The sequence below is a fragment of the Sphaerodactylus townsendi genome, linkage group LG05 (assembly GCF_021028975.2).
Source record: "Sphaerodactylus townsendi isolate TG3544 linkage group LG05, MPM_Stown_v2.3, whole genome shotgun sequence".
Lineage (NCBI taxonomy): Eukaryota > Metazoa > Chordata > Lepidosauria > Squamata > Sphaerodactylidae > Sphaerodactylus > Sphaerodactylus townsendi.
The window spans coordinates 126,478,623-126,550,711 of NC_059429.1; the positions used below are offsets into that span (position 1 = coordinate 126,478,623).

At 45.0% G+C, this 72,089-nt stretch overlaps 1 protein-coding gene across 1 annotated transcript; it reads right to left on the minus strand.

Annotated features, from left to right (window-relative positions):
• Positions 1–4,200: 4,200 nt before the first annotated feature.
• On the minus strand, positions 4,201–37,334 carry HRH3 (histamine receptor H3). The gene is made up of 6 exons (XM_048497912.1): positions 37,182–37,334; positions 36,763–36,952; positions 25,204–25,234; positions 25,005–25,009; positions 19,335–19,501; positions 4,201–5,088 (listed from the first exon to the last, which is right to left on the minus strand). The coding sequence occupies exons 1-6, from the start codon at positions 37,332–37,334 to the stop codon at positions 4,201–4,203; spliced, it is 1,434 nt and encodes a 477-aa protein (XP_048353869.1).
• Positions 37,335–72,089: the final 34,755 nt, after the last annotated feature.

Consider the following 72,089-nt stretch of genomic DNA (forward strand, 5'->3'; position numbering starts at 1 on the left):
AGGAGGTGAAAGCAATGGCCTTCTGCTGTTGCTGCTGCTCCCGAGCACCTGGTCTGCTAAGGCATTTGCAATCTGAGATCAAGGAGGATCAAGATTGGTAGCCAGAGATCGACTTCTCCTCCATAAATCTGTCCAAGCCCTTAATTGTTAATTGTGCCCAGTGAAGTAGATGGGTTAAATGGGTCATGGAGACTGAAGACTGGTCTTGTCATGATAGAGATTGCCTTGGCTGAGATGTCACACAGAACCCTGTGGTTATTCTGATGGTCTGAACAAGGGCCATTCTACGAATTCTGGTTCATCGGAGTCATTCAAACCAACCTCAGAGTGAGAGATCTGAAAATTACAATGGATCTTAAGAAAACAAAGACGTTCCCCTGGGGAAATGGCTGCTTTGGAGGGAGGACTCGGTGGCATTTTACCCGCCTGAGGTCCTTCCTTCTTCTTTCCAATCCCTGCCTTCCCTTGGCTCCGCCTCCAGAAATTTTCCAGCTTAGAATGGAAAACCTTAGTTACAGTGGTGGGATCCAAAAATTTTAGTAACAGGTTCCCATGGTGGTGGGATTGAAACAGTGGCATAAGAACATAAGAACATAAGAACATAAGAACAAGCCAGCTGGATCAGACCAAAGTCCATCTAGTCCAGCTCTCTGCTACTCGCAGTGGCCCACCAGGTGCCTTTGGGAGCTCACATGTAGGATGTGAACGCAATGGCCTTCTGCGGCTGTTGCTCCCAATCACCTGGTCTGTTAAGGCATTTGCAATCTCAGATCAAAGAGGATCAAGATTGGTAGCCATAAATCAACTTCGCCTCCATAAATCTGTCCAAGCCCCTTTTAAAGCTATCCAGGTTAGTGGGCATCACCACCTCCAGTGGCGTAGCGCCAATGGGGCTGGGCGGGGCACGACGGGGGTGTGGCCGGGCATTCCGGGGGCGGGGCATTAATAATTTCTCTGCTGCTGTAAAAAACTCTTACTGTAAAAAAAAAGTTCCTAATTTCCAGCTGGTATCTTTCTGTCCATAATTTAAACTCATTATAGCAAGTCCTATCGTCTACTGCCAACAGAAACAACGACTTCTCCTCTAATTGACTGCCTGTCAAATACTTCATACTTTCAAATACTTAATTTTGTTTCTAGAAATCAAAAGAAGGAGACTTTCCTTAAACAAGGAACTTTACCATCTTTCTAAAACATGTTTTTAAAACAGCCCAACAGGGAGAATTATCCCGTCTTCTACCTTCGCTAACCAGCCACATAGGAAACAACAGGGCTTTATGATTTTTGGACCTAATGGAATTACTAACGGAAAAGCAGACCCATTTAGTAACCCCCCTCTCGGCACACACAAATAATTAGTAACCCACTCTCTGGAACTGGTGAGAACCTGCTGGATCCCACCTCTGCTTAGTTAGCTGTGTCCACTTATCTGCTTGTCAAGTCTCGATTGTGCTGAACAACTCAAATGCGACAATTCCTATTCCTGAATCACCCCTAATTCATATCCCTCCATCACCTTCCTTGTTTGAAATTTGCTTCTTTTTGCACATCAATAATAAGTTTTGACATAAGAAATGCATTTTTATATATATATATTTTCAAAAAACACATTATTAAAAGTGCTTTTCTGTTAAAGTGCCTTTCCATTTTTTAAAGCTCTCTGTAATCGAAACCAAAGCCCTGCATCTGTGGCTGAGCAAAGCTGAGAGGGGGCCAAAATTGGAGGCTGAAGAAACGTTTATGAATATTGACAAACGAGAAGTGTTTTGGTGCGTCCTTTCTCCGAGGCAGGTAAGATGACGAGTCTGAAATTCCTGTTCCTTTTCCATAAATATATAATAAGCCAGCTGTGCAATAGGAATTGTAGACTCGCATCAAAAAGTAATAACTCTCCTGGCTCGTCTTATCGCAATGTGCTTTACCAAGAAAATTGCTTTCCACGCCTGTTCTTCAAATGAGCATCTTAACAACTCCGGTCCCTGGTTCAAATCCTGCCTCTGCCATGAAGTAGGGTTGTGAACCAGGTGGTCCACTATAACAACAACAGCAAAATGGGTAGGTGCCCAAATGGCAAAGCAACCCCACTCTGCATCAAATTGCTTTTAGGTTCACAAGAACCAGATCAGTTTAAAGAATTTCTCCAGCCTAATATTGTTGGTTTCTCTTTTTCCCCAATAGGTTACTGAAGTCAACACTGCAATAAAGAAGACTGTAATGATGTTCAAATAAATATTCTATTTGGACCGTTTGGGGGTGGGGGTGGGAAACAATGAGATCAGGAGTGCATAAAATCTAGAAAGTACAAACTGAAATAGAAGAGCAAGATTTAGAACCAGCAAAGAGCAACAAGGTTTCCAGGGTATATACTTTCCAGACTCAACGTTCCCTTCACTGGATAGAAGTAGGAACAAAGATCCCTGAGTCCTTACATCCCAGGGCTATTCTACATTCTCATTTTCCTCACTTATAAGTGTCTGTTTCTTCTCACACACACACACACACACACACACACACACACACACACACACACACACACACACACCCCGCCCAGTTCTGTGCTTGTTTTGCTACCTTTTGTGGTCGATTCAGTCTCATACAGGTTTATGTCCCACATATCTCCCTGCATATTTCAGCAGCATGTTTTTATATCAGACATAAATCTGTGTCAGATGGAATCAACCACTAGAGGGAGCAAAACACACACGGAACAGGAAGCACATGTATCTGAGGAAACAGGAACTTGTGTGTGAGTGTTGAGCGCCATCAAGTCTCCACTGACTCATGGCAAGGAATGCGAGAAGGCAGAAAAGGCCCCAGTCAGAAGGGGGGAAGGAAGTTGCAAAGAAGGGAGGCAGGATGAAAACTCTTGAAAGCTAACATCTTGGAAACCTTGTCGGACTTCACTGGATTCAACCTTGCCGTCATATTTCAGTCTTTACTTCCTACATTACGTCCACCCAATCTCCCCTCCCTCCAGTTCTCCTCCTAGCAATGGGATGAGATGGGGAGGATTTACCCTAAGCCAGTGATGGCGAACCTAAGGCACGGGTGCCAGAGGTGGCACTCAGAGCCCTCTCTGTGGGCACGCACAGAGTCAGCCCCCCCCCCCCCACACACACATCTAGGCTGGCCTGGGCTGTTGGGCTCGATTATTAGCATTAAACCTAAGACCTAGTTTTGGGGAAGCAGTATAGGTAACCCTGTTAAGCACTGTTAAACCTCACTGATTTTCATGCACAGAACTAAAGCGCAATCCTTTACCTGGGAGTAAGCTTGGTTGCTGGCAATGGGGCTTGCTTCTGAGTAAACCCTCCTAGGGTCGTGATTCACCCGTTGGAAGAGTTGCACGGTTGCTTCAAAGCAAAGCCACTGACTGCCACCAAGCTTACGCCTCTGAGCCAACCGTTTTTTCTAAACTAAAACCTCAGTATTCAGGTTGAATTGCCGGGTTGGCACTTTGAGATAAATAAGTGGGTTTTGGGTTGCAGTTTGGGCACTCAGTCTCAAAAAGGTTCGCCATCACTGCCCTAAGCAGTGGGAGATCGAGGCCAACAGTGCATCAACCATCACCGGTGATACAGCAACGTCAGTTCTGGCATGCACAGGAAGTGACAACAATCCGTTGCCAGAAACGCCAGGCACTCCGGTTTCTAGGCAAAAATTCATAGTGTGTCAGCAGCCTTAGGCCTTCCCCTACCAGCAGCAAGTGACCTCTCCGACCAGCTGATTGGCAATGGGAACCACTGGTCACGGGTGGGAAAATCCCTACCCCTGGTGGGCATCGTGGAAGGTTTTAAAGAGGCATGTCTCACTGCTGGATCACATACGCAGCATCTAGAACGTTGCTGGTTCTATCTCTAGCTAACGAATCTCAAGCGTCAGGGCTACAAATGACCTCCCAGCAACATTTGGGCGAGTTATTTCATCAATCAGAGATTCTCTTCCTTCCGTTCCCATCTCCCCGCCCGTGCTAAGCGTCAATATCCATTCCGTTGCCATAGCAGGACATTCTTTATGTGTACAAATGTGGAGATCACAGCTTGAAAACAGCATGCCTGCCTGGCACCCTTTGATCCGTGCAGCTACGTCTCTCACCAGCATCCCTCTATAAACACCTGGGCCTCTTGAACAATCTCCAACGCTCTATTTCAAACCCCCCAGGAGCTGTCCTTTCTGGCCAACAACCTGGATCGTTTCAAGTTATTTCCAGCATTTTTGGAAAGAACTGTGGGGCTGTTTCTTAGGGCACAGGAGTTTCACGAAAGCTCTCCTGAAGCTATGGTGACACAGGGGATACAGGATCGGGTTGATGGCAGAGTTGATCCACAAGAGCCAGAAGGAAGTCTCGTACCAGAATTCGGGGATGCAGTGGCCGTGGCAGGCCGCCCGGATGATCATAAGCAGCGTGTACGGTGCCCAGCAGAGGCCAAAAATGCCCACAATAACCGCAAGCGATTTGGCTACTTTCTTGTCCCGGGTCAGCCTGAAACGTTGCGTCATGTTCTGGGAGACCACCTTCATCCGTTTCTCCAAGGAGAGAGTGGAGGCGGAATGCTTATAGCTCCTTTTGGAAGAGGGTTTAAGTTTGTTGCCGTGTTGCCCAGAACTCTCGGTGCTAGACGTCCGGGAGTGTTTCTCTTGCGGGTCCTCATGGCCGTTCTCCTTTTGTAGGTCCAATTTCGGCACGTCCAAAGTTTGTGCCGGGTTTCTCGGTTCCCATTTACAGCATTTCAGGGACAGCTTTGCTTCCGGGCTCATTTCCATCTCCTCCATGAAGTTCTGGCTCTGGTTTTCGTGGAGCACCTCCAGGCGGATTTTGGTGCGTTTGTGGATGTTCAGGTAGATGCTCAGGTTGAAAAACATCACGCTGAGGAAAGGGGTGAAGAACTCAATGGTGGAGGCCGTCATGAGGAAATACCAGTTGTAGAAAAACTCCGCATAGCATTCCCCATCGGGGATGATGCTTCCACCAGATACGTATTCCCAGCTGATAATGGCGGGTCCGTAGAGTAGGAAGGCCAAAAACCACACCATCGCCATCTTGAACATGGCTTGCTTGGTGTCCCCCTGTTGAGCTCTGTAGGAGACCTGCAACGGAAGGGGAAAGAAATACTTAAAGAAATACTTCAATCAGTGATGGGCTAGAACTGCCAACTCTGGTTTGGGAAATTCCAGAAGAAGAAGAAGAAGAAGAAGAAGAAGAAGAAGAAGAAGAAGAAGAAGAAGAAGAAGAAGAAGAAGAAGAAGAAGAAGAAGAAGAAGAAGAAGGAGGAGGAGGAGGAGGAGGAGGAGGAGGAGGAGGAGGAGGAGGAGGAGGAGGAGGAGGGGGGGGGGGGAGGAGGAGGAGGAGGGGGAGGAGTAGTTTGGATTTATATCCCACCTTCCTCTCCTGTAAGAAGACACAAGCTGGCTTACAAGCAGAAGCGGAGTGCTCATGGGGACATGTGGGGTCGCATGTCCCCAGACACATGCCAGCTGATCACGTGGAGGTGGAAAATCACCCCCCACCCCACCCCTCGGCCCAACCCGGCCAGGCCCCACTAGGCTGATTCTTCAGCCGGCAGAGCAGGTTTTTCCCCGGGTGCCATTTCTCCCCCCTACACCTCTGCTTACAAGCTCCTTTCCCTTCCTTTTCCTGCAACAGACACCTTGTGAGATAGGTGGGGCTGAGGGAGTTCCAAAGAACTGTGACTGGTCCAAGGTCACCCAGCAGGAATGTAGGAGTGTGGAAACACATCTGGTTCACCAGATAAGTCTCTGTCACTCAGGTGGAGTGGGGAATCAAACTTGGTTCTCCGGATTAGGGAGGGGAGATGGGAGGGGTATAATGCCAAGTCCTTTCTTGAGCCTTTTCTCCAGGAGAACTGATTTTTGTAGTATGGAGATCAGTTGGAATTCTGGGAGATCTCCAGGCCTCGCCTGGAAGCTGGCAACCCTAGCTATGGTCACTATGTATTAAAATGTTTACATCTTGGCTTTCCTTGTGGTTCAAAGTGGCTTGCAATAATAATTAAAAATATTTCCAGTTCAAACCAGGAAAAAAACCAGGAAACCTCAAATCTCTTTCTACCTCCTCTGAAGAGATGCCTGCCATTCAAACACATTAAAAAGCCCTGGTAGACAAACAGGCATTGTGGCACCTCCTCAAGAACTCGGAGGGGGGGTCTGCCCTCACCTCTTCAGGAGCCTGTTCCAAAGATCAGAAGCCACAAAGGAAAAGACCTGGGCTCGGGTTGATGCCAGTTGGGCCACCATGGATGGCCTGATAGCCAACAAAAATATGAAGATATAAAAACTCTGAAAGGAAACTGAGATTTTTAAGCCAAGTATCCTATCTATCTATCTATCTATCTATCTATCTATCTATCTATCTATCTATCTATCTATCTATCTATCTATCTGTCTGTCTGTCTGTCTGTCTGTCTGTCTGTCTGTCTGTCTGTCTGTCTGTCTGTCTGTCTGTCTGTCTGTCTGTCTGTCTGTCTGTCTGTCTGTCTGTCTGTCTGTCTGTCTATTTATTTGTTTATTTATGGGATTTTTATACCGCCCAACCCCCGGAGAGCTCTGGGCGGTGCACAACACAAATTCTACATACAATATAGACAAACAAAAACCCCATTAGATTTAAATGTAAGAATTTAAAACACAGCGGTAAATTCAGTAAAAATAGCATCAGCAATAACCCCGATTAAACCCTCCCAAGGAGGGGGAAGCAGAACAAAAAGTGGGTCCCCTAGATGACAGGGGGACTCCGAAATCGGAGAAATAGAATAGAATTACTGGAGCCCTCCTGTGTTAGATGTTCTCTTGCCACACAAATTTCATTGGTCCCTCACCAGTGGCATAGCGCCAAGGTTACAAGGGGGGGGACAACACACCAGGCATGCGCAGGGGGCATGGCAGGGGCGTTCTGGGGCAGGGTGGGGTGTGGCAGGGGCGCAGGGCGCATGCGTGCCCCGGGCACAGTTCCCCCTTGCTCCGGCCCTGCCCCTCACTAGTTATCCCACACTCTGACCTGGATGGCCCAGGCTAGCTTGATCTCGTCAGACCTCAGAAGCTAAGCAGGGTCAGCTCTGGCTGGGACTTGGATGGGAGACCTCCAAGGAGGGCCGGTCATGATGAAGAGGCAGGCAATGGCAAACCACCTCTGTGGGGATTCGAACCTGGGACTTCCTGATCCTAGTAAGACATTCAAACCACTACACCACCCTGGCTCTCATATGCCCAATTGTAGCACCTGTTGGAATCTTGAACAACAAATGAGTCTAGCCCAGTGGTGGCGAACCTTTGGCACTCCAGATGTTATGGACTACAATTCCCATCAGCCCCTGCCAGCATGGCCAATTGGGTATGCTGGCAGGGGCTGATGGGAATTGTATTCCATAACATCTGGAGTGCCAAAGGTTCGCCACCACGGGTCTAGCCTATAGGGGTAGCGAAGCAAGAGGCTTATCAGCAGAGACATTTGTTTGGGTGCTGTGTGGTTTCCAGGCTGTATGGCTGTGTTCTAGCAGCATTCTCTCCTGACGTTTCGCCTGCATCTCTGGCTGGCATCTTGAGAGGATCTGATGGTAGGAACGGAAAGCAAGTGGAGTATATATACTGTGAGGCCGAAAGGTGAGGCCATCTGAATAGAGTAGCCTGGCATGTGAGTCACAGAGAAGTCTGTAGCATGGGAGTAATAATGAAGATAGCAAGGTCAATAGGTGAATGGATCTGAATAGCAATCAACGGGAACAAAGACCAGGATACTTCTATTCAGATCCATTCACCTGTTGACCTTGCTATCTTCATTGTTACTCCCATGCTACAGACTTCTCTGTGACTCACATGCCAGGCTACTCTAGTCAGATGGCCTCACCTTTTGGCCTCACAAAATATATATACTCCACTTGCTTTCCGTTCCTACCATCAGATCCTCTCAAGATGCCAGCCACAGATGCAGGCGAAACGTCAGGAGAGAATGCTGCTAGAACACGGCCATACAGCCCAGAAACCACACAGCACCCAAGTGATTCCGGCCGTGAAAGCCTTTGAAAATACATAGAGACATTTGTATTTTGCATTGCAGAAAAGCTAAACATTCAGAAGCGTGGAATCTCCTCCAAGGACACCTGCGCTTTGTACTCAGATTATCCCCATGATGCATTTGCATAAAAGCAATATTAATTATATCATCAACGCAAAAAAAAAAAAAGGCTTTTAGCCTCCTCTGCATCTACAGCACACCATTTTTGGCTGCTCTCTCGATTAGCTCATTCGTTCCTATACTGAAATGTACAGGGATAAATACGGAATATTAAAGGAGCTCTAGAGAGCCTGCCTTGGTCCTTGAAGCATCATTTTGGAAGGGGCAGTTTCTAGGGCTGCCAACTGGCCCGCAAGAAAATGTTTTATTCAATGTATTGTCGAAGGCTTTCATGGCCGGAATCACTTGGGTGCTGTGTGGTTTCCGGGCTGTATGGCCGTGTTCTAGCAGGATTCTCTCCTGACGTTTCGCCTGCATCTGTGGCTGGCATCTTCAGAGGATCTGATGTTGGGAAAGCAAGTGGAGAATATATACCTGTTGGAGTGTCCAGGGTGGGTGAAGAAACATTGTCTGTGAGTAACAAAGAAGACAACCAGGTCAATAGGTGAGGGCATCTGAATAGAAGTATGAGTAACAATGAAGTCTATAGCATGGGAGTAACAATGATGTCATTGTTACTCATACTTCTATTCAGATGCCCTCACCTATTGACCTGGTTGTCTTCTTTGTTACTCACAGACTATGTTTCTCCACCCACCCTGGACACTCCAACAGGTATATATACTCCACTTGCTTTTCTTTCCTATTATCCAGCCACAGATGCAGGCGAAACAGATGCAGGCGAAACATCAGGAGAGAATGCTGCTAGAACATGGCCATACAGCCCGGAAACCACACAGCACCCAAATGTTTTATTCCTTCGACAGGGTTTGATAGGATGTTATTTTCCTCCACGCCGTGGAAAGTTTCAACTGCTCATTCCCACATATTAAACCTCTGTTAAAGAAACAGACTTCATAGAGGCATTTAGAGTTTCCAGGAGGACCTTTGGCACTTCCAGGATAAAGAGTGGACTATTACTTCCCATCAGCCCCTTCTAGCATGGCCAATTGGCCACGCTGGAAGGGGCTGATGGGAATTGTGGTCCATAACATCTGGAGTGCCAAAGGTTCGCCACCACTGGCATAGGCCCTCTGGGAATTTCTTGCCTTGAAAACCCTGCAGAGGTACACTCTAATCTGGAGAACTGGGTTTGATTCCCTACTCCTCCACCTGAGTGGCAGAGACTCGTCTGGTGAACCAAATTAGCTTGTGCAACACATGCCAGCTGGGTGACCTTGCACTAGTCACAGATTTTCAGGACTCTCTCAGCGCCACCCACCTCACAGGGAAAGGAGATTGTAAAGCCCCTTTGAGTCTCCTCACAGGAGAGAAAGGGGAAATATAAATCCAAACTCTTCTTCTAAGGTCCCTTCCACACATGCAGAATAATGCACTTTCAATCCACTTTCAGTGCACTTAGCAGCTGTATTTCACTGTGCGGAATAGCAAAATCCACTTGCAAACAATTGTGAAAGTGGATTGAAAGTGCATTATTCTGCATGTGCGGAAGGGGCCTAAGTCAGCTGTGACTTGATGGCATTTTCTACCTCCAACAAAGGAACAGGATTTTTTTTCTCCAGGCCAATTGGCAACTGGAGCAACCACTCTGCTTTCCCCCTTTATTGGTGCCTTCGTTGGATCTATTTACATTCAGCAAATCCATGTGGCATAGTGTTTTGTGGGCTGCAGGTGAGTAGGGCACGTTTAAATATTCCCCCAACAAAAATTGAAAATCTCTGCATTTGGAAAGCTACCCTGTCAGGAAGGAGGGTTCAGCTTATGTATTTTCCTGGCCTGCTATTTCTCTCCATGCAAGGAGGCATGTATCCTGCCACTTTAGTTCCCATAAGTCTCCTTAGGGGGGAGAAACTGCTGGCAGGATACATGCCACAGTTTTTATTTTCATGGGGAAGCATTCCAAGAGGACGACGCTCACCTGGATCTCTTAGTGATGCTGCCCAGGGAAAGCATTGGCCACAGCTGTCTCTTGCATGTATAAAATGTAAAAAGCTGACAGTCTTGATCCTCTTTGATCTGAGATTGCAAATGCCTTAGCAGACCAGGTCCTCGGCAGCAGCAGCAGCAGCAGCAGCAGGCCATTGCTTTCACATCCTGCATGTGAGCTCCCAAAGGCACCTGGTGGGCCACTGCGAGTAGCAGAGAGCTGGACTAGATGGACTCTGGTCTGATCCAGCTGGCTTGTTCTTATGTTCTTATGACAATAGATCGTTTCAGAGGACGGTCTGCAGTAAAACAATTAGATTGAAGTCCAGTACCACTTTAGAGAAAAACAAGATTTTGGGGCTGTCAGTCAAAACTCCCTTTGTCAGATATGGTACGTGACAAGGGGAGTTTTGACTCCTAAAAACTCATTCCCCCAAAACCTTGTTGGTGTCTCTAAGCGCGAGAGGGGAGGAGTAGTATAAAAATTTAATAAAATGGAAAAATAGAAAATAGGTGCTACTGGACTTGAATCTAGCTGACAATAGTGGACTTACTATGGTAGAATTTTGTTTAATCACAGGGCATCAAACAGTGCAATTTTATACCTGATCCTTCTGCAATTATTGCATGTAGCAAATTCACCATGAAGTAATTTCATTGTTTGACTTTTGCGGTGCAATTATTTCACCTGAATGAATGCGTGCTGGGCCAGTAGAATCCTTTGTTTACTGCACCTGGGAAGTTCCCAGGATTCACTGGTAAGCGATGCGCATGCAGAGTAAACCCCAGAATATGCTAATTCAGAATTCAGACCTAATAATGTTCAGACATAATAATATCCATCATCTCAAACGTGAGTGTAAAAACTACTTTCTAATGTTGAACATTTCTAAGCTCTCTCTGGGCACTGCATCCCCGAGGGCAGTAAGAAAAAGAAAAGTCCAAGAACTGGGAGGGTTAATCCAAGATAATAAAGGTTTCAGGATGTGGTGTTTTTTTTTTATCAAGGGTGGAAGCTGTACATCAGTGCATTCAGGGGATTAAAACAAGAGCTCGATCCAAATGGGCCAAGGCCCGTTTGGGGAACTGAGGCCCTTTTCGCACGGGTCAAGACACACGGGTGCAAACTGGGATACATAATCTGGAACCAACGTGGCTGGCCGACGTGCCTTTGCACAGAGGTGCGTCGACTGTTACTGTACCTGACTCTCCCGGCTGTGTAGCAATGCAGCCAGCCACGGACAACCCCCAGAGTTACACAGAGGTCTCTGGACGTCCGTGGCCACGCAGGAGAGATGCAGGGAAAGCAAAACAAATTAGGCGCGACCGAGTAACGCCCACGGGGGGCCGTTCACTCAATGACAGCTCCCACCTGGCTTTTTAAAAAAGAATCACTGATAATGCAATTGTTGTTAACCCTGGGTTGGGGCAGAAAAACCGGGGCGGACCTGATACGGGGGCAGGAACCATGCAAAGTTCCCGCCCGCAACAGGTTATATCTTGTTATCTTTTTTTTATTATTAAAACAATAAAACTTGACAACATGCACATTTGTCAGCCATCAAAACATTAATCATTTTTTGGCTTTGGCTAACCAAACTCTGGTAGGTTTGGTCTCGGAAATCCTTCAGTAGGCCCAATACTTGTAGCTCAGTTACAATGCTCTCAAAGACATTTGAACTAACAGTTCTGATTTTTACTCTCCCAACTAATGTTTTGATGACTGACAAATGTGCATGTTGTCAAGTTTTATTGTTTTAATAATTAAAAAAAAGATTGCCCAAGCCAGAATATGGTTGATGTTGACGAGGAAGTTGTATTGATTTCTTGTTTAAACAACTTAAAAAGTTGTCTCTGCATTGCAAACATTGTAGTCAATTGTAGGTTTGAATTATTTCTTTTGGTGAACGATTAGAGAAGCATTTTTTGTATGTACATTATATTATAAAGATTTTTAAAATAATCATTGTCTTCTTGGGACAAGTGAATTAGCCTGTTTGGGTGTAAAAGTGTATTGACTGTACTTATATAGTGTACCCATCCCATAATATTTTGAATATCTGCATGTCATGGCAGCCGTCTGTTAGAGTATCCCCTCTAATGGCGGCTGCCTGTGGAATCCACCATAATGGTGGAGGCAAGGGGGGCAGGCAGTGAACGCTTCCTGCTTGCTGTAGTTTGCACAGGCAAGCAGGAAGCGACTGAAACCCGGGTTTAAGGGAAAACGTTGCAAAATTAGCAATTTTAATTAAACTCGGGTTCTGGCCACTAAAATGGGCTAGCAGCATTTTGTGCTAACTCCTCCCAAACACTTTTTAAAAGTGGAATGGGCTTCAGCTTAATGGTCACTAACTGCTTGGGAGAGAGATCTTTTTCAAACTTCAAAAAAATGTAAGAATAAATTAAGGGCCACAATGTCTCAAGAGAGGTTGTCCGCACTGAGCCTTCTGTGTATTGAAAGTGACAAACTTAGACAAGCAAATTTTGATGAACTTTTGGCTGATTTTGCTTTGAGGAAGGCTAGAAAAATACTTTTTAGTCTTAAGAGTATTGGATGATTGTAGTTTCTTTATTTTTTAATATTTATTTTAAAACCAATTGTTTAATTGTTTAATTACTACATAAAGTTGAATCTAAACGTGTCACACTATCATTGTCAGGTAATCGTGATCACCTTATTAACACTTCCCAAGCAATGAAATTTGTAAACTCAAGGTTTTTTTAAAAAAGGATATAACAGTAAACTTACAATTTAATTTTCCTTAAAAATCCTGCTTATTCCACAGATGCTTACAAAGTTCAGTTATGGCTAAAATTTTGCAAAGTGTAAATTTGAATATTTATGCATTTTTTTCAATCACCACAATATTTAACAATATCATCTTATGCCCATCCTTTAGAGCAGGAATCGTGAATTGTGGGATTTTAAACACCCATAATCATCCTCGGTTTTACTCAGCTTTAAAACACTCTTCCGTCTTCCTCTAGTCATGAGGGTGGGGGATTTCCAAGGGGAGGGGCTCACAAGTGGAGTAGCCTAGGGCCTCTCTTCATCTAAATCCAACTATATGCAGACACACTTCCTTTAGAAAAGGAATATGGTGCTTACTCTATGGCAGGGGTAGGGAACCTGCGGCTCTCCAGATGTTCAGGAACTACAATTCCCATCAGCCCCTACCAGCATGGCCAATTGGCCATGCTGGTAGGGGCTGATGGGAATTGTAGTTCCTGAACATCTGGAGAGCCGCAGGTTCCCTACCCCTGCTCTATGGCAAGGTAAAGAAGAAGAAGAAGAAGAAGAAGAAGAAGAAGAAGAAGAAGAAGAAGAAGAAGAAGAAGAAGAAGAAGAAGAAGAAGAAGAAGAAGAAGAAGAAGAAGAAGAAGAAGAAGAAGAAGAAGAAGAAGAAGAAGAATTTGGATTTATGCCCCACCTTTCTCTTCTATAAGGAGACTCAAGGAGTCTTACAAGCTCCTTTCCCTTCCTCTCCTCACAGACACCTTGTGAAATAGGTGGGGCTGAGAGAGTTCCGAAGAACTGTAATTAGCCCAAGGTCTCCCAGCAGGAATGCAGGAGTGCGGAAACACACCTGGTTCACCAGATCAGCCTCTGCCTCTCAGGTGGAGGAGTGGGGAATCAAACCCATGTCTCCAGGTTAGAACCCACCAGCTCTTAACCACTACACCATGCTGGGTCCTATAGATGATCCTGTTAGCAAATGGCATGTTGGTATAATTGTATGGGGGTGTTTAAACTCATGGTTAAAGAACATTGGCTGGCTGATAAGGAGAGAAACTCAGCACAGTCAGAGGTCTTTTAACACATGAACACATGGGAAGATTCCCTTTGCTGAATCAGACCCTTAAAGTCTGATTTGAGAGGAAAGTCTATGTTTTCTCAGCAGCATTCATGAAGTGACTCTTGTCTGAGCAGGAGACAAGTGATTTCTGTCAGGCTTAAATGCAGGAAATCCAGACTTGAAGCCTCACTGTGTAGAATGCTCTTTGGTAGGTCAATATTCTCACCCTGCCTGGTCTCACAAAGTTCTAATAAAACTCAGTAGGTGTTCTTCGGAGGCTTTTAAAAAAAACAAAGTCCTTGGGGGAAAGAGTAGGGTACAGATGCAATATAAATGAATAAAACCTAGTGCAAGCCACATATCTGATTAGATAATAGATCTTTCCCTGGTAAATTGCTCCCATTTCTGTGTGGCTTTAAATATCTCTGTATATCTCCTGGGGAGATAATTGCATTTTTAACATGTGCACAATAATCCATTAAAACATCATATTTGCTATTTCAAACCTTTGCTTATCTTTCTTTGTGCCATGACTTTGAACTGCTGTTAAAAGTTTCATGCAAGCTTTTCTCTCATTCTCCTTCCTTTTGGGAGGTGGTGTGACAGACAGATGAATACTGACGAGTTGTCCCTGTCATGGAACCTTGGCTGATAGGAGGTTTGAAAAGAAAAGGAAAACAGAGAAATCTGTGGTAGGGAATTGAGAGTTGGTAGCTGAGAAATGACAGTTGGATAAACGGAGTTAGAAGCTGAGAATTAGAGGCTAGCAGGAACACAAGTGTGGACAATCAAGAAAGATCCTGTGTGAGGGAAATGCATTGAGTGTCCTTTCCTTAGTAGCTCCAAAGAAAGGAGAGTGATCCCTATGCAGTTTTAAGGAAGAAAACTGGCAAACTATGTGGTTTGTTCCTGATTCCACTAACTTTAGAAATATTGTTTCAAGAAGCTTATGACTGTTCAACTAAGTAGTGATTGCCAAGGGCCATTTATGGACATGTGGTCTCCTTAGTTCTGTCCTAAAGAAAAGACCTGCTGCCCTGAGCCCAGGCATGACCCCAAGCCAGGCAGAGCAAGGCAATCCAGAGATGACCAAAATCCAGAAACTTCAGCATCTCATTTTCCTCCTTTGGTTGGGCTCCAATCCTTTCAAGTGGGGGGAAATGGGATTGGGCAGGCAAGAAACAACAAGTGTTTGTGGAACTTAACTGCTTCCCAAACTGCCTGCCAACTTGAGAGTGGGGAAGAACAAGACAGTGCCCCCGCCCCATAAATCTTAAATGGTCTAGTAAATTAATGGTAGAACACAGGTGCTGCCAAAAAAAGTTGGCAAGCAACCCCTCCCCACCCCCCAGGTTGCAAGGAGGGAATGAGGAAGCAGGAGATGGACGAAATGGCAGATTGGCTCACCTAAGGACACTTCATAGCAGAAAAATCCCAGGTGTAAACAAAAATGCTCAGGAAAACCCCACTGGAAAGCAAGCAGGGCCTGGGTAAGTAGTGCACCCACAAAGGGCCTGTCTCGTTCAAACTCAGACGTATCAACACCTGTTTGTGAAATATATCACTTACATACTGAGTACAAAATACCTCCCTCCCTCCCTCCCTCCCTCCCTCTCTCTCTCTCTCTCTCTCTCTCTCTCTCTATCTATCTATCTATCTATCTATCTATCTATATGTTATATATCTATCTATCTGTGGCCTGAGGGCTTGGGATGCCCTTACAATGTTCGCTCGGATGGCCAGAGATGAGCAGTGAAAACAGTAAATAGGTAATAATGTTAGGTAATACGAGTGGCAGTGAAACACATGCACACTTTGCCGTGTGAGATGTCAGGTGGGGTCCCCCCCCCTTCATATGCAGGTAACTTTCACTCTCTGTGGCTCACCCACTGCTACCACACAATACACATCCAGCTCATTTTCACACACCTCACTCTGCCCTCCCTCACATCCAACCACCACTTACCCACTTCCTCACCTATATTCACCACAGCTCTCTTTTACTAAAAGCAAGCTGGAGTTTGCCTTTTTCTTCTAAGAAAATCCGGCGGGTGGGGGCAAACCAACACTACCGGCTCCGCTTCTTTTGCACATGGCCCTTTAAGAACCCAGGGAGCTGGCCTCGATCTGAGTGCGTCACCACCCTGCCTCTGCTGCCTGACTGGGATAGCCTCCTTGCCCCAGTTCTGCCTTACCCAAGCCAGGACTGTGTGTGTCAACCACCCTCATGGACAGCGGGATTCGCACTCTGGACAGTTCCGTTGTGGAATGGGAAGGGTTACCTTATACTAAAAAAAAGACAGCACCATATAACAATGTGCATTGAAAAGGGAAAGAGGGATTCCATTTGACCACCCCAAAAGGCTATGCTGGGAATCATTGGACCTGCATGGACATCTGTGTGGGTTGCAGACTGTGATGAGAAGGACAATTGCCACAGCAACGCGTGGCTGGGCCCGCTAGTAGTTTATAAATATCCTACGTTTCCTCCTTCCTGTTGTTTAACCTGCAAGGTTTATTTCCTAAAACTTCCCTGACAACCTGACTTTACCATTTTCCCCAAAGAGAAAAATAAAACAGTTTTGATTTTCATTTCACCAAGGCTCTCTAGTGCTATATTCTTACTTCTATTAAGAATTTTTGAAGGATTCCTCACCATCTCAAGTGTGGGACAGGAAAATAACAAGATACAATTCACAAGTCTTTGGAGTGATAATGGTGGTTGGTGAGGAAAAATAAATAAGATCTATCAAAAGGCGGTGGTTTTAATTTTCACAGGTATCAATGATATATTCTCAACAAGGGTTTGTTTATTTTTTTTTGCTGTAGAAAAAAAGAATAAAAACTGGTTTCTTGAACAAAACCCAGGATTTCCTGTTTCATAATAATGCCAGCCTTCATGCGTTTTAGGCTTACTTTCTTGTCATATTGTAGAGAAAAGTTTGAAATCAAGCGGCCGGTTTGCAAAGGTTCCCCGATTGAAGTCAGCCTTGGGGAGGGGAAGTAATTCTCTCTCAGAGATTCTCCACAGGGCCTCAATCTTCCTCCCTTTTCCACAATAACTTTGTTTCCATCCTAACCTATCAATCAATACTATATGGGGGGGGAAAGTCTGAAGAGACCAAATTTTACAACCAAGTAAAATAAAACACGCAGTCGTGATCACCTGGACTCAAACTGAACACCCTGATTTCCAGTCCACATTTCCAGGTCCTTTAACAGAGTATCCGGCTCCTGACCTGGGCCCCTTCCGCACACGCAAAATGATGCGTTTTCAAACCACTTTCAAAACTCATTGCAAGTGGATTTTGCTATTCCGCACAGCTTCAAAGAGCACTGAAAGCAGTTTGAAAGTGCATTATTCTGCATGTGCGGAATGAGCCCTGGCCTCCCCTTGACTCTACCATTGGACTGTCTACTTGCCAGCAGCCTTAGCTACTCCTGACTTCACTTCCTGTTCTTTCTGATTATTCTCAACCCACTTGCTCTGCTCACGCCGTCTTGGGAATGATTTGCAAACACCTCTGCCTTATTTGCTTCTCAGGTGCCCCATCACTGATCCTTCACCGACAGGGATGTGAGCTAACTTTCCAGAATACTTGGCTTCTTTAGGCACCGGTGGTTACAGCATGGTATGTGTGTACATATGTGCTGTCAACTTGCAACAGACATAATTTCCACCAGACGTTCTTTAGGTTGCCCTTTGGGATACAATCTACAAGTTTGGAGTGACTTATGCATTGCTGCAGGAGCTGCATGGCGTAGTGGTTAAGTGCTTGCGCTGCCATTTGCACGGTCAGGAGTTCGAGCCCCCAGTGGGTCAGATATCCTGGCAGCTGGCTCATGGTCAACTCAGCCATCCTTCCATTTCTTGGTCAGTAAATGAGTACCTAGCTCAAAGCTAGGGGGTAAAGAATAGGTGGGGAAAGCAATGGCAAACTACCCCACAAAGAGGGGTACCTTGCAGTGGTACCCCAGGGTCGAACACGGCTGAAGGGGAAACTTTACCTTTTTTATGTATTGCTGAAGGCTTTCACAACCAAAATCAACTGGCTGTTGTGGGTTTTCTGGACCTTGTGACTTTGACATGTGCCACCGAGAGAAGCACATCTTACCTTGGCGTGCCTCTGAAGATGCCAACCATAGATGTGGGTGAAACATTAGGAGCAAAACTCCCGGACCACAGCAACACGGCGCGGAAAACCCGCAACCACCATTTGAGGTGTTTATTTAGTGGGATGGTACAACCTATGTATTTTAATAGTGGAATATTTTACTGCTAAGCCTTCATATTTGTTAGCTGTTTTTATGGTTGTTTACACTATCGTAATGTTGTAAGCAGAGGTGGGATCCAGCAGGTTCTCACAGGTTCCCGAGAGTAGGTTACTAATTATTTGTGTGTGGCGAGAGGGGGTTACTGATTGGTGGTTTTGCCACGTGATTTTTGACTTAGTTACGCCCCTCCTCTCAGCAGCAGCGCGCAGAACTTGAATCAGTCTAGCAGGAAGTGCACCAGTGTGCGTGGCAGCCTGCGCCTGCGTGCATTCGTTTCCCGCCCAAGGACCGACGCAGAGGCTGTGTCCTTGCAGGCAGGCAGGCAGGCAGGCAGGTTGTTACCATGAATGCCCCGCCCCTGGAATGCCCGGCCACGCCCCGGTCATGCCCCGCCCAGCCCCATTGGCGCTACACCACAGTTTGAATCCCACCACCATGGGAACCTGTTACTAAAATTTTTGGATCCCACCACTGGTTGTAAGTCACCAAGAGGCCCTTTGTGTGAGTGGTGACTATGATAAATCAAATAAATAAAAGGATGACTCCAGCAAAAGGCTTGCAAGGCAAGTGAGAAGCAGAGGTGGTTTGCTATTGCCTTCCTCTGTTCTTGTTCTGAGCTCCCTGATCCAAGATCCAATCTTGTTTAGCTGCCAAGGGCCCCTCCCACACATGCAGTATAATGCACTTTCAATCCACTTTCGATCCACTTTGCAGCTGGATTTTACTGTGCATAATAGCAAAATCCACATGCCAATAATTGTGAAAGTCAGTGGTGGGATCCAAACATTTTCATAACAGGTTCCGATGGTGGTGGGATTCAAACAGTGGCGCCGCCGCACACACGCGCCTCCAGTCCCTATTGGGCAGGGAGGTTGCTTTAGTAACCTCTTCTCGGCACTCAGAAAAAATTAGTAACCACTTCTTCAGAAGTGGTGAGAAGTGGTTGGATCCCACCTCTGGTGAAAGTGCATTATTCTGCATGTGCGGAAGGGGCCAAGGTCCGACAAAAGTGGGCTATACGATGCTTCCTTCCCTCCCTACAGCATGGTAGGACACATAACTTTTCTAACAAGATTTGGAGAACAGCATGAAGAAAGGGTCCTTCTAGTTAGACGTGGTATTGCCATTAGGCAAATTCCATCAGACCATCGGATTAGTCTGTTGGCTCTTAGCAACTCAAGACTCACCGCTCTTGTCACGGAGAGGAATCGGTCGTAGCTGATCAGTACGATGTTGAAGACAGAAGTGGTGCACAGCAGGTAATCCATCACCAGCCAGAGTTTGCAAAAGCTTCGCCCAAAGGTCCATTTCCCGGTTAAGACGTAGGGGACATACAATGGAATGCAAAAGGCACCTGAAATCAGAGAAGTTGATTGGGGTTTTCAAACATTTATCTGCTGTATTCAGCATAAACAGGACAGGAAGGAAGGAAGGAAGGAAGGAAGGAAGGAAGGAAGGAAGGAAGGAAAATACAATGGAATGCAAAAGGCACCTGAAATCAGAGAAGTTGACTGGGGTTTTCAAGCATTTCTCTTCTCTATTCAGCATAGATGGGACAGGAAGGAGGGAAGGAAGGAAGGAAGGAAGGAAGGAAGGAAGGAAGGAAGGAAGGAAGGAAGGAAGGAAGGAAGGAAGGAAGGAAGGAAGGAAGGCAGGCAGGCAGGCAGGCAGGCAGGCAGGCAGGCAGGCAGGCAGGCAGGAAGGAAGGAAGGAAGGAAGGAAGGAAGGAAGGAAGGAAGGAAGGAAGGAAGGAAGGAAGGAAGGAAGGAAGGAAGGAAGGAACCCCTTCAGGCCTCCTATTCTACCTGGAATGGGAGGAATTTATCCAGCTGACCCAGGTCCCAAATTGTTTGTGTAAAGCGCTGTCAAGTCACAGCAGACTTAGACCAACTCCATTGGTTTTTCAAGGCAAGAGGTATTCAGAAGTGGTTTGCCACTGTGTTGTTACCATGAACTTATTTGGTGGTCTCTCATCCCAACACTAACTAGAGCTGACCCTGAGCTTCCAAGATCCGATGAGATTGGGCCAGTTTGGCCATCCAGGTTAAGGTACAGGTGAATTGCCATTGCCTGCCTCTATGTAGCCACCCTGGACATCCTTGGTGGTTTCTGAGATCTGACAAGGTCAAACTAGCCGGGGCCAGCCATGATAGGGCCCAAGTTGCTACACCTTAATGAGGAGTTCACATGTCTAACCTTATTTTCACACCGCCCCTCTCAGAAGACCCTGTCATAGCTTCCCATAGCCCAAAGCTTGGCCGATACCATACTGACTTCCCTTTGCTCAACATGGTAGGAAACAACATTTTCCCCCAACATTTCATACAAGATTCAGAGTCCAGCAGGAAGAGAAAGTTGTCCGGTTAGATCTGGGACTGCCAGTAGAACATAAGAACATAAGAACATAAGAACAAGCCAGCTGGATCAGACCAAAGTCCATCTAGTCCAGCTCTCTGCTACTCGCAGTGGCCCACCAGGTGCCTTTGGGAGCTCACATGTAGGATGTGAACGCAGTGGCCTTCTGCGGCTGTTGCTCCCTATCACCTGGTCTGTTAGGCGAATACCAACAGTAGGCGAATACCAACAAAGAATGCAAACCTATGCATATTTAAGCATCACTGGAGATATTGAGACTTTCTTCTAAGTAAACTTCCCTTGAATTTTACTGCATATGGCCTCCCTTTGAGTCCTTAAAAGCTCTACTTCAAACAATGAACCACAAACCTTTCCTGGCCTCCTGCATCAATCTATTATTCATTTATTTATTATATTATGTTCTGCTCTGACCGCAGGGGCACATTTTAGGAACCTAACATCATTCATATTCAGGTAGGTGTTTCCTCGCTTTCTCTTTGTACTCTGCAAAGCGTTGGGCAGAAGTCTAGGCTTTTATGTGTTGTTAAGAGTGACATATCAATTCTGGAAAAGAACAAAGGACATATCACTTATACGCAAAACCACTGATTAGGAAGAGGAAACATTGCGTCAAGCAAAAAATGTCTGAGTAAATTATAATATTTTTTTTAAAAAAACCCTTTTCCTAGGTCTGAACTTGGATGCTGCATTAAGAGTAAGGCGAAATAATAATCTCTTAGGTCAGGTCCTATCTAGGGCATCTCCTCTCGTGAAAAAAAGACCATGCCTTCCACCCCAAGTTTCAGGCATTGCTCTTCGGAATTCTGGTTTCCTGTTTCCATATCCCACAGCAGCTCATAGATTACGCAGTGGCGTAGGAGGTTAAGAGCTCGTGTATCTAATCTGGAGGAACCGGGCTTGATTCCCAGCTCTGCCGCCTGAGCTGTGGAGGCTTATCTGGGGAATTCAGATTAGCCTGTGCACTCCCACACACGCCAGCTGGGTGACCCTCTGGGCCTAGGTCAAGCAGCTTGGAGCTCTCTCAGCCCCACCTACCTCACAGGGTGTTTGTTGTGAGGGGGGAAGGGCAAGGAGATTGTAAGCCCCTTTGAGTCTCCTACAGGAGAGAAAGGGGGGATATAAATCCAAACTCTTCTAAATGAGTACAAGTTCAGAGGCCCGATAATGAAGAAATCATTACGGATCAATTAATTTAATAATTGATCAGCCCATTCTGGGGTGACCCTAATGTCACATCAAGAGTGAAACCCGGTTTCTGGAAAACGATACCACTTCTTTGGTTCTGTGGAGTCAAACAGGGCTGTGCTGGGATCCCTTGTTTTAAATTGCACTTGAATTATCTGGGTGATAATTTTGTGCCTAATAGTTTCCATCTCCATGAGATAATCGACTGTACTCTTTCATTATTGCTTAATGCAGTTAGCATGCTATTTGCTTCCTGGATTCCAGCAAGCATTCAACTGTTATTAGCTAGCATTAGCAAATACAGTAACCTCACATATCCCAGTACTGTTATACTAGCCTGAGGGTTTATTTTGCTTGCCCTGGGACCTAGCCATGACTGAGTTTTGCTGAATGGAGAACACAACACTGAGCAAATCAATAATAGATCTGAATAGAGCCCTTTGGGGGTTGGGCGGTATATAAGTTTGAAAAATAAATAAATAAATAAAAGCCAGAGGGAAATGTAATCACAGAACAGTTAAGTTCGAGTCCAGTAGCACCTTAGAAACTTACAAGATTCTTCGGGTATAAGCTTTCAAAAGTATAAGCTCCCTTTGAGTCTCAAAGTGTGGTGTATTGGTTAAGAGTGGCAGAGTGGAGAACCAGGTTTGATTCCCTGCTCCTACACATGGAGCCTGCTGGAGGACCTCGGGCTGGTCACAGTTCTCTCAGAACTCTCTCAGCTCCACCTACCTCACAAGGTGTCTGTTGTGGGGAGAGGAAGGGAAGGTGAATGGAAGTCACTTCGAGACTCCTCATGGTTGAGAGTAACTGAGTTTAATTCCAAACTCTTCTTCAAAATATTGTCGAAGGCTTTCTCGGCCGGAATCACTGGAGTGCTGTGTGGTTTCTGGGCTGTATGGCCGTGTTCTAGCAGCATTCTCTCCTGACATTTCGCCTGCATCTGTGGCTGGCATCTTCAGAGGATCTTCTTCAAAAGCTTATACTCTAAAAATCTTATTGGTCTCTACAGTGTCACTGGACTCCAATCTTGCAGAACACCACAGCTGCCCTCTGAAACTATGACCATAGAAGTTTCTAGCTTTTCTTTGTAGGCATCTTTCCTTTCCCACCCGAAGTCTAGGAGGTGGTATGCATACATCGAAGAGATAGAAAAAGCGCAGAGAAGGGCAACAAGGATGATTGAGGGACTGGAGCACCTTCCCTATGAGGAGAGGCTGCAGCGTTTGGGACTCTTAAGTTTGGAGAGGAGACGGCTGAGGGGGGATATGATTGAAGTCTATGAAATTATGCATGGGGTAGAAAATGTTGACAGAGAGACATTTTTCTCTCTTTCTCACAATACTAGAACCAGGGGGCATCCATTGAAAATGCTGGGGGGAAGAATTTGGACAAATAAAAGGAAACATTTCTTCACCAACGCATGATTGGTGTTTGGAATATGCTGCCACAGGAGGTGGTGATGGCCACTAACCTGGATAGCTTTAAAAGGGGCTTGGACAGATTTGTGGAGGAGAAGTCGATTTATGGCTACCAATCTTGATCCTCCTTGATCTGAGATTGCAAATGCCTCAACAGACCAGGTGATCGGGAGCAGCAGGAACAGAAGGCCATTGCTTTCACATCCTGCATGTGAGCTCCCCAAGGCAGTGGTGGGCCACTGCGAGTAGCAGAGAGCTGGACTAGATGGACTCTGGTCTGATCCAGCAGGCTTGTTCTTATGTTCTTATGTTCTTTGGTAAATTAAACCAGCCACTGTAAAAATTAATACTTTCACCAATCAATATGATGTCAAGTTTGTGTCTTCAACCATTAGAGTCTTTATAAGGTGAAGTAAGAGGAGGAGTGAGGAGGAGTTTGAATTTATATCCCCCACTTTCTCTCCTGTAGGAGACTCAAAGGGGCTTACAATCTCCTTTCCCTTCCCTCCCCCCCCACAACAAACACCTTGTGAGTTGGGTGGATCTGAGAGAGCTCCGAAGAACTGTGACCAGCCCAAGGTCACCCAGCTGGCATGTGTTGGAGTGCACAAGCTAATCTAGTTCATCAGATAAGCCTCCACAGCTCAAGTGGCAGAGTGGGGAATCAAACCCAGTTCTCCAGGTTAGAGTGCACCCGCTGGCAGACAGTTGTGTTGTGGAGCTGTAGTTGAGAGGAAAGAATGGTTCAGAATGGCCCTAATTTCTTTTTAAATAAATTGTCGGCTCTTCCAAATGGGATCGTCCTTGAGTTTTAACGTTTATGTTTTTGTTTGAAAAGATTTGCTTCCCACATTAGGACCTACCCGGAAGAGCATAAATTAGAAACATGGTAACAGTCAACAGTGGCTAAATGGCATCTTATCAGCAAAGATAAAATATCCTATACTTAACAAAAGCCAACAAGTAAGTAGAGATAGCATGGCCCTAATCAGAGGAGAGCAATTAATTTCTGCACACATGACTCAATCCCTGCTTCCATCCACATGCACCGATCAACAAAAACATCAGGAGTTAATGAAAAGCCCAGACGAACAGAAGAGTTTTCGCCCGAGGCCTCCGACTCGATAGGCCAGGTGCCAAGTGAACAGCTGCAGAGTTCCAAAGTCAACACACGGTGGCCAAAAAGCCCGTTCTCTGGCGACTTCCCACCTCAGCTCTGAAGCTGCACACAGGGTCTCTGCGGAAGCGCTTGGCTGACGGGCAGATTCTCTAATGAGAACAAATCCTGGCTTGTTTCCATAGGCAGAGAACAATGAAATATCGGTGAACGGCTGAGGACAGCAATTTTATTCAAGAGATGTGGCAGAAAGGGAGTTGTGGGCTGGGATAACGGAATTCCGTAGGACACTCTCTGTAAAAGTAACGGTGAGATTTTAATTTGCCTGTGAAAGTGTTAGGCAGTTTTCTTTCTCCCTCCATCTTTATTGGATATGTTATACTGTTTGTTGTGGGCTTTCCAGCAGTAGTGGGATCCAAAAATTTTAGTAACAGGTTCCCATGGTGGTGGGATTCAAACTGTGGCGTAGCGCCAATGGGGCTGAACGGGGCATGACGGGGGTGTGGCCGGGCATTCCGGGGGCGGGGCATTCCTGGGCGGGGCTGTGGCAAGGACGCAGCTACTGCGCCGGTCCTTGGGCGGGAAACGGATGCACGCAGGCGCAGGCTGCCATGCACACCGGTGCACCTCCTGCTAGACTGCTTCAAGTTCTGCGCGCTACTGCTGAGGAGCGGAGGAGGGGCGTAACTAAGGCAAAAATCACTTGGCAAAATCACCAATTAGTAACCACCTCTCGGCATGCACAAATAATTAGTAACCTACTCTCAGGAACCTGTGAGAACCTGCTGAATCCCACCTCTGCTTTCCGGGCTGTGTGGCCGTGGTCTGGTAGATCTTGTTCCCAACATTTCGCCTGCATCTGTGGCTGGCATCTTCAGAGGTATATCACAGAGAAAAGTGTGTTATACACTGTGTCCAAAGGCTATTGAACTCCACAAACACCACGACAACTTCAACAAGAAGGAAGAGACTCTGAGAATTAACAAAACTTGGCTACCAGTACTTAAAAACACCAGAATCAAAGGCCAAGGGCATGCTGGGTACATGGACAATGGATTCTACCCAGACACAGGATCTGCATTCACTCATACTGTTGCTACTGCAGGGAATGCAAATGTGAACACGAATGTAAATGGACTGAAAACCCCACCCTCAATACAGTGCAGTCAACCCCACCTTTGCATAGCAAGTTCCACCCAAACACTTACTGATTGGTTTCCCCACCCTGGGACATAGACAACATATACCCCACTAAACATTCCCTTCGCGCTGGACACAGTGTGTAACACACTTCTTTCTGTGATACACCTCTGAAGATGTCAGCCACAGATGCAGGTGAAACGTTAGGAATAAGATCGATCATCTGGGGAACCAGATTAGCTTGTGGACTCCAACACATCTGGGGAACCAGATTGGCTTGTGCACTCCAACACATCTGGGGAACCAGATTAGCTTGTGCACTCCAACACATCTGGGGAACCAGATTAGCTTGTGGACTCCAACACTTGCCAGCTGGGTGACTTTGGGCTAGTCACAGTTCTTTGGAGCTCTCTCAGCCCCACCCGCCTCACAGGATGCTTTTTGTGGGCGGGGGGAAGGGCAAGGAGATTGTAAGCCACTTTGAGCCTCCTTCCAGGAGAGAAAGGGGGGATATAAATCCAAACTCCTCCTTTTTTTCCTTCTAGTGTGGTCCAATGAGTTTCCTCTCTGGTGCTGGTGATGAAGGAGGGGGGCATGTGGAGGTAGCAGTTTCCTTCTTGAGACTGCATCCTTGGGTGCTTATCCTTGCTCAGGGATAAAGTCTTGAAAGCCTTGAGAGTCTTGAGAGACCTTCTTGAGATTTCTGTTTTTGCACAGTTGATCATGTGGATTACAACATACTGCTGTGAATCAATGTATGCTGTAATGACCTTTGGGAAGTCAACGTTGAAGCACCGTGCAATCCTTACCGATCAACATCTGACATAGCAAATTCGTAAAACTGTGAGAACATATCAGCTGGATTTTAGCTGATTAGCAAAAATGTAGCTGATATGGCAAAAATATATTCAAAAAAATGGATATAGCAAAAATGGGGCTATTAGCGGAAATAGCCCACAACAATATCTCTCTCATTCATTCATTCATTCATTCATTCATTCATTCATTCATTCATTCACTCACTCATTCATTCATTCATTCATTAATGCATCCATTCATTCATTCCCTCCGCAATCATTCATCTGTCTGTCTGGTTCATTCATCTCATTAATGCATCCATCCCGTCCGGTCCGTCCCGTCTGGTCCGTCGCCTCATTCGTCATTCGTTCCGTCCGTCCGTCCGTCCGGTTCACAACTGTCCGTCAACTGCTCGCTCGCTCCGTTTCGCTCGTCCGTTAGATTCGCTAAGATTACGCTAAGTTACGGTTCATTCATTCATTCATTAGATTTGTTAGTCACTCCTCCCATATTTGGCTCGGGGCGATGTAATACATAAAAGCTGTTTCGACTAGAACCCATGGTTTCAAAGCAAAACAGTACCCAAATAATACGTTTAAATAACCTATACAGTCCATAAAATCAGAAGCTAGTAAACCGGACTACACTAAAAGCTGTAAAAACCAAGCAGTGATGAAAACCTACCTATGGGCCAAGGAGACCTATGGGCCTGGGGAGACTGGTAGTCAGAGATTGGCTGCAACGAAATGGCTGGCAAAACAGTTCCATTTTTCAGGAGCTGCAGAACTCTGTGAAATCCCGCAGGGCTCTGATCTCCTCTGGGAGACTATTCCACCAAGAAGGAGCCAAGGCCAAAAAGGCCCTGGCCCAGTGGTGGGATTCAGCAGGTTTGCACCACTTCGGCAGAACCGGTTGTTAATATGGTGCTTGTAAACAATCAGTTGTTAAATTATTTGAATTCCCACCACCGGAACCTGTTGTAAAATTATTTGAATCCCATCACTGCCCTGGCCCATGTTGAGGTCAAACGGACGTCCCATGAGCCAGGGGTAATAAGGAGTCCCTTGCCTCCAGATCTTCATGTCCTCTGGGGGTTATAATGGAAGAGGCGGTCAAGCAAATATCCTGTGCCCAGACCATAAAGGGCTTTAAGCATCACCATTAAAACTTTGAACCTGATCCGGCTCTCAACTGGCAACCACTGCAGCTCATGCAATACCGGTGATATATGTGCGTGCCACAATGATCCCAAAATAATTTACATATTCTTCTTCATGTTTTGACCAGATATTTAGGGTCTTAGACAAATATATATCATTAGCAATGATATATATCATTAGCAATGATTTTTACCCCTTTTGTTTTCAACCTTGGTGTTTTCATTTAATGTAAATAAAATGAAAAATTATTATGTGTATTTATTAATACTTATATAAAGGCCTTTAATAAAATGTGCCTATAACATGTGTGTATTTGTTCATGTCTTGTGGCATTCAAATATCTGAAATATATTCTATATGGCTCTTATGATAAGCAAGTTTGGCCACACCTGGTCTAACATATGAACATAAACTAAGTTATTTCTGGCTTCATAGATAACAAGTACCGTGATGAACTGCACAAAGAAATATAGGTTTAAAGTGCAAGTCAGTCAGAGGAACAAGGTGCTATCACAGCAGAGTGTGGAGGAAACTTCCTAGGAACCGGAAAGCACCCTGATTGGGTAAGCTGACCCACACTCTGATTGGTGGAGCAACCAGCTGACTCAGAGAGGCAGGAGGTATCTCTCTGAGAGGAAAAGCTTTGTGAGCTTTTGGATTTGGATTCCTGCAAGTTAACACCACTTCCAACATCTGACTTGAAATGTATTGAGCTCAGTGTGTACTGAAAGCAGAAAATAGATAAGAAAACTGAGAGTTTTATTTAGTGGTCAAAGCTGAAGGTAGTGTAGCAGTGAGACTTTTCACAGGTTACCACAAATAAAAGGGAAGAGAATATATCTTTGGAATAAAGAATAATTCCTAAACCTATTAGTACAGGAGTTATACACACAGGTGGATTCCCAGTCTGGTCTATTAATGTTCTGCTAAAGTTACCTCAGGAGGGAGATTTATGTGAAGTACATAGCTACCAATGTGTACTATGTTAAAGGGTACTGTTAGGACCCAAAGTAATTGTGAATCCATTAGCCAGTGACATCTAACTGTACTATCTTAAAGTAAAGAACCTCTCACAGCATCTAAGGAACTGTGAAACCTATAAAACTTAAAGAACCTCATAACATCTAAGCAACTGAAGAAACTTATAAAGCTGAATTAAGAATTGTGCCTGTGCCAAAACTGATATTTGTATATACCGGTAGTTATCTCTTGCTTGATTCCCATCCATTTGAAATATGTCCTGATCCCATCTAGTTTGTTTAATAAATTCTAGTTCTGTTTGATGAATTAGCCTCAGTTCTCCGGTGCCTTGATGAAAAGGGGGATTTCCCACAATGGAAAAACAGGCTTCCTTCACCTTTCTGCAGATCTTAAGACTGAACACTTCATACGCAACCATCAAAACAGCTCAGTCATCAGAGATGATGGGAAAAATCTGCCCAGTAGGGGCGTACTACCCAGGGGGACATATGGGGTCAAATGTCCCTGGGCTGCAGCCATTTAGTCAAGTGGTGGTACCCCTCCCCTCCCGGTCCCTATACTGACTTCAAGACCTGGTGCAAAAAATGTTGTTTCGTCATGGTGCGGGAGGGCACCACTGATCTGTGGTGATCCCAGCAAAGATCTTTGAAGTCAAGTGAGAACCAGAGATGATTCCGATTTGTCATTGCTTTCCTCCGCAGAGCCTTCTTTGGTGGCCCCTCATCCAAGTACTGACCATTCCTAGCTTCTGAGATCTGATGAGATCAGACTACGCCATGCCATCTTCCTTCCCAGTACATTGTAGGACTGAAATATGAGTAGGATTGACAGACATATTGAAGTTACATAGACATGGCTAAGTTTTGTTATATTCCTTCCTCTGCAAAAAGTAATTGATCCAAGACATGCACACTGCAGTCCTAAGCAAATGTATACCCTTCTAAGCCAATTGACTTCAGAGAGTTAGCTCTGCTCTGGATTTTTTTTGCTCACCACAGTGACTGGCTAAGTTCAAAGAAGAAGAAGAAGGAGGAGGAGGAGGAGTTTGAATTTATATCCCTCCTTTCTCTCTTATAAGGGGACTCAAGGTGGCTCACAAGCTCCTTTCCCTTCCTCTCCCCACTGTGATTAGCCCAACTGTGACAAGCCCAAGGTCACCCAGAAGGAATGTAGGAGTGCGGAAACACATCTGGTTCACCAGATAAGCCTCAGTCACTCAGGTTGAGGAATGGGGAATCAAACCCAGTTCTCCAGATTAGAATCCACCTGCTCTTAATCACTACACCACACTGCTCTTAACCACTACACCACTTTCAGGTTGAGGGCAGGTGACTGTAGTCAGGAAAAAGCAAAACAGGGAAGAGGGGAAAGAGTTGGCCTTCAACTGAGTAGGTGGAATTAGAACAGGCTCTCCAGACTTCCAACTCTGATCCCTCCAATAAAAAGAGTGCAGGTTTGATATTTTCACTAGGAAGGAAAGGTACACATAAGGTGTTTTTTTTTCAAAAAGCCCGGAGTTCAACTCTATATAAGAGAAACAAGCACAAGAAAGGCCCACAATCTCCACATAATGATGTTCCTTAAATCCCATCAGGATTAGGGAGGGGGGTGCATGTCTTTTCCGCTCCCCCTTCCAATATTTCAGAGACCATTGATGACTCAGAGCATCTTTCCAGATCATTAGTTCAGATTCAGATTCAGAGACCTTTATTAGGCATATACAACATAGGGACAAAGAATAGGAATAAATCCAGTAAAGAACAGTGTAAGTAACGTGAACAGAAGCCAAGGGAACCTAATCCAAAACGCGCTGCAGAAATTTGGCTACAATTTCAGTTATTTCAGCCTCAAAATTGTTGAGTCAAAAAAGTCATTTTTTGCATTGGTAGGAAGGTCCAAGAACCCAATCGAGGTTAAGGCAGAGAAGCTGGGCCTACAACTGTTGTACTTAGGACAGAAGAGCGAGATGTGTCAGCAAGGACGCAGGTAAGGGGGATTTCTCGGGTCCAACCCCCCCATTCATGTCCGAAGGTCCACCCACCTGTTTGTGGGTTTTAAAAACATTTTTAGTGTTTTTGGTTTTTGGCCTGCAGGGGGTGCATTGTTTAGGCTAGCAGCACCAAACTTATAGGGATTGTTTGGGAAACTCTCTTACTGATACCACCCAGGTTTTGTGAAGTTTGGTCCAGGGGGTCCAAAGCTATGGGCTCCCAAAGGGGGTGCCCCATCCTCCATTGTTTCCAATGGGAGGTAATAGGAGATGGGGCTACACCTTTGAGAATCCATAACTTTGGACCCCCTGAACCAAACTTCACCAAACTTGGGTGGTATCATTAGGAGAGTCTCCTAAAGATACCCTAAAAATTTGGTGCTGCTAGCTTAACAATTGCATTCCTGACAGCAGGCACCCCCCAAATTTCCCCAGATTCTCCTTTTAAACCCACCCCCTTCAGCATGGATTTAAAGGGAGAATCTGAGGTCCTCAGTTTAGAAGAAGAAGACTTTGGATTTATATCCCCCCTTTCTCTCCTGTTGGAGACTCAAAGGAGCTTAAAATCTCTTTGACCTTCCCCCCTCACAACAAACACCCTGTGAGGTGGGTGGGGCTGAGAGAGCTCCGAAAAGCTGTGACTAGCCCAAAGTGACCCAGCTGGTGTGTGGGGGGGTGCACAGGCTAAATCTTTGAATTCTCTAGATAAGTTTCCACAGTTAAAGCCATTAGAATTATGTTTGAGTTCAGGAACCATAATCTTATCGAAGTTTCTTGCCGCTCAGCATGGCCACCGGCCATGCCTGGTAGGGGCTGATGGGAATTGCAGTTCCGAACATCTGGAGAGCCGAGAGGTTCCTACCCCTGGCTCAAGCGGGCAGAGCAGGGTGAATCAAACCCTGGTTCCTCCCAGATTAGGGATGCACACCTGCTCTGTGCAACCACTCACGCCATTACTGAAAGTGATGTTGTTTCATCGGAGAATTCACCTTCGGTGCATCAGCATCACTCTCTAACAGCATATTTTTGCCAGTAACCCCAGTGATTCTCCCTAAGGTGCGGATTTAAAATGAGAACTTGGGCTCTCTAGTTTAAACTACTGAAATTGTTGATGTTTCAGGGGGTGGATTCCAGCATCACACGCTGCTGCACAATAAGGCGGGGCCAGATTTTGCACCGGGGCTCCATTTTTCCTCTATGCCTCTGCCTATCCAGAGGGTAGTGGCAGAAGGAACTGCCACTGCCGGCTGGGAGCCCAGCTGGTGGGGGGCAGGGCAGGAAGTCTGCTGTCCTCTCACTTGGAGAGCTGCTTTATAAGCAGAAGGTTGAGTGGGCAGGGCTCAGGAGCAGTGGCCATGCCCTAGGTGGGTGGGGGGTGTGGGCCCCTGACCCCCCCCCCCCCCCTGCACCCCAACTGGCCCCTGTGTACAGTATAAGAAGTGCAGAAAAGTTAACAGCAAGTTGGATCATGTAGGGGATGCCAGAGTTTATATTGGGAGTTAGGGTCTGCAGATCCTAGTTCCTCATGTTCTCATCATGATCTGGGCTGCATCTGCCGCCAGCCAATTTCAGATGCAGGTGGAACTAGAGGAACAAGATCTACCACAGATACCATGGCAGCATGTCTGAAAACCCCACAAATAAATCCAGTTGAATCCGCCATGAAAGCCCTCTCTGGCCAATGCCGGAGGATGCCAGAACCATGGCCTCAAGTAGCGTGACTTATGGAAAAGAATTCGCATCTTTGCTCTTGGAAAGCACCCAATCTGAGTTTGTGGATGCCAACCCCAGATAATGGAAGCAAGCCTGGAGCCTCCGGGAGATCATTAGCTCTACTCAGCAACTGAGAAGTTACATTCAGCCAGGCAAGTCATGTAGATCTAGCCAGAAGGCAGTGAACTGGGCTTTGGGGTGCTGAAAGGAAGAAGCGTGCCTGTTGCTATAGTTATTATGAAATTGTCGGGTTTTTTAAAAAAATTGCGAGAAATGTTCTTAAAATGTAATGCCCTTTTGTATTGAAGGGAAGAGCTCTGCATCCTGCAGAAAGTCTTACAAGGTGATCCTGGGCAGAATTACTCTGGTTGAAACCCCATGAGAATGAAATGGGATCTGAGTGGGAATAACTTCATGCAGGGGATTGCAATGGCTAAAAGGCAACGAATCTAGAAGAAGATAAAAGCTTGGCTGGCAGAACAACTGAGCAACCAAAACTTTTCTTTCATTTAAACAAAGCTAACTGAATGCACTAACATGCTCATAGCTACCCGGCCCCGCATAACTGGAATCTGAGAGAGTTCCTGGAATCTTGTTCACTTCCATTATTGATTAATCTACTTCATTTATACCCTGTATTTCTATCCAATGGGGACCTGGAGCGACTTAGATCATTCTCCTTTCCTCCATTTTATCCTCACAACAACCCTGTGGAGTAGCTTTGTCTTAGAGTGGGTGACAGGCCCAAGATCTCCGCAAAAGTGTATATACCTTAAAGAACCACGCTTATTCATATAAACCTGGCCCCTTTACTACTACAATCATTCAGTGGAAGGGCTCTCTACATCCCATCTGTGCATATCTGGCATGTGGACCTGGGACTGAGCTCTTCTTGAAGGGTGGTAGGTAAATTCCAGACTTTGGAATGCTTTTCTTGCAGAAGCCTAGTGTGCACCTTCCTTGCTTTCCTTCTGCTGTTAGGTAAAGATGTTTTGATTTCGACCAGCTTTTAACATCTAGATAGTGGATAGTAGCAAACCGCATTTTGGATTTTATAGATGCATTTTACATTTGCTTAGGTTGCACAGGTCTCAGTTTTATTATAGTATTATTGCATTTTTATTTAATTTTTGTCGCTCTGAATATGGCTAAGAAGGAAAGAAGGAAGGAAGGAAGGAAGGTTGGAAGGAAGGAAGGAAGGAAGGAAGGAAGGAAGGAAGGAAGTAAGGGAGGAAGGAAGGAAGGAAGGAAGGAAGGAAGGAAGGAAGGAAGGAAGGAAGGAAGGAAGGGAGGGAGGGAAGGAAGGGAGGAGGGAGGGGAGGAGGAGGAGGAAGAGGATGACAGATGGACGACCAGAGGACGACAAGGAAGACAGACAGACACAGACAGAAGGACCGGACCACACACACAGACGGACGAAGGACCACACAGGGAGGAAGGAATGAGACAGGAAGGAAGGAAAAGGACCGGACCGACACACAGGAATGGAGGAACAGTGGACACGGAAGGACCGACACAGGAAGGAAGGAAGAAGGAAGGAAGGAAGGAAGGAAGGAAGGAAGGAAGGAACTTCAGATGGCCACAGTGGCACACAGCAAAGGACCTAGGGACCGAAATGGAAGGAACACCAAAATGGATAATGGAGGATCCGAACAGCCCTGGAATGGACCAGCCCCAGGAAGGATGGAAATGGATGGATCCAGGCCAGGACCACAGCCGAACGAAGGAAGGACAATATAACACAATGGAATGGAGTGGACGGCCTTGGGAGGTGGCACAGAAGGACCGGCATGACCAAGGCCGGAAAGAAAGGACCCAGCCCAGGAAATAACGGATAGCCACATGGAGACGACCAGGCCAGGAGGCATGGATCCCCAACCCAGCACACGGAGGATGACACCGGACAAGACCAGCAGTGGAGGAAGAGTGGCAGAGGAAAATGGACGGAGGAAGCCGGAGGAGGAACGGAACACACAGACTTTACACACAGCCGACCACGGAAAGGAAGGGTGGTGAGACAGGCAGGAATCATCCTCCCATGGAACCAAAGAGTGGAGAATGACCCACCCAGACACACATGGAGGAAAGAGCCACAGTCTCTAGAATGGAAGGAGGAGGAGGAGGAGGAGGAGGAGGAAATGGACGAGGACCCTGTAAGGAGGAGACCAACACCCTGTGTGGACTGAAATGGCCAACGAAGGTATGGAGTGCATGGACCCGAACAGACAGCCCCATGAAGGAGCTGGGAATCAATGGATAGAGGAACATAGTGGAGGCATTGAAAAGGAGTGGAATAAATGCACGACACAGGAGTTATGGGAAATAGCCCACAGAATGGAGCAAGAATGAGCGGTGGATGGAATGAAAGTGGAATGCCCAACACTTAGAAAAGCCACATGGACACAAAGGTGGATGTGGATGGAACAGTGGAATGAGCATGGAAGGAATGGAGTTTTAGGTAATGGAATCAACAAATTTAGTAGTGGAATAGGGATAAACAGGAGCCTGACAGCAGTGAAGGGAAATGGAAATGGAGGGAGGGAAGGAAAGAATGGTGGAAGAAGAACTGAGTTAGAGGACAACTGGGTTGGAGACTCTCAGCTATATTTCTTCACGTGCACTCATGTTCCAAGTGGGAGCAAGGCACCATAGTGGCAATCTTGGGGCCTGTGAAAGAAGAAGAAAGTTTCAGATTTATATCCTCCTTTTCTCTTTCCCCTCTTTGTATGAGACTCCCAAAGGGCTTACACCTCTCCTTCCTCTCACAACAAACAACCCAGAGGTAGGTGGACAAGAGAGTCAAAGAAACTGTGATCAGCCCAAGGACACCCAGCTGGGTAATGCACAAGCATTGTTAGTTTACCCAGCATAAGCCTCACAGCCTAAGTGGTAGAGCGGGAACCAAACCCAGTTCCTCCAGATTACCCTATTTCACCACCACGCCATGGGTTTCAGGAAGAAGCAGACAGAAGCTATTACAGGAGCTTTAACTGTTGCCTGGAGTTCACTGGGTTTTGCTGAGAACGCTTGCCCAAAGCAAGCAAAGAGCCCAGGTCTCTAAGATGCATGCCTTTGGTAGTCATCGGCCAGCCTAGTTTTTGCCCTTCCCCCATCCCTTCTGGCGTGGGGACCATCTTCCTATAGATTCTGCATGGGAGGGGGACTTCCCCAGTCTACATTCTCATTTCTCTGAAAATGCGCCAACACCATCACCAGGCGGCATGACACAGCCCAGACTGGGAGCACTGTCTCTATAGTCCTACAGCAGTTCTTGCAAAGGAGGAAACTATAAATGTCACTGAACACAAGCCTCTATTGGCACATAGAATCATAAATGGAGGGTGCACATCAACTAAAAGAGTGACACTGATCTGTATCTATGGATTAGATATTTTTATACTTTTACTCTGTACACAAAGTAGCATATAAACACATTCCTGCAGGGAAATAGTATCTGGCCTTGGTAATAGTTCATTCAAACTTCCCCACTTGAATGATGAAATGCTATCCAAGACCCTTTGATGAATGGAGCCTTTTTTCAGCACCAATAGGGTCATGGTGGCAAACTGGCCATGCTGGCACATGAATTGTTGTCCGAATGACTGGGTTTTAAGGTTCACACCACCGCAATAGTGCTTGGCCCATGTCGAACAATGTTCCAGCTTCTGGTTCTAAAATCACTGTTTGCTTAAACGGAGCAGGATGCTTGAAACCAGCCGGGGAAGTAGACGGAAGTGGGTCCACCTCAATATCATGGTTACAGGATAGGAAGGAAATGCCCAGCTATGCAAACCAAATCTGATATCCGGGGCAGATATAAACCCCGGCCAGCCCTCATTCTGGCAATAACCTTCCCCCTTTCTTTGCTCAAAGGCCAAATTTGATTTTTCTTTCTGTCTCCAAAAGTCATGAGCAGAAAAGCCAGCTTTCCCAAATGCATCAGGAAAAAACCATTTCATGTATATCCGGGTGTATGGAAGGTTAGAGAGACTGGGACAACCTGGTCTTCATTTACCTCTCGTTCCTTTAGTTAAGATTCAGAAACTGAATTGCCTTCACCAAGATGTCCCGGCTGAACTTGCCTCCCTCCTCTTCTCTCTTTTTCTGCTTTAGGCCAAATCATAGGATCCAGCAGTCGGAAGGGCCTCCACTGGCCACCTAGCCCAGCCCACAGCTCCATGCAGGATCAGCCTAAAGCATCCCTGGCAAGTGTTGGTCCAGCTGCGGCTTGAAGACTGCCAGAGAGCGGGTATTCACCCTAGCAGCCAATTCCACTGCTGGACCACTCTTACTGTTAAAAATGCCCCCTTATATCCAGCCAGTACCTTTCCAGCCCATAATTTAAACCCATTATTGCAAGTCCTATCCTCTGCTGCCAACGGGAACAACAACCCCCATGTGCCAGCGCCTTCCTTCCAACACTATAGTAAAGTAACCTGTCCCCTCAACCTTTCTTTTCTTTCTCTCCAGCCTGAACCTTCCCAAGGCCCCCTTGAAGCGACAGCCTTCCAAATACTCCAAGGGAGCAAATACTCTAAGGGATCACTAGATACTCCAAGAGAGCAATCATGTTCCTTCCAGACCTCCTGTTCTCCAGGCTGAACCTTCCCAAGTCTATGAGCACACCACCACCACCACAACCTCCACCACCCTCTGCGTCTCCGAAGAGAGGTGAAACCGCAGGTGTAAATTTTACCTACTTCAGGGAAATCGGATGACAGGTTGAGAAGGTGCTGAAGTTGTTCTGTGTCCGCAGGCTGGAGTCCACCACGAACGCCAGCATCACCAGCGCATTGCCCACCACCGTGGCCACGATCAGCAAAGCCATCAGCGCCACCAAGGCGACAGTCCACAGCGTGGAGAAGCGGCCGCTCAGCTGCTCGTCACTTCGCTTCTCCGCTGCCGGAGCTGTCTGCGCCAGGAGCTATCCATTTCGAAACACCTACAAGTGCTCTGCGGCTCTAAGGGATGGTCCACAGGGTGGAGAAGTGACCCACTTCCAGGCTGCTTGCAAGGCCTGCATTGGCCAGCTGCCCAGCCAGGAGCTGTCCATTTCAGCACCACGGCAGCTCAGCACCATCTCCCGGCGCTGTTTGGGCCTCTGCGCCTGTCCAGGGTTCGAATCCTGGCGGGCCAGCCAGAGAAGGACCTGCCTTGCATCGCAGTCCGCCGTCCGGCCTCCGTTTCTTCTCCAGGAACAGGCGCCTTCTGGCAAAGGTCAGGCCAGTGGCCCTTCTCCAAGCGTCAGCTGGGGCTGGGGCATGGGAAGAAAGCTCCGTCGCTGTCTCTGCTTTTAGGAGCCTCATCTCTGGTTTTTCCTTTCAGCTTTTCTGCTGCTGTCCCTTCCTCAAAGAAAAAGGAATGAAGGAGAAGGAAGAAGAACGAGTGGGATGGCAACTCTGCTTGATTTGGGACTGTTGATCCTTCTAAGCCTGTAGGAGCCTGTGTCTGTTTTTTCTTCCTCTCTGTTTTTTCTCTGCTGTTGTTCCCACACTCCTCTCTCTCCTGCACTCTCTACCCCCCCCCCCACACAAAAGGAGCCAAAGGAGTAAAGGAGGAAGAACCAGTGAGGGGGCAACTCTGTCGATCTGGGACTGATCCTAGTTACAAAAGATAGACTAGAGTACGGGGTGAGGGGTCACCTCCTCAAAACCCGAATGCCTGCTTCCCAAAAGGTGGGAGCCACGCTTCCAACCCAAGAGCCAAAGCCTCACTGTCAGGAGAGGCTACAGCCGGAGGACAAGGCTTGTGGGCAGTTCCTAGCTGACTCTCTCTCAGTCTCTAATTCCCTCTCCGCTGGGCAAGCCGATCTTCTTTCTTTCAACCCTGCCTTTCAGACGCTGCCTGGCAAACTTCACTCGGGGGTGCCGGTACAGAGAAGCCACAACCACAGCGAGGCGAACTTCACAATTGGGGTTTGGGGACAATTAGGATTGATTGCATGAATAATCAGCGAGGCTAAGCTTGGAAGAAATTAGGGAGGTGTGTGTGTGTGCGTGCGTGTGTGTGTGTGGAAATAATGTGCCTTTCCCTCCAGCTCGAGGAAACAGTGCCTAATGATTCAGGTATGAGTTGTCTTTCTGATTAATATTTACACAGGACTTTTTGATCTGCAAAATTAATTACCATCTTAATTGCCTCTCTTGACCTTACACAAACCTGTATTTTCTGTTTAGTTGCAATCTCCTTCTCTTTCTCCTCCTCCTATCCCTCCTCCTCAGCTGGAGGGCCAACACAATCCACAACAGAACTTGGATTTGAGTCCCACGGCTTTCACATTTTTAAAATTTCATTTCTATCCCATCATTTTTAAATTTCATTTCCATCCCATCCTCCTTTCAGTTCATGAATTGTACATCTTTCATGTTTATTTCATTTTTAACTCCATCCTTTCTCCAAGGAATCATATATAGGTGGCTAACCTCCATAGTTTCTGAGGCCCATGGACTATACTCCCATCAGTCTCGCCACATGCCATGCTGACAGGGGCCGGGATGGGAATTGTAGTCCATGAACATCCGAGCATCATAGGTTGGTTCCACCAGTAGGAGCACTCCCAGAGCACTCAGATGTTGTGGGATTGCTACTCCCACTGCCTGCCAGCATGGCCAATTGGCAGCATGGCAGGCTGATGGGAAATGTAGTCCATAACATCTGGAGTGCCAAAGGTTCGCCACCACGGGTCTAAACTAAGGGCAACTTACTTGGTTCTCTACTCCTCTGCTGTATCTTAACTACAACCCTGGGAGGTAGGTGAGGCTGAGGGAAAGAGTGACTGGACCAGTTCAACCAATTAGCTTCTTGGTTTTCCAGATCCTCATCCAACTCTCTGACCTCTACTAGCTCTGGATATAAGTATCATTTGCTGGATATCAATTTGGACACCAATAAACATTATAGATTTATTGAGATTTTTGCTTGAGATAGGGCCCAAAATCTTCCAAATAATGTTTTATTAGATCAACTGTGGATAGCAGTGTAATTGATCAGATTCACAGAATTCTTCTTCAGGTGGGAAATCAATTTGTTCCATCTAAGACTGATGTCCACAAGGCTACAAAAATCTTCAAATGTGTGATACTCAAGAATGCCTTACTAGTAAGAGAAAAGGTCTAGATATATACCAGAATACTATGCAATGCAATGCAAGCCTTTATTGGGATATAAAAATTACAAAGTTAACTTTAAAAATGTATAAAACATATAATTTATATAAAAACAACCAAACTCACCCAATACTCAATGGTTACATACCCATGTTTCATACTGAAGCATTAATCTATATCTATAAATGCGAAATGCCACTGACTGACTGACTCACTGACTCACTGAATCATCAAAAGAACTCAAAAACCACCGAACCTACAAAGTTGAAATTTGGCACACTGGTTCATTATGTGGTTTAGGTGCTCACTAAGAAAGGATTTTTCAAAATATTCAGTTTTGCTTGAGTTATGACACATTTACTGCTGAACTCTGGCCATCTGTGTTACTGTTGAACTCTGGCCATCTGCACCAACATTCTAAAGGTGACAGTTAAAAACCTGCTTGCCAAGCTAAAGGATGCAGTACAGGGAATAAAAATTATTCGTTTCACAGAAGATTCTTTTAATGAAGTGCAGGCACCCTGATGCCTAACTCCATGTGTCAGAATCATGCCTTTGAAAATGCCCACCAAATAACAAGGCCAATCGAAATAATAGGTGGCCTAACTGGATTGCACCTAGGGACCTCCTCACTCAAGACAATTTAACCTGTTCCTTCTGTTGAAATACTGGAAGCTAAAGGGAGGGGAGAGGGATTAAACTATAGAAAGCGCCATTTGCCAGATCTCGATTTTAAAAAAGACAAGTAAGTGGAAGCCGCCGCAAATATGCAAAACAACTCAAAGGTTCACAGACAGGCTGTGATGAAGCATGCTTGAATGTCACCCTAAAATTCAGAGCCTGTAAGATGAAGTATTATGCATGGCATCGGGTGCCCTGCTAGGTTACATCTAAAAAGGAATTGCCACCAATTCACAGAAACTCAATTTGGTTATCATTGCTTGCACAAAATAGATTTTTTTGATCATCCAATAACCCCTCACATTTTGATAACACTTGATTCCAATGTATGTTTCTATGTTATGTTGTTTCTTATCTCCCTTGCAAGATTGCTAATGAGGTTACATTAAATCTGGCCATAGCTAGTGCACGTCTCAGCTTTGGATCTTTTAATATTTGGATGTACTGTGCCATACAACTACTCTCACCCACAATAGAAAAATTGATTGGTGATCATGTTTAGCTGCCACCCTTATTAATTTTTGATAACCCCATGATATTAATGTAGTCTTTAACCAGAATACTAGTCAAGCTCAGAGGTGGTAGAATGGAATGCACCACTTGGGACTGCAGGGGAGGAATTATATGCTTTTGAAGCTCCTGTATATTAATAACTCCATAGAAAGATAGCATAGCATACAAAGAAGTTTTCTATTTAGTGATATAATTTTATGTGGGGTATTTATTATAAGTGGGTGGAACAGTAAAATTGAACCTCCATCTGAGTCCAAAGTGGTACATCCCTATTCTACAACCATTCCTGCTGGTAGACAATGAAGTAGAAGAACAAGATTTCCTTCCTTCCTTCTCCACATTTTACCCTAACCTGGATGGTCACATTGGCCTTATCTCACCAGATCTCAAGAGTTAAGCAGGGTCAGTTCTGGCTAGTTACTTGGATGGGAGACCATCCAAGAATACTTGGGTCGCTATGCAGAGGAAAGCAATGACAAACCACCTCTGTAAGTCTCTCACCTTGAAAACCTCAAGTTGCTATGTTGGCCAAGTGTATTTGACAGCACTTCTTACACACACACTTACATTCTCTCCCTTGGGAAGACTCCAGTGAGCACAGCATTCTCCTAGCATCCTCTAACTCTGGGAGGATATTATATATGCTGGTAGTATGTGACTAGCTCAGCGTCACCCAGCAAGCTTTTGTGGCACAGTGAGGATTCGAACTTGGGTCTTCCAAATCCTAGTCCAACATCCTAAGCACTGCATCACAATAGTGCTTTTGGTGCATCAATGGATATCAAGGTCATGAAACGGCCAGACCCCAAATAAGCAAGGGCTGGAAACCCAAGTGACAGAGCTGATCATAGACATGTTTGGCTAAGGGCCACCAGAGCTTAGGGATGCTTTGTGTTTTTTGCAAGTGCTGGGGACAAGGTAACTTTGTAAACCTGTGAGGCCGTCATGGTGTGGTTTAAGTTCCATGTTAGACAATAGGTACTTTGCAGTGTGGTGTAGGGCGAGGGTTGGGCCTGCAGTGGCTAAGGATACACTCTATCTGAGAACTGCCTGATTCCCAGCTCTGCCACCTGAGCTGTGGAGGCTTATCTGGGGAATTCAGATTAGCCTAATGGCCACTCCCACACATGCCAGCTGGGTGACCTTGGGCTAGTCACAGCTGGAGCTTCCTCTCAGCTCCCCACCCACCTGCCAGGGTGTTTGAGCAGAGGGGGAAGGGCAGGAGGATTGTAAGCCCTTTGAGTCTCCCCTGCAGGAGAGAAAGGGGGATATAACCCAAACCCCCTCCCCTCCTCCCCCCCCCCTCCTCCTCCCCCCCTCCTCCTCTCCCCCTCCTCCTCCTCTCCCCCTCCTCCTCCTCTCCTCCTCCTCCTCTCCTCCTCCTCCCTTTCCTCCTCCTCTCCTCCTCTCCTCCTCCTCCCTCTCCTCCTCTTCTCCTCCTCCTCCCTCTCCTCCTCCTCTCCTCCTCCTCTCCTCCTCCTCCTCCCTCTTCTCTTTCCTTCTTCCTTCTCCTCCTTCCTTCCTTCTTCTCTCTCTTCCTTCCTTCCTCTCCTCTTCTTTCCTTCTCCTTCCTCTCCTTCTTCTCCTCTTCTCTTCTTCTTCCTTCTTCCTTCCTTCCTCTTCTCTTCCTTTCCTTCTCTCTTCTCTCTTCTCTTCTTCTTCTTCTTCTTCTTCTTCTTCTTCTTCTTCTTCTTCTTCTTCTTCTTCTTCTTCTTCTTCTTCTTCTTCTTCTTCTTCTTCTTCCAGGAAAGTTTCCTTAGGGATGCAGCTTTTCTCTCTCTCTAATAGCTGTTCTTTCCAAAGCCTAAACCACAATCCTGGGAGACAGATTCAGCTTTGCATCACTTGAGGGTAGACTTTCAGAGGAGGGGAGATAGGAACCATGCATGCCAACCCCCAACTCCTTTAGGAAGGTCAAGATACACATGTGATAGATAAATATTGTTCTCTCTAAAGAGTTCTACGTTGTGCTTTGAGATCTAAGTATCACACACCTGGTTTCTGAATCAGCATCTGTGGCTTGGTGGTAGAGTATGTCCTGCATACACAAAAGGTCCTCTCTTCAGCCCCTGGTATCTGAAAATATCTTAGGTAACTGGTGTTGCTGGAGAACTGAACATTGCTGACTGAATAACCACCACTCAGCTAGATAGATCAACAGCCTATAAGGCAGCCTATAATAGGCAGGCTTCTCTGATACTGGAGAGAATAGGTATGCATTATGACAAGTGGCCATTTTGACTAGTAGCCAGGGACAGCCCTTTCCTCCATGTACATGTTCACTCCCCTCTTACAGCCTTCTGCATTGGTGGCCATCACCACATCCTGGGGCAGGGAGTTCCACAATTTTTAAGTAGGCACTGTGTAAATAAATCCTTCCTTTTGTCTACTATGTAATGAACTGAGACCAGACAATCAGAATCACTGTAAAAGAACAGGATCTTTATTGAGGCTTCATTCAAAGGCTTGCAGGAAATGGGATAAAAACCTTAGAAAAGTGTTCAAGAGAACTTTGGCCCGTCCCCCACAGAAACCTTCACACGCTGGACCAGGCCATTCTGGGAAAGGCGCCAAATAATACAGATAACACACACAGCAAAACTACACAGCAGGTGCTAAGCAGTAACTGAACAACATTCCAAACCCTTCTTCGCATCACCCTTCCACTCCAGCAGATGACCCCATGTTCCAATCGTCTGAGAGAAGAAGAAGAAGAGTTTTGATTAATATCCCCCCTTTCTCCACTGCAGGAGACTCAAAGGGGCTTACAATCTCCTTGCCCTTCCCCCCTCACAACAAACACCCTGTGAGGTAGGGGGGGCTGAGAGAGCTCCGAGAAGCTGTGACTAGCCCAAGGTCACCCAGCTGGCGTGTGTGGGAGTGTACAGGCTAATCTGAATTCCCCAGATAAGCCTCCACAGCTCAGGCGGCAGAGCTGGGAATCAAACCCGGTCCCTCCAGATTAGATACACGAGCTCTTAACCTCCTACGCCACTGCTGCTCAAAGCTATCATGCCCTCCCCCTTGCCAGCCATTTTTCTAAACTAAAATGCTCTAAGCATTTTACCTGTTCCTCATAGAGCACTTACTCTAGTCCCCTGATCATTTTGGTTGCTCTTTTCTGCACCTTCTCAAACTTTGCAATATCCTTTTTTTAGGTGTGGTCACCAAACTTTACACAGTATTCCAAGTGTGGCCTCATCACAGATTTGTATAAGGACAGTATAATAGCTGTGGTTTTGTTCTCTATCTACTCAATTGTTCACTCAGCAGCTGAATCCGTCAGCACAAACGAAAGGACTGCAGTGAATACTGTAGGGCCCCTTCCGCCCATGTAGGATAATGCATTTTCAATCCACTTTCACAATTATTGTCGAAGGCTTTTGTGGCCTGAATCACTAGGGTGTTATGGGTTTTCCAGGAACATGACCATACAACCCAGAAAACCCACTTTCACAATTGTTTGCAAGTGCATTTTGCTATTTAGCACATTAAAATCCAGCTGCAAAGTGCATTGAAAGTGCGTTATTCTGCACGCGCGGAAGGGGTCTAAGGCTGCCGCCTGCTGTAACAAAATTTAATTCAAGTTGGTGTATTAATTTTTTTTAATGCTAGTGCATTACTTTTTAAGTTAGTACTTTCTTAGAATGAAAAAAAAACTTTCCTAAGCAGAAACAATTTCATCTTCATTCGTTTAGATATGGCATGGAATACATAAATAACCTAGATTTTAGTCTCCAAATTTACCATCTTGTAAGACAAGGATCAATCATTGGTAGAAATTGTGCGTCAAGGTCCTAGAATGAGTTGCAAAAACCATAAACATATTCAAAAGCTGCTCAAATATAGGGATGCTATCAAAGACTCTCCTCATCAGGGTTTCATTTGGTTCAGGGTGAACCCTAGGGCAGTGATGACGAACCTTTTTGAGACCGAGTGCCCAAAGAGCAACCCAAAACCTACTTATTTATCGCAAAGTGCCAAAGCAAGAATTTAACCTGAATAACCCCCTCGAGCAGGGGCCAGCCTGCTGTAGCCTCCAGGAAGTCCCACATGCGCCACTCTGCACCTCTCTAGCATCTCTGCTGCCTCCCTCACCCCCCCCAACAGCAGCCACCTGAAGCACAGGCACCAGGCCCACCAGCCGAGTCCTCCCTGCTCGCTGAGGTGCACGCACATCAAGTCCAGCTGCCCAGGCCAGCCTAGATGTGTGTGTGTGGGGGGGTAATTCCCCCCCCACATGACAAACTCTGTGCACACGTGCCAACAGAGAGGGCTCTGAGTGCCACCTCTGGCACCCGTGCCATATGTTCACCACCACCTAGGGCATTAACAGTGATGCAGCACTCAATACCTAATTCTTCACTTTAAACAAAAATCAGAATCCCGCCCACTTGAACCCCACTGAACACATTATTCTAAAATTTTGGACAAAGGGATTCCTATAGTTGTGTTCCATCGATCTCCCCAATCAACAGACTCAGTGAATGCGACATCAATGTATTGACCGGAGCTCAAACAGGTTGCACGTCAAAGATATTTGCCAAAACTAAAGCTTGCACACCTAGCCATCCCCTTTGCTTTCCCATAGCACCCCTCCTTTTGCTCCGTTGCCAGGCAACCCCTCCTTTTCACCTCCAGGTACAAGTTTGCACTTTCCCAAGGCTGCGCTCTCCCAGATAAGAGTTCAGGTGCTCCCCTTTCCTGGGAAAAGCATTCCAGTTAACCCCCGGCAGTCCCACACAGCAAAGCAGTAACACACACACTACAAGCAGCAACAGTAAGTCAGGATGCCACAACCTCCCGTCCTCCCCTGGAGATATGGCAAGACCAAGGTATCAGGGTCTGGACACCTATGAATGACAGTGTCAGAAGATAGATAAACTAGATAGATAGATACTAGATAAAACTAGATTAAAAATTATTGCCATTGTGCATGCACAACGAAATTACACACATTCCCCGATGCACATTACTTCAATCCTCACACCCCATCTTCCACACTCCCCTTCCAACCATCCCTACATAGCCCCAGTCAAGTCAACGCAACACCATGGAGTTCAGCATAGCCACGGCTCTGGAATAGAAGCTGTCTCTGAGCCTATTTGTCCTTGTTTTTATGGTCCTATAATCAGTGGTGGCGAACCTTTGGCACCAATTGGCCATGCTGGCAGGGGCTGATGGGAATTGTAGTCCATAACATCTGGAGTGCCAAAGGTTCGCCACCACGGGTCCTATATCATCTGCTAGATGTTGGTCTGCAATAGAATAAGGAGCCATGTTCGTCTGCAATGGAATAGGGAGGAGGAGGAGGAGGAGGAGGAGGAGGAGGTGGTGGTGGTGGTGGTGGTGGTGGTGGTGGTGGTGGTGATGTTGGTAAGATGATAATGAGGAGGAGTTTGGATTTATATCCCATCTTTCTCAAAGGAGCTTACAAACTCCTTTTCCCTTCCTCTCCCCACAACAGACACCTTGTGAGGTAGGAGGGGTTGAGAGAGTTCAGAGAGAACTGTGACTAATCCGAAGTCGCCCAGCAGGCTTCCTGTGGAGGAGCAGGGAAACAAATCTGGTTCACCAGGTAAGACTTTGTTGCTTATGTGGAGGAGTGGGAATCAAATCCAGTTCTCCAGGTTAGAGTCCACCACTCTTAACCACCGTACCACGCTGGCTTTGATTTGAGGCCAGAAGCATCTTTGAGACCAAGAAAATTTCAGACTCCCTTTGTTGGGTGACAGTGATGAATTCTCCCCCAGCTTTAATTGGCCCATTTCCTCCACCCACAACATTCACAAGAGGTGACAGTGACGGATTTTTCAAGTTTATTTTGCCCCCCCCCCCTCCATAAACCCCTGCATTACTGGGAGAGACAGAGATGGATTCGCAGCTGTCTGTTTTTCTCCAGCAACAAACTGCATGCTATCATTCCAATCAGAGACAGAAAGTGGAGAACACGAGGGAAGAGAGAGACGGCAGACAGAGGAGGTGGAATCAAATAAAGAGGGCGCAATAGAAATTTTTGTCAGCAAAATACTGGACAACGCTATCAGAAGAGAGTGATGAAGGAACAGCGAAGGATGAGATTGAAGACAAAGGCTGCAAACAGTCAGTTGACCTTTCCTCTCTTGGTGAGGACCATCAGTCTTCTTGGCAAGCTAAAGATCTGGGACATTGGTTTTCATTTTTCTGTCTCAACTCAGATCGCTACTCCAGTGAAGGATTGCTGGCTGGCTCTCGACGATATTTCTGAAATCCATCCAACCAAAACTCTTATTCAGACTTTGATTCGATCCCGCGCATGTTGGCTAGTGTGATCTTTGGTGTATCAATCTTTCTGCGTCTCAACGCAGACCTCTTATCTCGATCTCAAGCCCCCACCCCCTGGAGCTTGCTTAATTTTTCCCTTTCTTCTCATTTTTGTGTCCCATCTCTGTAGTTGTCTCTCCTGTGGCTTCCTCTATTGTTTCATGGTTTAAAGCTCTTCATCTAACACTGATGAGGCTTAGTAGTCTTGTCCTGTCTCATTTATCTCTGTTGCTTTCTTTTTCCGCAGCCTCTTCATTCGTCAAACACTAATCTTCTTAGCAATCCTGCCCTCCTTTGAGACATTTCTCTATAGTAGCTCCTTCTGCCCGCAACTCCCTCCCTTTCGATCATTGGCTGGGCTGCCTTCTTTCATCCCAAATTAAGGAGATATGAACAGCCTGCATCCTTCTCCTTTTTTTCTCTTTGATCTTCTATCTTTCTTTTCATTTGTGCTTTTCTTCTCCCTCCCCCCCTTTATTTATACCTTTCATTTCTCCCTATATCTTCAGGAATAAAAGGGGAGATCACTCCGTTTCCCAAATCCCACCATCCCTAGGTTCCACTCCATCGTTTCAGAAATTTAAAAAGGCCATCCCTCCCCTTTTGAGTTTTAATTTCATTTTTTCAATTGCTACTGTTAGAGCGGTAATAATCTATTGCAAGTTTTTGAAACGATGAAAGTCGTCGTTTAACCATGACACGGCTGATTTGTTTTTGTCACTTGTGTGGTTAATTAAAGTATATCTAAGGCTCTGCAGACCCAAGCGGGTCTCAATCTAAGGAAGGAAATTTGCTTAGGAAGAAGAAGAAGAAGAAGAAGAAGAAGAAGAAGAAGAAGAAGAAGAAGAAGAAGAAGAGGAGGAGGAGGAGGAGGAGGAGGAGGAGGAGGAGGAGGAGGAGGAGGAGGAGGAGGAGGAGGAGGAGGAGGAGAAGAAGAAGAAGAAGAAGAAGAAGAAGAAGAAGAAGAAGAAGAAGAAGAAGAAGAAGAAGAAGAAGAAGAAGAAGAAGAAGAAGACGGCGGCGGCGGCGGCGGCGGCGGCGGAGGCAACGTCGACGTCAACGACGACGATGGAGTAGTAGTAGTAGTAGTAGTAGTAGTAGTAGTAGTAGTAGTAGTAGTAGTAGTTTGGATTTATATTCCTCTTTCTCTCCTGTAGGAGACTCAAAGGGGCTGACAATCTCCTTGCCCTTCCCCCTCACAACAACCACCCTGTGAGGTAGGTGGGGCTGAGAGAGCTCAGAAGAACTGTGACTAGCCCAAGGTCACCCAGCTGGCATGTGTGGGAGTGCACAGGGTAATCTGAATTCCCCAGTTAAGCCTCCACAGCTCAAGCAGCAGAGCGGGAAATCAAACACGGTTCCTCCAGATTAGAATGCACCTGCTCTTAACCACTATGCCACTGTGGAAGAATTATTTTTATACCACACTTTTCTCTACCATAAGGAATATCACAAAGTGGTTCATAATTAAGAACATAAGAACAAGCCTGCTGGATCAGACCAGAGTCCATCTAGTCCAGCCCTCTGCTACTCACAGTGGCCCACCAGGTGCCTTTGGGAGCTCATGTGCAGGATGTGAAAGCAATGGCCTTCTGCAGCTGCTGCTCCTGACCACCTGGTCTGCGAAGGCATTTGCTATCTCAGATCAAGGAGGATCAAGATTGGTAGCCATAGATCGACTTTTCCTCCATGAATTACCTTCCTTTCCCCCCACAACAGGCACCTTGTGAGGTAGGTGGGGCTGAGAGAGTTTGGAAAGAACTGTGACTGGCCCAAGGTCACCCCGTGGGCTTCATGTGGAGGAGTGGGGAATCGAACCCAGTTCTCCCAGATTAGAGTCTGCCACTCTTAGCCACTACGCCGTGACAGCCTCACAGGTTTACAAAGTCACTTTTCCCGCTGTAAATTTAGGGAGCCCTTGAGTAGGTAGAGACTCATGGTTGTGGATAGCCTGCTGCAGCTGTTTTCATCATGTGTGTGGGGTGATCTCTGTGATCCCTGAACGAATAGCACAGCACAGACAGCAGAAAAGTTCCGACCTTCAGTAGTCATATTACAACTTGGCCAGTGGGTGTCGCTGTCTACTTGGCACCGCAGCTGCTTAAGAAGTTGAGCTAATTAAAATGAGAACGCGATAACAAGTAAGCAAAAAAAAGTGGAGAATACGAACCATTTATTTATTTATTTATTTATTTATTTATTTATTTATTTATTTATTTATTTAATTTCTTGGATTTCTATACCACCCCATCCCCGAAGGGCTCTGGGCGGTGTACAGCATAAAATTCATACAGTATCAGATAAAGGAGCAGATCATACAAAATGCAATAAACAAATAACATAGCTCCATCCAGTTAATAATCAATAAAACTCACTAAAACTCCATATAAACAGCGGTTAATACAGTTAAATAATTAAATAGTTAAATAAGAGGCGTCCAGAAAAACCCACCTTTAAAACCTTCCCCAAAAAGGGAGAGCAGCGGGCCCTTCAATATGAGGGTTACCCTGATGTAAACAGCACAGGGAGCAGAAAGGGGCACCACCATCAGTGGCTGGACACTCCAACCATTTAGTAAGAATGTGGCTATAGATGCCTGTGTAGACATTGAGGATTTTCAGATGCAAAGAAGAATTTGAGAAACGTTTGGTTTAATTTTTTAAAAATACCTTTAAAAAAAAAATTACAGCAATGGTGATATCCCAATTTCAGCCTCTATTAGAGAGGAGGAGAATTTTCCTTCTGGCTTGTGGAAATCCCCTCATTAGTTGCTACGACTATGAGAAAAAAGCGAGGGTGTCTTTAAATAGGGGAAGCCATTAGCTAGAAGAAAGTGAAAATAGTGAAGACAATTATGCTAGGGAAAGTTGAAGGTGGCAGGAAAAGAGGAAGACCCAGCATGGGTTGGACTGACTCCATCAAAGAAGCTGTGACCTTCAGTTTGCAAGACCTGAGCAAGGCTGTTAACAGCGGGACATTTGGGAGGTCATACCTTCATAGGGTTGTTACCGCTGCTGCTCGGGTAACAATAAGTGATTTCAGCTCAAGCAACGTAGTGAGGCGCAGGAAGCCGGTGTTCTTCAAAGCAAAGTATTTTATTCGGAAGTGGTGGCGGCAGCTCGGGCAGGAGAATCGCGCCCTTGTAACCAAGCGCAAGAATTTTTATACACAAACATCAAAGAGGGCAAAGGGGCAGGTAAAGGGGGCAGGCAGGGGGCAGGTCCCTTACTGAACACCAATAAAGAAACATCAATACCAAAGAAAGATACCATTACAACTTTTGTGAATGGGATTACGAAATCTCGCTGTCAAGCGTCTTCTGGTGAGACTTCACAATGGTGCTGAAAGGAGAGCGGAGAAGGTCCATTCATAGAACTGGGTGGGCCTGCTATCACACCCAGTTATCTCTGTTATCAGATGGGCCATTTCCTTCAGTTATGACCTGAGGCTCCCGTGCCTCAGTTCCGCAACAAAAGAAAGTTCAAACTGTCCAATGGTGGTCCCGGCACGTTTTCCAACTGCTGGGACATCTGGGTGCTGTCATCAGATTTGATTTGTAAAACCAAAGGGGTCTTTGTCTTTGCTCAGGAGTCAGCTGGGTGTTGGTCTAAGCTGAATTCCAAGGTTAACTTCCTCGCCCCTTAATATCAGCTTCTACAGGCTATCGCTTTTACTAACAGACACAAATATCAAAAATAACATTTCTAAACTTAAACATTAAAGAAAACCTTAAAGAGTACAAGCACATATACTTATAGGCAAGAATATCCTAAATTAACAGTAACAAAACCTTAAATCAATTGGAAAACCTAGCTAAAATATAAACCTAGACAATGGGCAAATAGTAAATTCAGCACTAAAGGGCTTTCATTATATCCTAAAAGGAGCAAAGACAAAAGGGAAACCATGTAGAATATTGGCACAATCACATATCGACGTCCTTTGCAAGCCTTATGGAGGCTTCTGAATCACCCAGGACTCTGTGTCCTGACCTGGAGCCAGTGTAGTCAGGTAACTTGACTCAGGAAAATATTTTGGCTATTTTCCTAGGCGGTAACAGGGTCACCATAAGTTAGAAGTAGCACTTGATAGCACTTAAGAGTTTGAAGAAGAGTTTGGATTTATATCCCCCTTTCTCTCCTGCAGGAGACTCAAAGGGGCTGACAATCTCCTTGCCCTTCCCCCCTCACAACAAACACCCTGTGGGGTAGGTGGGGCTGAGAGAACTCCGAGAAGCTGTGACTAGCCCAAGGTCACCCAGCTGGCGTGTGTGGGAGTGCACAGGCTAATCTGAATTCCCCAGATAAGCCTCCACAGCTCAGGCGGCAGAGCTGGGAATCAAATCCGGTTCCTCCAGATTAGATACACAAGCTCTTAACCTCCTACGCCACTGCTGCTCGCTCACACACACACACACACACACACACACACACACACACACACACACACACACACACACACACACACACACACACACACACACACACACACACACACACACACACACACATTTAGTATAGTACAGATTCAGTGTTTGATTTGGGGAGATTGCATTTCATACAGTTATTTATGATATTCCGTCTCTTTATTTTCCATTCATGTGTTTATGGTTATCTTCTTGTAAAATCTGCATTTGTTAAATCTGTGACTGTTAAAACTCATAAAATAGAAAAGCAGGTGAGCTTTAGGACTTTGACTCACAGTCCTGAGCCCTGGGCATGCAGACATGGCATTGCTGTGGTGCCATTCTGCAGCCTCCCAAAAGGCTTTCTGACAGCATGGGCAGGAGGGGGAAAAACCACTGCCAGAAAGCGGTCCATTAGGAGGAAATTAGGAGCCCTGTGGGGGAGAGTGGTAAGCTACGGTGCTGTAGCCCAAGCTCTGTTCACAACCTGAGTTTGATCCCAATAGAAGTCGGTTTCAGGTAGCTAGCTCAAGTTTGACTCAGCCTTCCATCCTTCTATGGTTGGTAAAATGAATGCTTAACTTGCTGGGGGTATCTGGACAGATCTGGGCAGATTTATGGAGGAGAAGTCGATCTATGGCTACCAATCTTGATCCTCCTTGATCTGAGATTGCAAATGCCTTAGCAGACCAGGTGCTCAGGAGCAGCAGCAGCAGAAGGCCATTGCTTTCACATCCTGCACCTGGTGGGCACATCCCAAAGGCACCTGGTAGGCCACTGCAAGTAGCAGAGTGCTAGACTAGATGGACTCTGGTCTGATCCAGCAGGCTCGTTCTTATGTTGTTATGACTGGGGAAAGCAGTGGCAAACCACTCCTTAAAAAACATCTGCCTGGCAAATGTTGTGTTGTGATATCACCCCATGGATCAACAATGACCTGGTGCTTGCGAAGGAGACTACCTTTCCCTGTGATGAGGAAATTGTTGATTCTCCATTTGTTTCTTGGACACCCACCTAGAAATAAGGCAGTCCATCAAGTTGACCAAAGGCCTGTTGATGATGGCTCATCTATGTTTGCTTTCTCCCTTCTGTCCTCCTTCCTTCCATATTCCATCTAGTCCACCCAGGGCTTTCTCAGATGCGACTGAAGGTCTTCCAGTCTGCCAAGTGGATTCATTCATTCATTCATTCATTCATTCATTCATTCATTCATTCATTCATTCATTCATCCATCCATTCTACTTATAAACCGCCATCCCCCGAAGGGCTCATTTTATGCAACCATTTTAGCTATGAAAGTTCTGTTGTGTTAAGACAGAAGGGTGGATAAACAATATAGTTATATGTATAAAATAATGATTAAAGCAGCCCATGCAACAATAGCCTTGGGCTGGAAAGAAAAGAAAAAAATGGGCATTTCAGAGATGGTTAGAATATATCTGGGAACAAGCGACACTTGATATTTTCGATATACTAACCGAAAATAAGACGTGGCAAGATAAACAGAATGAAATTTTGAAGATATGGATAATATGCATGGACTGGATGAAAGAAGCTCGAGTCAACGAAGAAATATGGGAGAAGAGGCTACAGAGAATGAACTTACTGCTGTTTGTGTGACAAAACTATGAAGAAGAAGTAATGGGGGAGGGAGAAAAGGGGGGGAAGTATTGTTTGAAAATGTATGAAGAAGGAAATTACTATAAACTGTAAAATTCAAATGATACAATAAAATAATAATAATAATAATAACAACAACAACAACAACAATAATAATAAAGTTCTGTTGTGTTTCTGCTGCCCTCCTTGCAGTTCCTCAGTCTTGCATAAGCATAAGCATAAGCATTTATTGTCATTGTGCACGCACAACGACATTTACAGCAGCATTCCTCGATGCACACAATTTCAGACTCAAACCCCATCCTCACTTTCCCCTTCCTCCGCCCATCCCTACACAGCCCCAAACACATCAACACGAAGCCAGGGTTGCAGTTTTTGGTTTTATTTGTTTCTAAGCACAACTTGATTTAATGGTCCCTCCTGTGACTCATGCGTGCACATGTTTATTTATCTGTTGGGCTTCTCACCGCTTTATACAATTTCTATTTTAAAAAAAAAGTTTGGCTGAAGACTCATATTTCTGTCTCCCTGAGGCCCGCCCTGGCAACAGGTAAGCAGCTCATCCTGCATTCTGCATGGAAGACCGTTTCCTGCTCCATATTTCTTGCTTATGCTTCTTAGTGAGGAAGCAAGAAACAAATTCAGTTCCTGAATTATTCAGTTTAATTTTTTGCCTGCTTTTCTCACTGAGGCACAAAGTGCACTGCACAGTCTGGCGGTGGAAAGAGCTGTCAAGTCCCTGTAGGGTTTTCAAGGCAAGAGGTAAACAGAGACAGTTTGCCATTGCCTGATTATGCATATGTAACCCCTAAGTCCAGAATGGGTTGACCCAGAAAGGGGTGGAGACTCAAAGCAGCAGAAGGCTGCAAAAACTGGTGAAGTTGGAGGAAGCGAGGCTACCAGGCTGGGACCTGGATTTAATCCTTTATAAGCTCTTAACACCTTGTTTAAGGTAGCTGCAAAGTTGTTGGGAACTAGTGGGAAGGGAGTTGTTTATTTTTGCTATATTGTAAATGTTAGAATTTATTGTTTCAGGGCTTGCTATGTGTGTAGTTGATGGGAGTTCTTTTGGGGACCTTCATCATCTTGGATCCCGTTCACCAAGCCTCTGAAGTCTTCATAAGCCAACCACCAGCAGGAAGAATTGGACTTGGCATTATCAGTAGACTGTAAATATAAGGACGTGAAATGCAACCTAAAAGGACTGTAAATTGTTAATGTTAAATGTTAATGTTAAAAGCGTTATTTGTTAAGGAAGTAAACCCTTTTGTTTTAAATTTAGTTCTTTGCAACTCCTTCCAAGTTCTGCCCACAGAACCCACAGATAGAGGTTACATATACAACCTTGGAATTCCTTGGTGGTCTCCTATCCAAGTGCGTCGATCCTTCCACCCAATATATATACACACATCTCGCTCCCTTTCTCTCTTTAATACAGTTCTCAGTTTAAAGTCACACCCACAAACACATTAAAATCATTACACCACGTGCTAATCAGAGAAGACCCGGTTTAGCTTCTGAGATATGAAGATATAAAACTAGCTTAAGCTATCCCGGTTAGGGTCACAAAAATGGCTACAAGTCAGAGTCGAAAACATGGGTCCCCGATGTTTTCCCTATGGCTGCCAGGGTGCCTGCCGCCATCTTTTCTAGAAGAGGGAAGAGTCTGGATTTATATCCCCTCCTTCTCTCCCGAAAAGAGACTCAAAGGGGCTCGCAGACTCTTTTCCCTTCCTCTCCCCACAACAGACACCTTGTGAGGTAGGTGGGACTGTGAGAGTTCTGAGAGAACTGTGACTGGCACAAGGTCACCCAGCAGGTTTCATGTGGAGGAGCGGGAAAACAAATCCAGCTCATCAGATAAGAATCCGCCACTCATGTGGAGGAGTGGGGAATCAAACCCGGTTCTCCAGATTAGAGTCCACCACCCTTAACCACTTCACCATGCAGGCTCACAAGTGCCTGTCAAGAGTTTTTAGGAAGTGGGTGGGGTCAGGTAGGGATTTTTGCCTGGCAAGGCTTCTGACTGGTGGTAGAGATTTTTTTTTTAATGTTGGCTTTGGCAAGAACTTGACCTGTCAGCCCAAGAAGCTGCACTGTGTCACTGAAGTTAAGCAGTGGCAGCCATTTTGTGGCTCGCTCCACCTCTTGTGGCAGCCATTTTGTGGCAGTTCTTGTTTTATGCCCACCATGCTGTGATAGAATTCTGTATGTCCCCATAGACTCAAAAAGGTTGGACTCACCTGGTCTGATGCAATCAAGTAGGCAAGGCATCTGACAAAGAAGGCAACGGGACAGGGATCACAAAATTAGAATCAAGGTGGGGAAAAAAGCAGGTAATATGTCCCAAACAATGCAAAACAATGGAATAGCAAAAGTAGAAAACAATGCAGCAAAACCAAGATACCACATACAATAAACAGTGGATTTGACTGCAGTCAGGTTGCCTTTATAAAAATATTATCCGATCTGTTATTGGAGCCTTAATGACTTTGGAGAAATGCCCCTTTACTTTAAAAACCTGTGATTACTGTCAGGTCCTTAATGGCTTCCAAGAAACCTGAAGAATTTTGCTTTCTTAGTTGCTAAATCCTTTTTTTTTAAACTTGTAGCGCTATCATTGTCAAAACTAGATCAAGGTTGTAATTGTGCTCGAATAGTGGTTTATTTTCCTTCTCCCGGACTATTATATATTGATTTACAAATGTCTTAAGCCCCAAAGGGAACTCGATATGATGGCAATAATAACATCATAAAATAGCCATTAAGTGCCAGTGGAAATAGTGGGGCATAGTCAAGACAAATGAAACCCATCAGCATTCAGATAACAAATGCAGCTTTACGAGCGACATCAGAACCTGGAAGAGGTCCACAGAATGGGAAGTGTTACAGAAAATGTGCCCACGTGCCGAGGCAGATCTCACAAGAGGAAGAAAAGAAGAAACTATCTATCTATCTATCTATCTATCTATCTATCTATCTATCTATCTATCTATCTATCTATCTATCTATCTATCTATCTATCTATCTATCTATCTATCTATCTATCTATCTATCTATCTATCTACCTACCTACCTACCTACCTACCTACCTACCTACCTACCTACCTACCTACCTACCTACCTACCTACCTACTTATTTATTTATTTATTTATTTATTTATTATTGGGTTTTGTATACTGCCCTACCCCCGAAGGGCTCTGGGCGGTGAACAACATACATATAAACAATAACCCTTAAATACATTAAAACAATTTAAAACGCAGCGATCAGTAACAAACAATGTCTGCAATAACCCTCATTAAAACCCTCCCAAAAGGGGGGAGAAACGGGTCAGTGGGGGCCCCTAGCAGCTGACATCATTGCAGCATTCTCCTCTCCTCTATTTCAGCCTCACAACAGTCCTGTGAGGTAAGGTTAGGCCGACAGTATACAACTGGCTCAACAGTACATAACGGGTCACACAACGAGCTTCCATGGAAGGGAATTCAAGCCCGGTTCTCCATATTCTAGGCAGATACTCTAACCATTATCCCACACTGGCCCCATCAGCTGATTAGAACACCACCGGTATTAGGCCTCCTAGTTAGTTATCCGGGACATGGAGTTGTCCACCCCCAAGAGTTGCCCACTTTTGCACCCCAAATGGAACTGAATGGTGGGATAAAAAATGGCCTCCACAAAGTGATTCTGTATGAATTGCCCCTAATTTCCGTGGTAAAGACATAAGGACTAAGAGAGCACCCAGAAGTCACATTACATCTTCCCAGGCACCATCACCCAAACTCTTCCAAGGCATTCGTTGGTTCGTTTGTTTGTTTGTTTATTTATTTATTTATATTTATATACTGCCCTCCCCCGGAGGGCTCAGGGCGGTGAACAACAAAACATATAAATAGAGCACAAAATAAAATCAATAATATCAAAGTTAATTAGATAATCATTAAATAAATGGCTCTATACATGTTAAAACCAAACCCCATTAAAATGCAGCATCCTAGTATCAAGTATAACAGATGGCGTCCTACTAACAAATCCCCTAAGAAGGGGGGGGATGGCAGGGTCCACAGATATTATAAAGGGGGGGCATCAGCAGCTGGTCTCCCCAAAGGCGTGGTGGAAAAGCTCAGTCTTGCAGGCCCTGCGGAACTCATTAAGATCCCGCAGGGCCCGCATAGCTGGAGGAAGAGCGTTCCACCAGGCAGGGGCCAGAGCTGTAAAGGCTCTGGCCCGGGTGGAGGCCAGCCGCATCATTGAGGGGCCAGGAATCACCAGCAAATTGGCCTCTGCTGACCACAGAGGCCGATTCAAGACATATGGGGCAAGACGGTCCCGCAGGTACGGAGTTCAGGCAGATCAATGGGTTAGAGCAGAAGGGGAGAAAGCAGGAAAATGCCATTCCACTGACGGGAGTGCCTTCAGTTAAAGGAACATCTGCTCTGTTTCAGAGGATGGAGCCATGTAGAGAAGGCCTTCTACATGAGAACTTCCACTCTCAGGCCAGTCCATGGTAATCCGCATGGTTTTCTTTTCCTCAACTGAAGAGAAGGAAATCCAGGCCTCCAGTTATATAAACTTTTTGTCTTTACAGTGCTTGTTTGTTACTGTAATGATTTCAAGTGTTGTGTGTGTGTGTGTGTGTTTTGTCAAATGAGAGGTAAGTTTTAGAAAAAAGTGGGGATGAAAAGGGGAGGAGAGAGTGAGGCGAATGGTTCAAATTAACCTGGAATCCTGCACCAGTAACTTATGAGGGTTTCTTAGGAGCAGCAGTGGCGTAGGAGGTTAAGAGCTCGTGTATCTAATCTGGAGGAACCGGGTTTGATTCCCAGCTCTGACACCTGAGCTGTGGAGGCTTATCTGGGGAATTCAGATTAAGAACATAAGAACATAAGAACTAGCCTGCTGGATCAGACCAGAGTCCATCTAGTCCAGCATTCTGCTACTCGCAGAGGCCCACCAGGTGCCTTTGGGAGCTCACAGGCAGGAGGTGAAAGCAATGGCCTTCTGCTGCTGCTGCTGCTCCTGAGCACCTGGTCTGCTAAGGCATTTGCAATCTGAGATCAAGGAGGATCAAGATTGGTAGCCATAGATTGACTTCTCCTCCATAAATCTGTCCAAGCCCCTTTTAAAGCTATCCAGGTTAGTGGCCATCACCACCTCCTGTGGCAGCATATTCCAAACACCAATCACACGTTGCGTGAAGAAGTGTTTCCTTTTATTAGTCCTAATTCTTCCCCCCAGCATTTTCAATGAATGCCCCCTGGTTCTAGTATTGTGAGAAAGAGAGAAAAAATTCTCTCTGTCAACATTTTCTACCCCATGCATAATTTCATTGACTTCAATCATATCCCCCCTCAGACGTCTCCTCTCCAAACTAAAGAGTCCCAAACGCTGCAGCCTCTCCTCATAAGGAAGGTGCTCCAATCCTTCAATCATCCTCGTTGCCCTTCTCTGCACTTTTTCTATCTCTTCGATATCCTTTTTGAGATGTGGCAACCAGAACTGAACACAGTACTCCAAGTGCGGTCGCACCACTGCTTTATATAAGGGCATGACAATCCTTGCAGTTTTATTATCAACTCCTTTCCTAATTATCCCCAGCATAGAGTTTGCCTTTTTCACAGCTGCCATGCATTGAGTTGACATTCCCATGGAACTATCAACTAAGACGCCCAAATCCCTTTCCTGGTCTGTGACTGATAGCACTGACCCCTGTAGCGTGTATGTGAAGTTTGGATTTTTTGCCCCTATGTGCATCACTTTACATTTTGCTACATTGAACTGCATTTGCCATTTCTGGGCCCACTCACCTAATTTGGAGCTTGGAGCTCTTCGCAATCCTTTGTGGTTCTTACCATCCTACATAATTTGGTATCATCTGCAAACTTGGCCACCACACTACCCACACCTACTTCCAGGTCATTTATGAATAAGTTAAAGAGCACTGGTCCCAAAACGGATCCTTGGGGGACACCACTCCCTACATCTCTCCATTGTGAGAACTTCCCATTTATACCCACCCTTTGTTTCCTGTTCCTCAACCAGTTTTTAATCCATAGGAGGACTTCCCCTCTTATTCCTTCATTGCTGAGTTTTCTCAACAGTCTCTGGTGAGGAACTTTGTGAAAAGCCTTTTGGAAATCCAAGTAGACAATGTCCACTGGTTCCCCCTTATCCACATGTCTGTTTACACCCTCAAAGAACTCTAGTAAGTTTGTAAGACAGGACTTGCCTCTGCAAAAGCCATGCTGACTCTTCCTCAGTAGGTCTTGCTTTTCTACATGTTTAATAATTTTATCTTTAATGATAGATTCTACTAATTTACCAGGAACAGATGTCAAACTGACTGGCCTGTAATTTCCCGGGTCCCCCCTAGACCCTTTCTTAAAGATTAGCCTGTGCACTCCCACACACGCCAGCTGGGTGACCTTGGGCTAGTCACAGCTTCTCAGAGCTCTCTCAGCCCCACCTACCTCCCAGGGTGTTTGTTGTAAGGGGGGAAGGGCGAGGAGATTGTAAGCCCCTTTGAGTCTCCTGCAGGAGAGAAAGGGGGGATATAAATCCAAACTCTTCTTCTTCTCTTCTTCTTCTTCTTCTTTCTTCCTCAGGACCACATAGACCTATGAAAGTGCCTTAGAGCTTGGACACAATACTTTGGGAGAAAGGATGAAAGAGAGTTTGGAATAAAATTCCTGGTCGCAGCATTATATGCCTTGGGAAGAAAGAAAGTAATAAGCAGTATTTTGCATGTATATTTATTCACAAAGCAAGAAGAGAGTGGTCAGCAGCACAGTTGCAAAAGCAGTTTGCTTTTTTTCCCCCTTTTCCAGAAATATATATATACATATACATCTGGTGCCGTTAGCCCGCTCCTTCAAAATCTTCCATTTTCCTCTTTGCTGATGTTGACTGACATCTGTTGATCTTGAGTGACACCTAAAATCAAAATGATGAGGCAGAAAGGCATCCCACAAATCCTTCACCCTTCGGAACAGGCCGAGCTGTTGCCAAGCGCCTCTCCTCGTGAATCACTTCCCACCAATTTGGTCCGGTTTCCATATGTTAGCAGAGACTGACACTACATTTTGTGAGGTGACAGAGAAAAGCTATCCGCTAATGAGTGGCAGAGCAGCTGTGTGACTGGAATTAGTTCCACTGTTTTGCAAATAGCAGGAGACCAAAAAAACACAAAAGAACCTAGAAGCAGAGGTGGGATCCAGCAGGTTCTCACAGGTTCCCGAGAGTAGGTTACTAATTATTTGTGTGTGCCGAGAGGGGGTTACTAATTGGTGATTTTGCCATGTGATTTTTGCCTTAGTCACGCCCCTCCTCTCAGCAGTAGCACGCAGAACTTGGAGCAGTCTAGAAGGAGGTGCACTGGCATGCGTGGCAACCTGCACCTGCGTGCATTCGTTTCCTGCCCAAGGACCGGCGCAGCGGCTGCGTCCTTGCCAAAGCCCCGCCCAGCAATGCCCGGCCACGCCCCCGTCGTGCCCCACCCAGCCCCATTGGTGCTATGCCACAGTTTGAATCCCACCACCATGGGAACCTGTTACTAAAAATTTTGGATCCCACCACTGCCTAGAAGATGTCTGACACCAGCTCTTGTGGTTATTACTGACCTGAAGAAAGGGGGCCCATTCTCTGAGGTAAGATTGGTACTGATTGGCTAGTGAGAGGCCCGTAGGTTGGTAGGAACAGGGGCCACTTTGGAAAAATACAACCACAGGGATGGGGAAAGTGTGAAGGAAGGAGGCCAGCCCTGTCTAGCCTATCACAAGTTTCCCAAACATTAACACTTCTGACATTCACATTTACCTTTTCTTATATTTCTTATTTATTAAAACTCGCCAAAGAACACAACAAAACCAACATCCAAAAAGAGAAAGAAAATGACAATTCAGAAAAAATGAAAGAGAAAAAAAAAAAAGCAGTGATGATGATATTATTATTGTTATTGTTGATGATGATGATGATATTATTGATGATGATGATGATATTGTTGTGTGTGTGTTATTATTGATGATGACCCATTATTAATGGCACACTGTATTTGGCACACTTACTCCAAGTGTGCCAAATACAGTCATGCTTAAATGCTCCCTACTTACAGTCAAAATATACTGACTGCCAAAATAAAAATTAACTCTTAATATAATTAATACTTATTAAGAAGGTTTTTTTGAATCTCCTACTTAAATAGATCTTGGCATGGGTGTGTAGAGGCTCTTTCTCGTGTTTTGTTTATTGCCCGTTTTATGAAGATATTCAGGTCAAAATTGCCACTTCCGCTTTTCAGGAGGAAAAATGAGTCGTCGGATAAGCATGAGTTATTGTTTTTACCCAACAGTCAAAATTCAGGCCTAATTAACAAGATGGAAGGATTTTTACAATATGTTGTAAGGCTATGGGAGCTTAATGTCGAAGTTCAAATTTTGCGTTACTACCGGTCTTCAGATTTGTATTTCTCTTTTATTGCCTGTTGCATGTACACTTTGCTTATGCCCATAAAGGACTGGTTTGATTTGATCTGATATTTTTAACACAATTCAGACCTTTTTTCCTCTTATATCTTTTTTCCTTGACCTTCTGCTCCCAAAACCACAAACCATCAATCCGTTTATTCTTGTTTTATGGAAAAAGTCCATAGATGGCTTCCAGTTATCAATGGATTTAGATGAATTCTTTCTTCTGATCAGAGAGGTAAGCGTGGCCATCTCCACCAGTTCCAACAATTTCACCAGATCAGGGGTCTGCAACCTGCGGCTTTCCAGATGTTCAAGAACTACAATTCCCATCAGCCCCTAGCCAGCATGGCCAATTGGAGAGCCACAGGTTGCTGATCCGTGGTGTAGATGGTATTTTCCATTTTTGTGCATATAATATTCTCACCAGCATTGACATTTACAACAATCAAAGCCAAAAGCTTTGCTCCTGCCCAGGAATTATGATGACAGTGGGAAGCCCTCCTCGCTGTCCCATCAATCAAAGAAGCTCATATGGTGGGTACATGAGAGAGGAGGACCTTTTCAGGGGCAGCTCTATGATGTGGAACAACTTTCCCAGGGAGGTGCACCTGTACCCCTCAGACCTCTTCCACACATGCAGAATAATGCACTTTCAATCTACTTTCAATGCACTTTGCAGCTGTACAGAATAGCAAAATCCACTTCAGGTCACCCAGCTGGCATGTGTTGGAGTGCACAAGCTAATCTAGTTCACCAGATAAGCCTCCACAGCTCAAGTGGCAGAGTGGGGAATCAAACCTGGTTCTCCAGATTAGAGTGCACCTGCTCTTAAACACTACACCATGCTGGCTGTCATCAGCTACCTGCTTTTATATTTTTAATGTATTTTATTCTCTGTGGCTGATTCCGCATGGGCCAAAAACAGCGGTGTGAAAACAGTGTGAAAACAGTATAAACCCTTTTACACCATTTTAAACCCATTTACACCATTTTCACACCGTTTTCACACTGCTGTTTTTGGCCCATGCGGAATCAGCCTGTGTTTTACCTGTGTTGTGTTTCCTACCACATGTTGGATATTTGCATCTAAGCCTGGTAGGGGGTGTTCCCATTAAATCTGTGGTTGTTTCATGTGGTTGCCAACTATCCAGGAGATAAATTTCTCTACAGACATTCTTTAAACTGGAAGACTGGATTCTTCAGTTTTCCTCCGTTTACAAGAAAGAATGTGTGGAAACACCTACATAACAAGTACTATATGGCATTGGAAGGTTGGAAATTCTTTCAAACTGTTTAGGACGTACAGGACTTATAATAAGTCGATTTTGAGACGTAGTAACTTACTAGTTGACAGCTGTTATTGTGCTTTGTCTAGATATATATACGCTATTGCCCTTTGTATTTTTGGGCACTATTTTTATCTTTATTTATTAAAACACTTTCACTGTTATCTTATAAATGTGTGAAAGCAGTCATAATAGGGTGGTTTCCATTGTGTTTTAAAATGTACAACCCAATAGAAATTACACTGAAGAAGGTTTGCAGCAATTGCTGTCTTCTTTCAAATAAAGTCTTGTTATAAGTAAATTGTGTCCAAAATTGCAAAAATTACAAAAGTCCCCCTAGGTATCTGAAAAACAGACCCTAATTATGCAGAAAAAAATTGTTGAGATCTATTTATGCCTATTAAAGGTTAATAAAGATAAAGAAAAAGAAAAAATTGTTGTGCAGTACAAAACATCCACTAAGCTAACCGAAGCCCAGATGTTCACCGGTCTCGAACAAGCTTCAAGGCTAGTGGAACATAAATTCCATATGTCTGTGCTTCCAAAATGCACAGAAGTTTGTTAGAATAGCCATGATTTGAAGCCATCAGGGACTGCAGCCTGTTCTGAAGACTCTGGCTGCTACAAAATGTGCGAATCTCTCCCTTTTAGAGTGGGCAGTTAGCGAGAACAGATTCTTGGCTTAGCAAAAGGTCGGGCGAGCTTGAAACCTTGTTTGCCAGTGTTTTACGGAAGTCAGCTTTTGCAAGAAATTCTGCAGGAGAACGAGTAAAGTTTAACAATTTTATTAAGGGATAATGGGGCTACACGAATACAAAAAAAGCAAAATGCAAGTAAACAAGATCATGAAAAGAAATAGGAACAACCAAATAATCTCAAGCAAGTGTGATGTAGTGGTTAAGAGCAGGTGCACTCTAATCTGGAGAGCCGGGTTTGATTGCCCGCTCTGCCACTTGAGCTATGGAGACTTACCTGGTGAACTAGATTAGCTCGTGCAGTCCAACACTGCTGGGTGACCTTGGGCAAGTCACAGTTCTTCGAAGCTCTCTCAGCTCCACTTACCTCATAGGGTGTTTATTGTGAGGGGGAAAGGGAAAGGAGATTGTAAGTCCCTTTGAGTCTCCTTGCAGGAGAGAAAGGGGGGAATATAAATCCAAACTCCTCCTCCTCCTCCTTCTAGCAATAATATAAACTGTTTGGGTGCTCTGTGGTTTCCGGGCTGTATGGCCGTGTTCTAGCAGCATTCTCTCCTGCTGCTAGAACACGGCCGTACAGCCCGGTAACCACACAGCACCCAAGTGATTCCGGCCGTGAAAGCCTTCGACAATATAAACTATCCTGAAAGTCCACAACACATGTGATGCGGTTCATGAAATCCTTGTTGCCTATAAGAATATAGGACAAGTCCCCAGTGTTTCATAGAGAACTTAATTTATTCCACTTCGTCAGTAATATCATTCTGTCTTATCCACAGCAAAAACAGGGGCACTGTCTTCCTATGTCTAGCATACCCAAAAAAGTATAGACAGTTTTTCATGATACTATTCACATTATTACATATTCCAAAAAATATATTTAGCTTAAATATCTAATAAATTCTGTAATAAACACATAGCAAAAACTTCTATAAATATTCACATCCTTAAATACCTGTGTGCACATTAGCAAAAATTAATATGATCAATTAATCACTTACATTGCGCAAGGCTCAACTATTTTTAGTAAGTGTGCCCCATGCTGTCAGACTAGAATCAGAGAGTGTGAATTTGTGTATTGATATTGGAATAGTATAGTATTAATTGCAAACAGCTGGAAACTACCATTGCCCGTTACTGATAAGATTTCTTTTTTTTTCTTTTTCTCTTGCAAGTCCTGCAAACGCTTAGAAACTCATAGCATGCATGAGGCAAATTGAATCCGTTCTCTGACCAGATTTAAAGAGAAACACCCTCTCGGTATTATTCCTTGTGTATATAAAAAGCTATAAATAATTCATATCTAAATTGAGACCCCAAGGTGGATATGTTTTGAACTTGAAAATGAGTTTGGTTTCCATTTGTAACAGATGCCTTTTGATGTCAGTCCTATTACAAGAACACGATATGTATGTGTATAAAGCACAACATTTAAAATTGTGTTCTGCATGTTGTTTGTTAGTGGAATGTTTGACTAAGGTGCCTCTGTATGTTTATGTTTGATTTTTGACCGATGTCCTAAAATTGTCATTTTCAGAATTCTAGATGACGTTTCCATATATAAGTTACAAGCACACTGTAGTAAACGTACACAATTGTGTGATAGGCATGTGGTGAAATCCTTTAGTTGCCATTGAAGAGTACCTGATGGATGTTCATAAATAGACCACTGGTGGAATAATGTCTACAAGGGAAATGTTCTTTTACTGTATCCCCAGTAGGAGGCATTCGTATGAAGTCTGATCTTAAAAGTTATTCATCCCCATCCAAAAGGCTGGGCACCCAGATGTGGTACTGTGGCCATGCAGGACCATTGGCCCCAGTGAAGCTTCCAAGTGGTGTGGGGAGGCTGAAAACACAAAAAGACCCCCACTCTGCCGATAAGACTCCATTGGGCTTAATGGACTTAGGCCACCAAAAAGGTGGCATAAGTCCAAAGTTCTTACTGCTGATGCAACAGGGGCAATAGTCAGGTGGAAGCTGACTAACTCCTGGCCATGCCCCCGGACACTGGTGCAGCATTGAGCACCACATCTCACTGCAGCAGAGGGCTATGGCAGCCTTCCGGCAGATCTGCCCCCCCAATTGGCCATGCTGGAGGGGCTGATGGGATTTGTAGTCCATGAACATCTGGAGAGCCGCAGGTTGCAGACTTGTGTCTCAGAACATTCTCAGCCCCTGCAGATACAGACACTAGTAAAGCACCTTCAAACCAATTTTGCCTTGAAAACCCTATGGGTCACCATAAGTCAGCTGTGTCTTGACGACACAATACACATACACACAGCTGAAAGATGGGATTGGGAACTCTGCACAAGCTTACTTCTCTGTTCAGGTTGCTCAGTAGAGCTCCAGCCGTCTTCAAGGTGGAATCTGACTTGCCTGGGAGCTCTCCCGGGTCCTGATGAGATTTATCCAATTAACTCCGGCTTTGTATCTCTAGAACCCAATATCTATTTCCTAATATCCTGAGTGCTGCTGGAAAGCTCCAGCTCAGCATCATTTAAGCAACCTATAGTATAAGCTCTCAGCTCCTGATCTGGATGGTCCAAGGTAGCCTGGTCTTGCCAGATCGAGGAAGCACTTTGCCCTGGTTAGAATTTGGAATCCCAAGACCTCTATGCAGAGGAAGGCAACGGCAACCGGCTCTGTTAGTTTCTTGCTTTGAAAACCCTACCTAAAACTTTGTAAAAGCAGACCTCTTGGGGTGATTTGCCATTGCATTCCTCTGCAGAGTCTTCCTTGGTGGTCACTCTTCCAAGATTTGACCTTACTTACCTTCTGTTACCTGATGGGATATCAGATTGCATTCCTCTGCAGAGTCTTCCTTGGTGGCCACTCTTCCAAGATTTGACCTTACTTACCTTCTGTTACCTGATGGGATATCAGATTGCATTCCTCTGCAGAGTCTTCCTTGGTGGTCACTCTTCCAAGATTTGACCTTACTTACCTTCTGTTACCTGATGGGATATCAGATTGCATTCCTCTGCAGAGTCTTCCTTGGTGGTCACTCTTCCAAGGTTTGGCCTTACTTACCTTCTGTAACCTGATGGGATATCAGATTCCATTCCTCTGCAGAGTCTTCCTTGGTGGTCATTCTTCCAAGATTTGACCTTATTTACCTTCTGTTACCTGATGGGATATCAGATTGCATTCCTCTGCAGAGTCTTCCTTGGTGGTCACTCTTCCAAGATTTGACCTTCCTTACCTTCTGTTACCTGATGGGATATCCGATTGCATTCCTCCGCAGAGTCCTTCTTTGTGGGCACTCTTCCAAGTTTTAACCTTACTTTCTTTCTGATATCTGCTGGGATTGAGCATTGATGCCTCCTTGATGTAACCTGTAAGTGAGGAGAGGAAAGAACATTTCAGAATCCAATTACAAAGGTCAGCTCCTCAATCTTCTCCCAGTTTCCGTTACCCCAGGAATCCCAGAGAATGTAAACCTCATCGGCGTCTTTATAAAATATTTAAAAGACTTCCTGGGCTAATTAAGCACATTATTTTCTATAGTATCTCCTCTACCTCGTCTGCATATCAAAGTTTAATTGCGAGTCATTTACAGCTGCCACTCAAAGCCATGGGCCAGGTTCCCAGTACCACTACCCAGACCTGTGAAATTAAAAGTGATGCGTATCTGAGAGAGAATTTATTTTTTTGCTGGAATAAATGAGAAAATAATCTAATTTTAGGATTAGCACTTTGCTCTCTGATAAATTAAAATAAATATAATTAAGCCACCCAGCTGGAACATGGCTACAAGTGTTTAATAATCATAAGCAATAAATCTATTAGGCGAGAATCACAGCCTGTCTAGCCCACTCCCCTGCCTCCAAACGAGTTCTTTGCAAGCCAATTAACCTAAGCTTTGAAAGCTAATTAGTCCAAGATTTTGCAGTACAGCCCAGCTTACAAATTTGCTGACCAAAAGACAGGCTGTGGCATCTTCTGCTTTCCTTTAACTAGCAAGCTCAGCTCTTAGACTATTTTAGTTATAATAACATCTACCTAGCTCAGATCTAAAGTCTTTGGGGGTGGGGGAGTATAAAGTTTACAAAATGAAAAGAGTAACCCAGACTTATATTTTCTACCCAGGGAAGGAGATCCAGCATGGCGTAGTAGTTAAGATGTCTGTCATGCCCCCACAGAGGCTTTGGTTATTTCCCCTTTAAACTTTAGTTTCCCCACAGTTAGTGTGGTTTTGATTCTTTGTTAAGTCTTCTATGGGAGGGTATTTTAGTTAGTCCCTGCCCCTTTAAGACTTTTCCCAGTAAGCAATTTCCTTTCCTTACCCAGTTACCCCGTTTTGTTTTGTCAGTCAGTCTCAATGAGGTGCTAAGGGAGGCTGGTGTCCGTAATATTCGTGACGTCCATATGTTTATATGGTGGTCCAAAGAGAACAAGTCAGGTTTATCAGTAGTTACAGCAAGTAGTTAGACCAAGAATAACAGAGATGTAAGGAAGCAAGAGACACTGAACTATCTGAAAGCAGCCAGAAAAGGACAAAGTCTGCAGCTTCTAACACCCTGAAGACAAGCAAGTACTCTGATTAGTTAGACCCAAGAAAGGAGTTAGGGTCTTGTTTCTCTCCATTAATAAAGCCATTATAAGAACTGTTGAACCTGGCTTGTGTCTCCCCCTTTCTGTCCTAGATGAGAACAGGGCACCTCCAACAGAGTCACTTGGGGGGGGGGGCAGAACAATGTCAGACTAGGACTTGGGAAACCCTGGTTCAAATCCCCATCATGGAAGCTTGCTGGGTGACTGTTGTGCTCTAGACTGTTCAATAATTAGATTCTGGGTTCAGATGGTTTCTTTATTACAAAACAGCATCAGGAATAAGTGTTTAGACTTCTGTTGCCAGAACTAAGCATAACCAGCAAAACACCCTCCATTAGAATAGAATAGAATAGAATAGAATAGAATCTTTATTGGCCAAGTGTGATTGGACACACAAGGAATTTGTCTCCGGTGCATATGCTCTCAGTGTACATAAAAGAAAAATACATTTGTCAAGAATCATAAGGTACAGCACTTAATGATTGTCATATAAGGTCTAGTAAGCAATCAGGGAAACAATCAATAGTAATGAAAGAAACATAAAATGTAAAAAAATCTTAAAAATAAAATGATAATGTCAGCACAGGCTATAGTCATACAGTCATAAGTGGGAGGAGATGGGTAATAGGAATGATGAAAAAAAAAGTAGTGCAGTAATTATATAATAAGTATATAATAAATAGTTTAACATTATCGAGGGAATTATTTTGTTTTAACAGAGTGATGGTGCAGACATCGGAAAAAACTGTTCTTATGTCTAGTTGTCTTGGTGTGCAGTGCTCTGTAGCGGCGTTTAGGAGGGTAAGAGCGTCAGAAACAGTTTATGTCATCAGGGATCGCGAGGGGTCAGTAAATATTTTCACAGCACTTTTTTTGACAAGTGCGGTATACAGGTCATCAATGGAAGGCGGGTTAGCAGCAATTGTTTTTCTGCAGTTCTGAGGTATTCTCTGAAGTCTGTGTCGATCTTGTTGGGTTGCAGAACCAAACCACACAGTTATAGAGGGTGCAGATGACGAACTCCAATGATTCCTCTGTAGAACTGTATCCAGCAGCTCCCTTGGGCAGTTTGAGCTTCCTGAGTTGGCGCAGAAAGAACATTCTTTTGTTGTGCTTTTTTTGATGACATTTTTTGATATTAGGTGACCATTTTAGGTCATGAGGATATGATGGAGCCTAGAGATTTAAAGGTCTCTACTGTTGGATTACTGTGTTGTCTAGTATTGTGAGAGGAGGTAGGATGTGGGAGGGTTTCTCCTGAAATCTACCACCATTTCTCTGATTTTAAAGTGTGTTCAGTTCCTAGATTGTTCCAGTGACACCACAGAGGCTAGTTGTTCAACCTACCGTCTGTATGCTTGGTTTTACCATCGTTGTCTTGAATGAGATAGCCAATCACTGTTGTATCATCACCAAATTACAGTATTTTTAACAGATGGATGGTTTGAGATGCAAAATACATTGGTATACGCAGAGAGAAGAGAAGTGGTGAAAGTACACAGCCTTGGGGGGCCCCTGTGCTCATTTTACAGGTGTCTGATATAATTTTTCCTAGCTTCACCTGCTGTTTCCTATCTGTTAGGAAGCTTGTGATCCACTTACAAATATGCTCAGGTACTGCTAGCTGATTTATACCCTACAACGTGCCCCATAGCACAGAACCCCACCCCTAACTATCCATTCTCAAGGAGGGAAATGGCCCCTCAACAGGCCCACACGACCTCTCCTTCCCCAGGCTCAACACAACTACATTCCACACCACTGACAGCACCACAACAGTGGAAGGTAAAACTTGGGAAGCAAAAAAACAAATGGTGAGAAACCAGGCACAGTAGTAGAAGAGTTTGGGTTTATACCCCACTTTTCTCTCCTGTAAGGAGACTCAGGGTGGCTTACAAGCTCCTTTCCCTTCCTCTCCCCAGAACAGACACCTTGTGAGGCAGGTGGGACTGAGAGAGTTCAGAGAGAACTGTGACTGGCCCAAGGTCACCCAGCAGGAATGTAGGAGTGCGGAAACACATCTGGTTCCCCCAGAGGAGGAGGAGGAGGAGTTGGATTTATATCCCCCCTTTCTCTCCTGTAAGGAGACTCAAAGGGGCTTACAATCCCCTCCCCCTTCCCCCCTCACAACAAACACCCTGTGAGGTAGGTGGGGCTGAGAGAGCTCCGAGAAGCTGTGACTAGCCCAAGGTCACCCAGCTGGCGTGTGTGGGAGTTCCCAGGCTAATCTGAATTCCCCAGATAAACCTCCACAGCTCAGGCGTCAGAGCTGGGAATCAAACCCAGTTCCTCCAGATTAGATACACGAGCTCTTAACCTCCTACATACACACACCTAAAGCAGAGTAGAACATACATACATACATTCATACATACATACATACATACATACATACATTTCTCCATCATGTGTTCTTGTTCCACTCTTTCTGATATATATATATATATATATATATATATATATATATATATATATGAGCATATATATATACTAACTATATATATATATATATGCTGCTGCTATATGCCTATATATATATGCTGCTCCTGTATATATGCTCATATATATATATATGCTATAAAGAGTCTCTTCTCCATAGCCTATATATATATATGTCTATATATATATGTATGCTCTATATATATATATATATATGACCCATTATATATATTATATGTGTGTTACATATGTATTGTTATGTTCAAAAGTGACCCCAAGGCTTTCTGCCAGCTTATTGTGATGGCTCAGCCCTCAGCCTTAGATTCTATCTATCTAGGGGTGGAGAAGGGGAAGCCACTGGTGTTGCCCTGGGCCTTGGGTTAGCCTCAGGGCGTGATGCACCATCTTCCCCTCCCACTCATTAGCTGGTTCTCCAGGTTCTGATCTTTGATTCCTGTTCTACTCGGATTCCCCTTTGATATCTGCTGCTTGGTGGATGAAGAGGAGAAGGAGAGAGAGAGAGCGTGTGTAACCCCTATGATCAGAATGGGTTGACCCAGAAAGGGGTGGAGACTCTAAGCCGGAGAAGGCTGCAAAAACTGGTGAAGTTGGAGGAAGCAAGGCTACCAGGCTGGGACCTTGATTTAATCCGTTATAAGCTCTTAACACCTTGTTTAAGGTAATTGCAAAGTTGTTGGGAACTAGTGGGAAGGGAGTTGGTTATTTTTGCTATAATTGTAAATGTTAGAATTCATTGTTCAGGGCTTTGCTATGTATGCTTGGTGATGGGAGTTCGCTTTGAGGACCTTCATCATCTTGGACCGACATTCACCAAAGCCTCCTGTAAAGAAGTCTTCATAAGCCAACCACCAGCAGGAAGAATTGGACTTTGCATTTATCAGTAGTTTGTCAAGATAAGGACTTGAAATGCAACTTTAGAAGGACTGTAAATTGTTAATGTTAAATGTAAATGTTAAAAGTTTTATTTGTTAGAAATAGAAAGCCAATTTGTTTTAAAATTTAGTTCTTTGCAACTCCTTCCCAAGTTCTGCCCCACAGAACCTACAGTTAGGAGTTACAAATGCCTCTAGTAACCAGCTGGGAGGCTTGGAAGTGAATTACCAAATTACTTGCAATGGAAGTTTGCAACAAGTTTGGGTTTGATCCCCATAAAACTGTGTCTTGTTATGTGACATAAGTTCAAGAGATGTAAATGAGGATATTCAGCATGCTGTGGGAAACTTATGGTGCAATTGCTAAAATGTACAGGATAAAGGGGCAGAGGGAAAAGAGAGATCTTACTGTGTGAATTTGGGAAAACACATAATTCTGTTTCTGCACGATAGTCAACCAGTGTATAAACTGTATGAGTTGCAAGGGAAATGGGATGTAATTCCTATTGATGCAGAGTTTGCAACAGTTAGTTGGGAAGAAGCAAAACCACTGCACACAGGGAGATAAAAGGAACACTGTTTGGCAGTTACATGGAAGGAAGAGGGATCTCCAGTTGCAACCTCTACCCTTATTGCAAACTCTGAATTGCAACAGCTTCTGGAAAAAAGTTTGCAAACTGCTAGTATAGCTAAGTTTCCAGCAAGTGATCTAAAGGTTGCGAGGTAAAACATTTTCTGTTATTTCACCTAAACCAGCTGGGGAAATAGAATACCTTGCAGTATATGGCAGTTCATGCAAGAGAAATTAATTGCAGATGACAGTGTTCCTGAAAATATTAAAAAGAAGGAGAAAATTATAGAGAGCTTGCTTGCCTCCTGCATTGCCCATAGCTTTGGGAGCAGGGAAGGATGCTCCTGCAAAACAATGTTTGCTATTTTTGGAAACGCATATGGCAATATTGTTCCAGTTTCTGAATTGAAAGCTAAATTTTTATGAGACCTATCCAGCACGTTAATGAACCATATCCAGTATATTTAAATCGGTTGCATACTCTGGCTATGGAAATATCAGAAGAAGGAGAGATTGCTGA

Excerpts from the sequence above, each read along its gene's own strand:
- HRH3 (XM_048497912.1), bottom strand. The coding sequence starts at position 37,334 with ATGAGGCTCCTAAAAGCAGAGACAGCGACGGAGCTTTCTTCCCATGCC. Across the intron at positions 36,953-37,181 it reads ACGGCGGACTGCGATGCAAG|CTCCTGGCGCAGACAGCTCC; the intron begins GCAGGTCCTTCT and ends CGAAATGGATAG. Across the intron at positions 25,235-36,762 it reads GCGGACACAGAACAACTTCA|TTTTGTTAATTCTCAGAGTC; the intron begins GCACCTTCTCAA and ends CTGGTAGCCAAG.